Source organism: Giraffa tippelskirchi, chromosome 11 (assembly GCF_054371585.1).
Source record: "Giraffa tippelskirchi isolate mGirTip1 chromosome 11, T2T-mGirTip1v1.2.pri, whole genome shotgun sequence".
In the NCBI taxonomy this organism is placed as follows: Eukaryota; Metazoa; Chordata; class Mammalia; order Artiodactyla; family Giraffidae; genus Giraffa; species Giraffa tippelskirchi.
In genome coordinates this window covers 104902982-104975070 of record NC_137285.1, presented here as the reverse complement: position 1 = coordinate 104975070, position 72089 = coordinate 104902982, and positions in this window count along the sequence as shown.

Genomic DNA, 72089 nt, shown 5'->3' with positions numbered 1-72089 from the left:
TGCCTCCAATCCTCCTTTGGCAGCAGACTCCGCATACATTATAATTTTAAAGAACCTAGGAGGCAGAACTCAAGGCCCTCTGAGGCCCCTCCGGACGGGGAGAACAGGCCCAGATCTTCAGTCTGCACTGTTTCCAGCAGCCAGCAGCCCTGAGCGCCCACTCACTGGAGCCTCGGCTGGTCCTGCTTTACTGGGAGTGACTGAGGCTTCAGAAGTGGCGGGACCTGCCCCCAGGCCACACGGCCAGCCCCAGCCTCTCTCAGGTCCCTCTCTCTACACCATCTGATGGGGCTTATCTGTCCCAGGTTGTCAACAGGCACATTGACAAGCTCAGAGCGAAGGTATACAGGCCAGGCTCTACACTGTTGGCCTGCCTCCCCGCGGGGGCCCACTGAACCCTCCCTTGGATGTCTGCCTCCCTTCCTCCGAAGCCCCTGGATGGCGCCCTAGCCCAAGGGCTCTGGGTAGCAGCACCCCACCCACCCTCCAGATCTCCCACTCCCCCCAACACACTGTGAGCAAAGCAACCTGCTGCTACCTGCTCCCTGGCTCAGTCCCCCTACAAACACCCCAGGGCCCCTCCGTAGGTACTGTTGCGTGAATGGAAGAGCTCTGCTTCTGCGCTCTCCAGCACAGCCACCAGCCACACGCTGGGATGTCAGTGTGTTCTCATTTTTCATTTTAATTTAAATAGGCACACATGGCTAGGGGCTGCCATCCTGGAGGGCGCAGGCAGAGGCACCACCCAAATGCCTGGCCTCTGCCCCTCTTCTCTGCAGGCACATTCAGCAGTGGGGACTGTGGAGGTGGATTCATGGGATGTTTGGGGTGGCGAGCTGGCCAAGAGAAGTTCCTGCACCTGGGCTCCCCATGCTAGGCCAGCCTCCTCAGCTGAGCTCCGAGTGGTCATCGCCCAGAGTGGGCAAGGTGGGAGGTGGAGGGTGGGGTGATGCCCACCCCCACCCCCACCCCCACAAATCCCTGCAGGGGGTATGCAGCCTGAGGACCCTCCCAGGCCCTAATTAGTCTTTCCTTCCCTTCCTGAGGACGGCTTTTGTTCCCGGGACCCCTCACCATCTCACATGTTCTTCCTCCCTTCTAGGCTTGGAGGAAGGTGGGAGGACCCCTGGAAGGGACTTGGGAGTCAAATGGCCCAAGTCTTGTGTCTAACCTCATGGGAGGACAGGAGTCATGGAAGCCAGGCAGGCCAGGGAGGAGAGAGTCGGGGAGCCTTACCCGGGTCCAGTCGGGCTCCTCCACTCATTGGCCTCAGTTGTCTTCAGAGGGCAGTGTGGAAGCTGCTGGGTTGGCCCCTGCAACCCAGTAAGATCCAGGGAAGTGGGCACGTGGGGAGGAGCTCCACCTGCTGGGAAGTTCTGGAAATGTGCCCCTGCTTTCAGGCCCTGCAGCCAGGGAGCCCTCTGCCCCAAGGTGAGCCCCTCCCAGGGAAGACAATGGAGGTCTTCTGGTGTGCCTGGGAGCGGGATGGAGTGACTGGGGACCCTGAGACATCCAGCCCAGGGCTCAGGGTCATGGGGAGACAAGTGAAGGTCAGTTCAGCATCCCAGTCACCCCACTGCTACTCACACTTACCCAGAGAGACTCTCCGACTTCTCCTTCCTCTCCACCATTCCTCTAGACTCTTCTCAGCAGCAAGGGGAGGTCAGCCACGGCCAGATCTGAGTTCAAACCCTGCTCTGCCATGTACTGAAAAGTTTGTTCGTATTTTTCCATAAGATATTATGGAAAACCCCAAATGAACTTTCTGGCCAACCCAATATTTGCCAGCTGCCATGGGTGAGTGGGTTAACTCCACTCACTCCAGGGCTGTTGTGGGGAGAGTTACGACCCCCTACCCTTCTGGGTGGGCTGGGAGGTGCCCGGTGGGCGGCAGGCCCCATTACCACCTGTTCTCTTCCCGGCCCTCCCTCTTCCCCTCCTCTCTTTCCCTGGAGCTCCAGGATGAGACCTGCCAGGCCCCTGGCCCTCCAGAGCTACCCTTACTTCTGGGAGGGCCACTACCTGGAGCTGGCTGCCGACCTGTCACCACCAGGCCACTTCCCCCAGCCTCTTTGCACTGACCTCCCCAGAGTCTGTTACCTCTAATGACCATCCATGTAGAGGACACTGCTGCCCCCCACCCCGTACTCACCCCAACCCCCAGATGCTGCTCTAGGCCAGCCCAGAAGAGGAGCCTCGTCCTGCATCCCAGGCCCTTCTACCCAGACCTACAGAGCCCTCAGGTTCTACTTCCCTCTAGCACACAGTTGGGTGAGCACTATGGAGTCTGGGTGAGTGGGTGTGCCTCCCTCCACCACACATTCCGCACCTTCTGTCTGATGCTTCCAGACAGAGCCTGAACCCTAACTCCGCCTTCAGCATCCCTGAAGCCAGGCCCAAGACAGCCACCCTTCCTCGGCTGCTGGGGAGCTGACTATTAGGGTCACAGGAAGAGGACAGCACCCACTAAATTACTCCCAAACTCAAATACCAAGTTCCTTCTTCCCACTCCTCACCAGTTCAAGCATTGTAGACAAGTCACCTAAAAATGAAATTAAAAGACGCTTGCTCCTTGGAAGAAAAGCTATGACAAACCTAGACAGCATATTAAAAAACAGAGACATTACTTTGCTGACAAAGGTCTGTATAGTTAAAGCTATGTAGTCATATATGGATGTGAGAGTTGGACCGTGAAGAAGGTTGAGCACCAAAGAATTGATGTTTTTGAACTGTGGTGTTGGAGAAGACTCTTGAGAGTCCCTTGGACAGCAAGGAGATCAAGCCAGTCAATCCTAAAGGAAATCAGTCCTGAATATTCATTGGAAAGACTGATGCTGAAGCTGAAACTCCAATACTTTGGCCACCTGATATGAAGAGCCGACTCATTAGAAAAACCCTGATGCTGGGAAAGATTGAAGGCAGGAGGAGAAGGGGACAACAGAGGATGAGATTGTTGGATGAAATCATTGACTCAATGGACATGAGTTTGAGCAAGCTCCAGGTGATGATGAAGGACAGGGAAGCCTGGCGTGCTGCTATCCATGGGGTCGCAAAGAGTCAGACATGATAGCAACTGAACAATAACACCTAAAAATGCCAAGCCAGAGAACAGGAGTGGATCACCCCCAGGGCAGCTCAGGAAAGCCCCCCTCTCCTGGAGAGGATAAATCTCTTCCAGAATTCCCAGTTGCACCCAGATCAGACCACAGGTTCTGTTGGCCACACAGAGTTCCGGATGTCTGTCTGGCCATCCCCTAGCCCACCTTCAGGGAAAGAGATCCAGGAAATCTGCTGCTGCTGCTGCTGCTGCTGCTGCTAAGTCGCTTTAGTCGTGGCCGACTCTGTGCAACACCATAGATGGCAGCCCACCAGGCTCCTTCGTCCCTGGGATTCTCCAGGCAAGAATATTGGAGTGGGTTGCCATTTCCTTCTCCAGTGCATGAAAGTGAAAAGTGAAAGTGAAGTTGCTCATTCGTGTCTGACTCTTCGCGACCCCATGGGCTGTATCCTACCAGGCTCCTCCGTCCATGGGGTTTCCCAGGCAAGAGTACTGGAGTGGGGTGCCATTGCCTTCTGGGGGCTCCCAAATTATGAGATCCTGCTCCTTCAGGAGCTAGATAGTTTCTGTTCCAACCTGGCTCTCCTCCAACTGGGAAAGAGCCAACCCAGGACGCCACAGAGAGGTTCCCGCCTTCCAGCAACCTTAAGTCCTCAAGCCTGGAGCGGGAAGGCACCTCCAGAGTGTGGAGTGCAGCTGACTGAGAGGGCCCTGAGGACATCTGGGCTGAGCCCTATAAAGCTGCCACTTACCCTCCCTACTGACATCCACCCACAGGCTAGCAGGCCCTGGAGAGCCTGGCAGTCCCAGTCCCCGGATCACTGGGCCAGGATGTCAGTGTATCAGTATATCATAGTCACTACATCCTGATTTCACCAAGGTAATTTTTTCCAAATGTGGACAAGACAGAGAAATATGGGCTGCCTGGTATAGCAGGGTGGGCTGAGAATGTCTGTACATCGGTGCCCTGAGGTTCAAGTATAGTTTCACATACTTTATATACTTTGATTTCATTTCAGTTCGCATCATTTCTTTGAATGAAGAAAATGTGCTTATTGAAACTTTATGAGTAAAAGAGAGAGTTGAAAGGAATTAGACATAATCTGTATTGTTAAATTGGTAATCAGAAAGGTTTGTAAAAGATAAAAGGTTAGATCAATTAAATCAAAGCCAAAAAATAAAATTCAACAGAAATGAAAAAAAAATTTAACAGAGACAAATGTAAAGTCCTTCATTTAGGTTCAAAATTTAGTCATGTACCTTTAGGTTGAGGGATCCTGGTTTATTTGCAGTTCGTGTGAACTAGTTCTCATGTTGAACATGAGTTAGCAGCTTTTGAGGTTTGCTTAATTTGGTAGACACAACCCAATGCCATTTAATAGAGCTGTTCAATGACTACGTCAATTCCTCCACTGTTTGTTTGTTTACTTGATTGCTTGATTTACTTGACTTCTTTTATTTTTAAATGTTTTTGCTCTGTTAGCCTCAGTCTTTCCACCCTACCTTCAAGTTAGCTCTCCTCATGGTCACAAGATAGCTGCCACAGTTCCGGGCATTACATCTAGACTCAAGTTTCTAATAGAAGAGACAAGGTCATCTTGTGTCTTTTTTAAAGGGAAGAAACCTTTCCTGGAAGCCCTTAGCAAGTTTTTCCTCCACTTCATTAGCTACAATTATGTCACATTTTCATGCCCTTGTCAAAATCACTCACTGGGAAGGAAAACGGGCTCACCACAACTCCTTAAACCAGTTATGATTCTCCCTTTGACACAAGCAGGAGGGTGGATACTTGATCAAAATCAAGTTCTGAGTTCAGAAGGAAGAAAGGAGGTGACAGAGAGAAGAGATATGATTATGTAACCAAAAGTTCCTGCTCTGATGTCAATGAGCTTTCTATCATTGCTGCTGCTGCTGAGTCGCTTCAGTCATATCCGACTCTGTGCAACCCCATAGAGGGCAGCCCACGAGGCTCCCCCGTCCCTGGGATTCTCCAGGCAAGAACACTGGAGTGGGTCGCCATTTCCTTCTCCAATGCATGAAAGTGAAAAGTGAAAGTGAAGTCGCTCAGTCGTGTTCGACTCTTAGCTACCCCATGGACTGCAGCCCACCAGGCTCCTCTGTCCATGGGATTTTCCAGGCAAGAGTACTGGAGTGGGGTGCAATTGCCTTCTCCCTTTCTATCATTAGAGATGTTCAAAACTGAATAAAACCTGCCAGAGATATTAGAGGAGTTTCTGGTAGTGGGTCAGAGTTGGATGTGATGACCTCGAGGTCCTTTCCTGTCTAGAAGATGTCAATCCTCTAATTCAATAATTCCACGTGGCTCACAAGTATACACATTTCCCCAACCAAGGACCACGTCTCTGGTTGAGATCTGTGAAGTAGACTGAAGGAAATCTCCACTTCCCAGGGGTGTCCCTGACTTCATACTGCTCACCCTTCTCAAGTCCCTCTTCTTTGTCTCCTCTCCATCACCACATCTGGGCACCCCAGGCTATCTCAAGGCTGAAGTGAAGAAACAGGTGAAAACAGAGCAGGTGCCAGTCTCAACCTTCTGCCCAGGTGTGGGCTTTCGGGTTGCAGCCAGGGAGGGAATTAACACCCACAGTAGCAACAGACACCTGTGGAGCCACTATTGTGTGTAAGACAAAAGGAATGAAAGGAAAACTGTCCATCCAATTTCTGATTCACAGAGCTTACAGTATAATTGGAGGCAGGAGATAGAATACACGATGGGACCAAAAAATAGTCATTCTGTGTTCATAATCCACATGTGAAAACCAGCCAGGTTTCTTATATCTAAGGTGAAAAATAGTAATCTAAGATTAGCACTCAGCAACAGAGGACAGAGACAAGACAGTAAATGTTCAGGGAACTCAGGGTAAGAAGAGCAGTGTTATTAAAAATAATAGTAGCTGATAATAGCAACAACAATGGACATTTCCAAATACAGTGAGACTGTCCCTTGCTTGGAGACTGTCACCAGCAGCTGCGCATGCCCACCAGGGAGACTGAGGGCCAAGGGAAGATACAGGAGACATGCCACACCTGCTTCTGTAGATGTGTGCCCACCTCACTTCTGCTGAAATTTTTGTATGACAATATATATGTATGACAGATTTTTCTTGACAAATATGAAATAGGGCATTATCGTGTGTTTGAAAAATAGTAACTCCCAAATTTCTAAGAGTATCCTAGGTATTGGGCTCAGTGCTGGAAGCTTTCAGTAAATCGTCTAATTTAATTCTCAATGATCCAAATGCTCTCTTAAAGCCCTTTTAGGGCTTTGAGATTCACCCTTTCCTTTACGCTTCAGATAAATATGGTTCCCCTCCCCCGGCTCTCCGAGATTCCTGAGAGTCGACAGGACTTAGCATTTTCATGATTCTCTCTCTTCCTGTGTGCTCTTCTCTCTCAATCCTGTTCTGACTCAGTTCTGGTGTTCATGCCTTTTTTGTCTTCTTGTCGATCTACAGAAGTGGGGTACTTAACCAGAAACTGGGGTGGGGGTGGGAAGAACCTAGGAAGGAAGGTGGGGTGGCTCTGCCTTTTCCTTAATTTCCCTCTAAACATTACTTACACAAGGCAAAACTTATCAAGAGAAGTTTATTAAAAGTTGAGAGTAGCTGGGGAAAAGCTGGGCTTTTCAAAGCCCAGCAAACAGCTGGAAGTTAGAAAACCAGACCTTCGATTCCTGTAAGCTCACCCTCCACCAGGCAGATCCCCCAAGTCCTCCCTTCTTCAGCCTCTGCCCTCCATCCCACGGCCGGACGCTCCCCACACCTGCCCCGCTTGGGCCCCCTCTTCCCCAATTTCACTCTGACTGGAGAGGGCTGGCTGGAGAGCTTTGTCACACTCCACAGTATGTCCTTCTCCAAAACAAAGATCCCTGTGTCTCTGCCAGCAATTGGCACCTATCTCTAGAATGCAAACCAGCTAAAGACACTTGATATACAGCAATCTGAAATAAACTGACCACCATTAACACAGGGGGAAACAGCTCAGTTCAGTTCAGTTGCTTAGTCGTGTCCAGCTCTTTGCGACCCCATGGACTGCTGCACCCCAGGCCTCCCTGTCCATCACCAACTCCCGGAGTTTACTCAAACTCATACCAATTGAGTCGGTGATGCCATCCAAACTGAGCTTAGAGCTTAGTTAAAAAGGTGTCCAAAGTCACGGAGTTGGCGAGCTGTGAGGTCTGGTTTGAACCAGGTGTGTCGGTTCCAGACCACCCCTTCTAACTATGACTGTAATCTTCAAAGAGGCGAGGCTTGAGGGAACCTTGAGGGAAAGAGACTGACAGCGGGCAAACACCTGAGGCAGAGCTGAGACCTGCTGAGCTGAGGGGAGCAAGCAGAGGCGGGCCCTGGAGGCATGGAGCCCAGGAAGAGGCTGGAACAGAGGGCAGCCTCCACACCAGGGTGGGGGCCACGGGAAAGGAAGTAGACTGAGAAGCTAATTAGGAGGGGAAAAGCTAATAGCTGCTGCTGCTGCTAAGTCACTTCAGTCGTGTCCGACTCTGTGCGACTCCATAGACTGCAGCCCATCAGGCTCCGCCGTCCCCGGGATTCTCCAGGCAAGAACACTGGTGGGTCAAATCAAACAGAAGGAGGGGGTTTGGAGGGTGAAGGAGAGAGAGGCGCCAAGAGTCATGTCCAGATTTCCGGATGCTCACGGAGGTGGTGACCGCGGTGGGAAGGCCGGCAGCGGCCGACGTTCACAACGCGCTCAGTCAAGTGTGCGCACCGGGAGACGGAAGCGCAGGTGGAGACTGAAGCGCCCGTGAGGCTTCCACCCGGAGACGTTGGCGAACTGCTCCATGTATGGGTCTGTGTCTCCTGAGACAAGCCCGCACTGGAGAGGCGGTCATGGGCCTCTAGATGGTAATTAAAGCCACGGGAAGATGAGCTCACCCTGGGAGAACGTGAGAGAGGAGGCGAGGACCTTGGACAGGAGCATCCCAGGGAAGGGAGGGGCCCAGAGAGAACAAGGAGGAGGAAACCGAGAGAGGGGAGGCTGGGCCGCCAGAGGGACGGGGGAGCGCTCTGTGTCAGGGTATCCAAGGTAGAGAGAGGCGACGGTAGGTTGGGGAGGTGGTTCCAGGAGGCAGAGGTCCATGTTGTCCAGTGCTGCTCCAAAAGCGTCATTCATTGGATGGATTTGTAAACAGAGTACAGAGTTTTGGGAGGGTGGTCTTCGGAGACCACTGGTGATTCTCCTCAGAGAAATAGCATCTGATAAGTGAAGGAGAGATGAGAACCTAAAGCAGCAAGATATGGAGGGGAAGGGATAGATGTTATCAGAAGAGGCAGGTAGGGGCGAGGGAGAGAGGGTTTTGTTTGGTTTTGCATTAAGAGGGTGGTGAGCAAGGGCAAATGATGAAGGGAAAGAGCCAGCCACTTGGTGGAGGGGGCCGTATAGGGCAGAATCGAAAATGCGGATGGGGACAGACCAGAGACTTCTGAGGCTCAGGGACAGAGGGTCCCACTAGCCTCTCCTGAAAACAGGCCCCGTCAAAAGCATCTGAATCCACAGAAATCCGTTAGAGATCTGGGCACGAATCCACAGTCCCAGGAGTGTGATGGAAGGAGCAGAGATGTCCCTGATGGGACATCCTGGCCCCTTGTGAGGCCAGGCAGGAGGAAGGAACTCAGTGCTCAGGCAATGGAGCTGTGGCTTGGGTCCTTCAGGTCCCTCTGTGACTTCCCCCAGCCCTGAACACAGGAGCCTCAACCAAGCTCTCTCAGTCCACCCACCTCCCCCAGCCAGGGGCTGTTTACATGGCCCTTAGACCACCCTCTTGAGCTGTCCCTGCTGGTCTGCATGGACTTGGGCTTCTGTATCCCTCTGCCCTCTGGGGCTTACATGTGTGCCTACAGCTTCTGCCTGGGTACAAAGTATGCTAGCTCCTGGTCCCTCAATTCAGAGCAGTGGTGTCCAGAGCCTTGGTGCCCAAAGGATTCAAGTCCTTCCTTGAGTCTGCCTCCCTATGGCACCTGGGAGGTGCCTGACACCCCAGCTTCTCCAGCCTCCTCCCATGTCCCCAGACTTGGTTAGTTCTCTGCTGCTGCTAAGTCACGTCAGTCGCGTCCGACTCTGTGCGACCCCATAGACGGCAGCCTACCAGGCTTCGTCAGCCCTGGGATTCTCCAGGCAAGAACACTGGGGTGGGTTGCCATTTCCTTCTCCAATGCATGAAAGTGAACAGTGAAAGTGAAGTCACTCAGTCGTCAGGCAACCCTATTTCTACACAGTTACATTGGTGGAGAAATGTAACTTTATTGAGCACATGCTGTTCATTTATTCATGCGCTTAATGCTTATGGAGCACCGACATGTACTCTATGCTTCACTGATTACTGGAGATCCAACCGAAAACAAGACAGATTCATCCTTTGCCCTTGTGCAGCTTGCAGCCCTCTTCCCTAATGTTGTGCCTGACACTTGGCTTCCTTTATCCTATTTATTCTTATAGCAACCCTGCGAAATAGACATTACTACCCCCATTTTACAAAAAAGGAAACCCCTTTCCCTGGTGATCCAGTGTTTAAGACTCAGAACTTCCAATCCGTGGTTGGGGAACTAACATCCCACATGCCGTGCAGTGTAGCCAAAAAAAAAAAAAGAAAGAAACTGAGGTCCAATGTGATTAAAAATTAGACAGCAAGTAGGTCACAGAACCCTGATCTACCATCTTCAGAGGTTCTGTCTTCTCCAAGTAGAGCTGATCCCAAGTTCTCTGCGTTTGGAGTCTCCCAATTCCCTTCTTTAAATTGACATCTTCTCCTCCTTCATTTCCTCCCTCCTTCTCTCCCTTCTTGTGCTCCTTGGAGGAAAAGGTGAATTATTTGAGTCCCAGATCTAACTGGCAAACCTGGAGCGAGTTGTTGATTTCTCCGCTCAGGGCCCACATCTCCTCCTCCCTGAAATGAGCATGATCTTGTGGGCCCTGCCCTCTCCAGAAGGCGCTGGGAGGATTAAATGGGGTCAGAGATGTGAAAGTGCTTTCGAAGGCACTCACAGACAAGGGGTTATTCTTATCAAAACCTTCCCTAAGCGGAAGCCTGGGATCAGCAAATTACTCGTTAAGGTGCATTGCAGTCACTGTATTTCCTGTCCCAGGCTGTTTACACTTCAAGTCCTTTGCTAGCTGTGTAATGAAAGGGTTTTCCTCTTCTGAAGGAATTTCAGGTGTCATCTAACACGGAGCAAAAGGAAGTGGGACCTTCCTCATACCTCTGAGATCCCAGACAAGGAGGAATAGAAAGACAAACACATATCAAGTATTTATTACATGCCAGGCACTGGGCTAAGCACTTTGTCCACAGCACCTTCTCTATTTCTCCCATCTCCTTAAGCCTAAAATACTACTAGTTTTACTTTACAGATAAGAACATTAATTAATATGAAATTACAAACTTTGAAGTGGTGCATTTAGGACTTGGACCTAGGCCTGATTCTCAAACGTATGCTTCCTCCACTGAGAAAAACCCAATCCTGCCTGAAATCCCTGCTGGAGCCACCTCCTCCGATGCAGCTTCAGCAGTGTCACTCTATGATAACCTCTGATTTGCCTCCCTGCCTGCCTTGTTCCAGACCACCAACCCTGGGAGGACACAGACTTTGTTAAACTCATTTTCATATTCCCAACCGTCAGCACAGTTTGCCTGGGCCACAGAAGCTGAGCGGTTGATGGTTAAAGAATAATTTCTGTCCTAAAGATAAAATTATGACTCTCACATACAAATATAAAATCTGTATCAAAAATCGACTTAACTCATTAATTAATGAGGACACCAGTGAGATGTTACAACCAGTTCAAAGGAAAAGTCAAAGAACTTTAGATATTTATGTCTTTGACTACTTGGACTGTCATAACAAAATACCACAGGTTGGGTGGCTTAAACAACAGACATTCATTTTTCATTGTTTGGAGGCTGGAAGTCCAAGATCAAGATGCCAGCAGGGTCCTTTCTGGTGAGAGCTGATTTCTGTCTTGTAGGAGGCTGCCTTCTCACTGTGCCCTCACATGACCTTTCATTGGTCTGTGCCTATGCAGGGGAGGGGCAGAGAGAGTGAGGCCTCTGGTACCTCTTCTTATAAAGACAATAATCCTATAGATCAGGGTGCCCCAACCTCTGGGTCACACACCAGTACTGGTCTGTGGTCTGTTAGGAACTGGGCCATACAGCAGGAGGTGAGTGGCAGGCAAAGCGAGTGCAACTTCCTCTGTATTTATAGCCGCTCTCCATCACTCACATTACCGCCTGAGTTCCACCTCCTATCAGATCAATAGCAGCATTAGGTTCTCATAGGAGCACAAACCCTAACCCTAAAGTCAAGATGAAATATCCTGAGAATGCCACAAAATAGAGATAAAGTGCACGATCAATGTAACGCACTTGAATCATCCTGAAACCATCCCTCCCCTCCCGCGGCCCGTGAAAAAATTGTCTTCCATGAAACTGGTCCCAGGTGCCAAAAAGGTTGGGAACCACTGCTATAGATTAGAGCCCCACCCTATGACCTCATTTAGCCTTAATTACTTCCCTAAGAGTCTACATCACCAAATACAGCCACACTGGAGGTTAGGGCTTCAAAATATGAATTGCAAAGAGGGAAGGTAGACACAAACATTCAGTTGTTAACTACATGCAAATAAGGAATGCTGAGATGAATTTACAAACAGATGTAAAATGGGTCTGTCCACAAGCAATAATAAATTGACTGACCACAATTAAATTATGTCTTTAAAGACAACAAGCATTTGCATTATTATCAGTTTTATGCCACTTCCAGACTGTAAAATAGCTCAAAGACAATGAAAAGTTGAAAAAAAATCAAGCATGTGCTAGTCAGGACACTCAATTATCTTTTTCATCTATTTCAGTCTTTCACAGTGTTTCCCTATAGAATGAATCAATAAGTCAGTAAAAGCAGTGATCTGGACTGCTGCAGGAAGTGTCCACTCCCCTGCCATCCCCCAATTCTGTATCTCTCAGATTGCATTTTTGCACACGTTTTTTATCACCCTATTTCCACCAGACAAGGAGTGGTCTCACAGCCTGGCCCCTAGGCCTTTCAACTGCCAATCAACTCCCACTCACAGTGATACTAACATCCTGGACTCACATCTACAGCTGCCTGGGGAATAGTTCCTTTGTCGAGACTGGAGGAAGTAGGCTGCATCACAATGTAAAAGGCAGAGGGCCTTTCATGTCAAATAGCCAACATCAAGGGCACAGGTGGGCTGGGGAGAGGAGGGTCTGGCCATGACTGAATCCCCTAGCCACTCACATTGACTTTGGTCCATGGAAAATCTCCATAGACCAGAAAAGAGGTGCCACATTCCTATAGGAAAGGGACATCCCCAGGTCACTCAGGCTCCAAGGGTAACTTTACCAACTGGGCACTTTGAAAAGTTTCAGGTCTTGCCAGAAACTGCACCTGACAGAGGACTAAGAATGTAAGAGAAAGACCAGTGATGTGGAGGAGTCTTTCATGGAAAATCAACGGAAAGCAAGCCCTGGGATGTCTAAATGCCAAATGGAGCCCCACTTCTAGCTCATTGAGAAATTCAGCCTTGACTTCAGATTCTCTGGAAATCCAGACTTTGCTCTGGGCAAATGATTTCTGATGCCTTTCTCTTCCTTCCTTTTACAAAGGTCAAGTTCTATCTGCAAAAATTGAGTTTGTGGTGCAAGTACATGGTGTTTAATACTAGAATAGTTTATGCAAACTGGACAAGGTCCACATCGGCACCTGACAGCCTCACATCTCTGGCCTGGATTAGCAACAGCCTGCAACCAGCTTGCTGGTGTCTTAGTTGGCTCCAGCTGTTGTAATGGTTTACCTTAGACCGGGTGGCTTATAAACAACAGAAATTTAATTGTCACACTTCTAGAAGCCAGAAGTCTGAGATCAGGGTACTAGCATGGTCGAATTCTGGTGAGATCCTCCTCCAGGTTACAGGCTTCTTGTTGTATCTTCACATGTGGAAATGAGAATGCTCCTGGGGTCTCCTTTATAAAGGCACTAATCCCATTCATGAGGGCTTCACCCTCATGACCTAATCACCTCTCAAAGACCTAATCACCTCTCAAAGACCTAGCCTTCTAACACCATCACGTTGGATGTTAGAATTTCAAGTATGAATTCGTGGAGGGACACAAAGTTTCAGTCTATTGCAGTGACCTCCAGTCTCACCTCTCCAGCTCATCCTACACCAATCCCAGAGTCACCTTTCTGGACACATTTGGCCGTATCATTTTCCTGCCTAAAACTTTTTGATGGCTTCCAGTCATCTGTAGGATAAAGTCACCAATATACAAAGCACTCCACAACCAGTCCTGCTCACTTCCCCAGCCTCTTCTCTCATCATCACTTCCTGACCCCCTCCATATGCTCCAGCATCATCAACTCCTAGTAGTTTTCTGCTCACCCCAGGCCATTCCTCCATGCCCTTACTCATGATGTTTCCTCTGCCTAGAATGTCCATCTCACATTCTTTCCCTTACCAACTCCTTTCCCCCTGGAGGCTTGGTTCACTTGTTCTCCTTTCTTCCCCTTCTATTCTCCTTCCCCTTGGCATGAGCTCTCTGCTCTAACACGCCCATCATTCCTGCTAGTACGTCTGCTTCCCTTTCTACTAGACTGTGAATTCCTTGCAAGGAGGGATTGTTTCTTGTACTGAGTTAGTCTCCCCCCAAAATTCATGCCCACTCAGAAACTGTGAACGTGACCTTATTTGGAAATAGGGTCTTTGAAAGATGCAATTAGTTAAGATGAGGTCATACAGAAGTAGGATAGCCTCTAAATGCAGTGTGACTGGTGTCCTTTTAAGAAGAGGGAAACTTGAAAACAGACACCCAAGAGAAAGCTATGTGAAGACAGAGACAGACTGGAGTGATGGCTCTACAAACCCAGGAGCAGCATGCATTGTTGGGAGCCACGAGAAGCTAAGAGAGAAACATGGAACATGTTTTTCTCTTGAACCTCAGAGGAAGCATGACCCTGCAGTCACCTTGATTTTGGGTTTGTAACCTCCAGAACTGTGAAAGAGCATATTACTGTTTTTTTCTTTTAATATTTTATTTTTTAATTTATTTAGTTGCACTGGATCTTAGTTGTGGCATGTAGGATCTAGTTCCCTGACCAGAGATCAAACCTGGGTCCCCTGCATTGGGAGCATAGAGCCACTTGAAGTTTCAAGAGTCCATTTCTATTTATTATTATTATTATTATTATTATTATTTTGACTGTGCTGGATCTCTGTTGCAACAAGCAGTCTTCTCTAGTTTCGAACTCAGTAGTTGTGGCGCACAGGTTTAGCTGCCTCACAGCATGTGAGGGCTTAGTTCCTCAACCAGGGATTGAACCCGTGTCCCTTTCATTGCAAGGTGGATTCTTAACCACTGGACCACCAGGGAAGTCCCACATTGCTATTGTTTTAAGCCACCTAGGTGGTGGTACTTTGTTACTGCAGCCCTAGAGAAATAACAGATTTCTTATTAGGGTCCCTAGCCTAATGTTTGGTTCACCAGCATGTGGTCAGTAAATGTCAAAAGAAAGAAAGAATGAATTAATGATCCTACAATACTACTGTCTGCCTCACTCTCTGGTCTCAAGGAGCTGCCAAGGAAGGGAAGAGGGATTTAGGGCTAGAGGTTTCACTTTGACCAAGGAAGCAGGCTTAGTCAACACATCTTTATTGAGTACTTAGTGTTAGTTCCTCAGATGTCTCCAACTCTTTGGAGCCCATGGACTGAAGCCCGCCAGGCTGTTGTGTCCATGAAATTCTCTAGGCAAGAATACTGGAGTGGGTTTCCATGGCCTCCTCCAGAGGATCTTCCTGACCCAGGGATTGAACATGGGTCTCCTGCGTTACAGAAGAATTCTTTACCATCTGAACCACCAGGGAATGCCCACTTACCAGGTGCAAAGGGCTCTACAAGGTGTAGTGAATCAGGCAGAGCTCCCATGCTGACAGAAATGAACTAAACTCACGGACAGTTCAGCCATTACCGTGGGTGGATCTGGCTTGATGTCTAGGTGATGCTCCCATCAGTGAGGGTGACTGGAGCAGAGAAGCTAAAGGAGGTAGAGATGTGGAGTTTGCAGAAGAGAGGTTTTTAAGGACACAGACTCCAAATATGAGATTGATATCATGGATAAGAGAGATGTATTTCTTGCGGCTGCAAGAACGGATATTTGAAATTCACAGAGAAACAGATTAAGGGTCAGTCTAAGAATTTTCTAATAGGAGGAGAAAGGAACTAAGAATGTTGAATGTCTGCTCTGTGCCAAAAAATAAAATGTGGTTTATTTATACAATGAAATATTACTTAGTCATAAAAAGGAACGAAGTTCTGACACGTGTTATCAATACAACACAGATGAACCTCAAAAACACTGCACTAAGTGAAAGAAGGCACACAAAAAGCCACATCTTACATTTAAGTAAAGTAGGCAGAATGGGCAAATCTACAGAAATGAGAAGTTGATGAGTGACTGCCTAGGAGTAGGGGTGTTGGGGGGATATAGAGTGGCTGCCAATGGGTACCAGGTTTCTTTCTTTTGAGGGTGATAAAAAATGTTCTAAAATTGATTGTGGTGATGGTTCCACAATTCTGCGAAATTACTAAAAACCACTGAATTGTATACTTTAAAATAGTGAAATTTATGGTATGTGAATTATGTTTCAATTTGGGGAAAAAAGTAAGCCATTAAATGGTTTTAAGCTGGGAAGTGACATTTTTCATCTGCATTTTAGAAAGAATGTGCTCTGGCCACAGGGTAGAAAACAAACTGGAAGCAAAGAAATCCTGACAGTTATAAGGCTGTTACAGAGTCTTGATGAGAGATAATGGTGACCCAGACAAAGGAAGTATAGTGCAGATGGAGAGGAAAGGTCAGATCCAAGAAGCATTTAGGATGAATGTAGCAGATTTAAACATACAGTCAAAACTGAGATGTGCAGAAATACGAGTTTCTTTAAAATTGAATTCAATTTCGTTCTTGTGGTGGTTTTTAAAATGTCCTCAAAATATTTTGACAGTCATTCCTTCAGAAGGTGGAGTCTAGTTCCCCTCTCCTTGAATGTGACCAAATTTAGTGACTCACTTCTAACTAATAGAATGTGGCAGAAGCGAGGCTACATTAGTTCCAAAGCTACGTAATAAAAGGCTCTCTCTCTCTCTTTCTTTCTTACAGCCTGCTCTGGGCAAAGGCAGCATCATGCCATGAGGACACTAAAGCAGTCCTGTGAAGAGCCCCACATGGACAGGAATGAGCCCTCCCACCACCAGCCAGCCACCCAAGGGTATCATCTTAGAAGCAGATCCTCGTTTGCCCAGGGAAGTCCTCAGATAAAATCCCAGCCCTGAGCCTTTGGGTTTCCCAGCTGTGGCCCACTCAGTCTCCACTGAGTCCCTGACCCACTGAAATTGTGAGAGAGAATAAAAGTGATTGCTGTGCTAAGTCACTAAGTTTTCAGATCATTTGTTACACAGCAATAAATAACAAATACAGTGCTGAAGCCCTATGCCTATTGAGAGCAGAGAACAATTAAACTTGCCAAGTAAAGGTAATAGAGTCACTTCTCTTTGAAAACTTAAGTCTCTTTGGGGTCAACACTCAGCTTCAAACTGATTTGAACTCAGAGTTCAAACTCCCTATCGGGGATCCTGGTTTTCTCTACTCTTGCCCTCTCCCTAGGATGTCTCATTCATGGGAGTTTTGTGTAACATCATGGCCCTGAGCAAGGGCTCCCCTGCCCTCCCTTGAGGGCTGGCTTGTCCTCTGTGGCCCTTGGGCATTGGTTTCTGCCTCTGCAGCATCTGCCACTGAAGTGGCTATGGGCCAGGTGACCTGTTTTCTTTTTCCCAGATGTTTAGTTGCTGTTTAGTCACTAAGTCATGTCCAACTATTTTGCGACCCCATGGACTATAGCCGGCCATGCTCCTCTGTCCAATGGATTTTCCAGACAAGAATACTGGAGTAGGTTGCCATTTCCTTCTCCAGGGTATCTTCCCAACCCAGGGATTGAACCTGCATCTCCTGCTTGGCAGGTGGATTCTTCACTGCTGAGCCACCAAGAAAGCTCATTCCCCAGATGAGGCCACTCTATATAGTTAGTTGCACGCATTGTGCTTGTACAGAGGGTTCTACCAGGGGGCTGAATGGGAACTTAAATTCAGCTGTGCCCTGCTCACCAAGCTGAGACAGTCCAGAGGAGAGGGTGCTTTGGGTAATTCATCCTCCCAGAAGGGATGCTTATTTGCAAATCCCACAAAGGCATAGATCCAGATATCAGCCTTCCCCCACCCCTATCCCTCTAACAGAGACCCCACCTCCCAGGACAGGAAAGAGTAAGGAGACTAAGGCACTCACACCTCGAGCACAAATTTAAGGCAATGCCCCCAAAACTCAGCAATCAAGATCGATAATATTTTAACATAGTATTTTTAAAATCAAATGAATGCTGAAAATTAAAACAAAATATCAAAAGTTTAACAGAGACAAGATCCAATCCATCTCTTGCACGACCCTGTCTCACTCGCCTCACTGTAATCCCAGCCCTTGTTCCAATAACACTTTATTTATAAAACCAGGCAGCCAGCGTGTACCCAAATGTTCATCGCTATTGTTTACAATAGCCAGGACATGGAAGCAACCTAGATGTCCATCAGCAGACGAATGGATAAGGAAGCTGTGGTACATATACACAATGGAATATTACTCAGCCATTAAAAAAATACATTTGAATCAGTTCTATTGAGATGGATGAAACTGGAGCCCAGTATACAGAGTGAAGTAAGCCAGAAAGAAAAACACCAATACAGTATACTAATGCATATATATGGAATTTGAAAGATGGTAACGATAACCCTATATGCGAGACAGAATAAGAGACACAGATGCATAGAACAGTCTTATGGACTCTGAGGGAGAAGGTGAGGGTGGGACGTTCTGGGAGAATAGCATTGAAACATGTATATTATCATATGTGAAACAGAACACCATTCCATGTTCGATGCATGAGACAAATGCTCAGGACGGGGCAATGGGATGACCCAGAGGGATGGGATGGGGAGGGAGGTGGGAGGGGGGTCCAGGAAGGGGAACACATGTAAACCCATGGCTGATTCATGTCAATGTATGGCAAAAACTACTACAATATTGTAAAATAATTCGCCCCCAACTAAAATAAATAAATTTATTAAAAAAAAAAAAAAAAACAGGCAGCCAAACCCAGGGCCATGACTTGCCAATTTGATTTTTTTTTTTTTAAGTACTGCAGTAAAGTATTTTTTTTTTTTAAGATATTTTTTGATGTGGACCATTTTTAAAGTCTTTATTGAATCTGTTGCAAGATTGCTTCTGTTTTATGTTTTAGTTTTTTGGCCCGGAGGCATGTGGGGTTTAACTCCCTGCCAGGGATCGACCCTCACCCCCTGCATTGGAAGGCAAAGTCTTAACCACTGGACCGCCAGGGAAGTCCCTGCAGTAAAGTATTATTCATCTTGATTATCCAGTTGCTCACCTCCTGCTAGCCCTGGCTTGTCCCACCAGCCCTCATCTCTCAGATTGGGGGCCACTCTGTATTTCCTGGATTCCAGCCACAGACCAGGAACCAAAAGGGTAGCAAAGGAAGGCTGCCACCAGAGACAGTATCTCAGGCCCTCTCCCTTTTGCTCTGCAGTGTTCAACCCCTGCTGGTGCAGGGCATTCTGGGAGTTCCAGAGAGAAACAGGGCACAAATTGCCTTGGGCTGGGCAGACTCTCTGGGTGTCTCCATCATGCCCTGGGGTTCTGGTCTCTAAGTGAAAACTGAGAGTTGGGAGGACAGAGAACACCCATCAGAACTCCAGCTCTCTGTCTCTTTGGGCTCCCCAACTTCCCAGGGAAGAGTGCCTCCTTGTCTGGTACAGCAATTACCCTCAAGCCCCTGATCTGTGGTTACTATTTTTTCATTCATTCATTCATTCATTTAGCCACTTACTTCACAGTCAATCCTCAGTCTCTACTATATGCCAAGATTTGCCAGATTCTAGAGATACAGAGAAAAATTCTAGTACTGATGGGTCAAACGATAAGAGACAATAACATTTATAATAATTAAAGTCTCACATATAAAGTGCAAAAATCAAAGTGTGTTCAGGCTGAGTTGTGGCAGGGAAGAGAAAGTAATTGCCTCTCTCCAGAAGCCTCAGGACAAGAGAGGTTTGATCGCCAAAGCCGACAAAGAACTTGAATGAGTAGCAGCAGTGGAAATAGACGTAACAGGATCGATATAAACAGAGAGAGGCACGTTAGAGGGCTTGCGTACGTGCTCAGTTGCTTCAGTTGTATCCGACTGTCTGCCACCCTGTGTATTGTAGCCCATGAGTCTCCTCTGTCCATGGGATTCTCCAGGCAAGAACACTGGAGTGGGCTGCCATGCCCTCCTCCAGAGGATCTTTCCAACCCAGGGATCGAACCCATGTCTCCTGAGGCTCCTACATTGCAAGAGTGTTCTTTACTGCTGAGCCACCGGGGAAGCCTTCTTAAACCATTAGAGGGAGTAGTATTACGCAATTGATCAGAGCTTCTCTGTCACCTAGGGGTAATCGTAATACCCTGTTATGATGTTGTTAAGAGCATTAAATGAAATAGATACATCAAACCCTCAGCACAACACCAAGCTCACAGTAAGTGACTGTGTAAGCACAATGTTAACCCTATTACCCATTCAATCTTCAGTCTAACATTAGAAGCATTGCACGAGAATAAACATTTAGTTGCACAGATAGATTTTCAAACATGGAGAAGGTTAATTCAATCAACAGTTAAGCATCTGCAACATCCCTAGAGACTCTACGGTTCACTTCTAAAAATTCAATGATCAGTCCTGAGTTTAAGTGAAGCCTTTTTGGAATTTAAAGCTAAACTGTTTCTCTCTTAAGTGCTAGATCTTGCCAATCAAAATTGCTTTGCTCATAGACTATTGTTATATGTGTCTGAAAAATCCATTCAGCAATTCAATTGCTGTCTTTGTTCTAGGCTGGAGCCACCCTCCCCAGAGGCGATGATGCCACTGACTCAGTGGGTACAGGCTACCCTGTGTCGGGGAACCAAACTTGCCATTTCAAAGTGTCTGTCTGGCCTGTGGATTATTTTGAGCGGAAACAATCCAGGCCCCAAAGACTCAAACAGAAATCTTGACCTTCTCCCTAACTGCCTGGAAGATTTAGATTGAGTGTCCATTATAAGAATAGAATTAACACCAGAAAAATCTGGGCTGGACCAGAGACCACTCTGTGTCCTACTATCTATGCAGGGCCCAGAGAACATTTGTTTACCAAACATTTGCTTTTCCATCTCCTTGTGAATTCCCTTCTTCCTTTTTGAAGTCCCAAACCACTACCCCCAACAACCTTTTTGTCTTTAGCTGAAGACTGTATTTAAGGCGAAGGTTTCAGCCATTTTGGTGAGCCACTCAGTTTTTCTGGGTTTCTTCCATGAATACATGTTAGAAAAGTTTGCTTGATTTTCTCCTGTTAATCTGCCTCACATCAATTTAATTCTTAGACCAGCCAGAAACCTAGAAGGGTAGAGGAAAAAATCTTTCCCTGCCCCGGCAATAGGACACACTGGTCTAATATTTCAAAACCATCATTCAGTCCCTTAGGAAACTGGTAAGATTTAAGGATGAGACTTAGTTGGATAAGGGATGAGAGAGGCTTAGACCCAAGGGGCTTAATTTATAGAAAAGTTTGTCTTTGGGAGGATTTTTTTTTGTTCCTCCCAGGAGAGAATAAGACATCCTGCTAAACGATTCCACTTGGTGAGAGGTGAAAGTGCTAGTTGCTCAGTTGTGTCTGATTCTTTGCGACTCCATGGACTGTAACCCGCCAGGCCCCTCTGTCCATGGAGTTCTCTAGGCAAGAATACTGGCGTGGGTTGCCATTCCCTTCTCCAGGGGATCTTCCTGACCCAGGGATCAAACATAAGTCTCCTGTATCTCCTGCATTGCAGGCAGTTGGTGAGAGGTAGGAGAGCATATATTTACTGAGGCATCTGTGCCAGACTCTGTGTTCGAAGGGGACCCCCCCTCCCAAGGACTGGGATGGTTCTGTTTCTGTGACTTCCACCTGAGGTAGCTCATGGGGACCTTGGGGTGGGTGAGAGGGGACGGGGAATAGAGTTGTCCCAGCTCTTGAAATGTTAGACTGAGGTTACTGTGTGATTGGGAATTTCGAAAAGTGAGCCTATATTTCCCCCAGGATTCCTAGCATTCAAAACCTGCTGTGTGGACACTGATTCTGCTATTTGTGTTTTCTATTCCTATTTCATATTTTTCAAATACAATGATATTTGAAAATACCAGCCTGTCTTTGGCAATGTTCAGAGACCCAAAGAAAGGATTTCACTTCAGCCTGAGCTGAAGTTAAAATGGAAAAGTTGTCCCTTCTCTCTTGGGCATGAAGAGGAGGGGACTGGTCCCCAAGGGAACATGAGGACCTAGGGAGGAAGCTCAGCTACTGGGGAGGCCTCCGAGATGGAGAGAGGCTGGGCTCCAGGTTCCCCTGGTGTCCTGTCCCCCCAGCTGAGCAGTTCAGCTATTGTTCCCTTCCTTCCCTGGGGGGATCCCTGAGCACCCCCTCCTTGCACTTGAGCTAGTCTCTTCAGTTGAGCCAGTCTGAGAGGCTTTGTTTCTGTTACTTGCCAGTCACAGTCCCTGACTCGAAGAACATCTTAGCTCAAAGGCATGATTCTAAGAGTGAGGATTCTTCTGTGCTGAGAGAAAAAAACAAAACAAAACAAAAAAACCCTCAGAAGTTCCTGATCCTGCCTTCCGCACAGCAGGCCACTTAGTCCTTTGTTCATTCCCCAAATATCTATTAAGTGCTTACTGTGCACCCGGCACCAGGGATAAGAACAAATAAATAACGACACAGCCCCTGCCCTGAGGAGCTCCTTTCTGACGGGGAGGCACATGGGTAAGAGGGTTGGGCGAGCGTCACAGGGGGAGGCAGCGAGAGCCCTGGTTCTGGAATTCCCTCCTCGGAGGCACCAGCTCAGCCTGTTAAAATTAACTCCACCAATTAAAGGCGTCCTTAGAAGACAATGCTGCCTGTCTTCCTCTTTATTTTTAATTGCAGGGCCTGGCCTAAAGTTGTCAAACCATTTATAATTAGAGCAGAGCCTGTGAGCAGGAGGTCTGGATTGGAGGAGAGAAGAAGGGGTGGAGAAGACAGAGGCTCCCTGCCCAGCGCCCCCCAACATTCCCCCCCACCCCTCGCCCCCCCTACTCCCACCCCCATCCTCTGGGCCTGGCCCCAGGGGCCCCTCTGCCTCCCTGGCTATGACAGGCTGCTGCCCTACTAATGGACAGAGTGGCTGGTGTGGGGGCACTCTCCATTCGCTGCCCCTTCCCCTCTCAGTGCACACCCTGATTATAGTCATTAGGGAGTCACTCTGAGCGATGGGGAGACTGGTGGGTGGTACACCAGTGGCCCAGAAGATGGGAGGCAGTGGCGGCATAAGGCAGGACCAGCTTGGGCTGGAGCAGAGACACCTGGAGCAAGAGTGGTGGGTGAGGCTTCTCTCCTGCCCTCTCCCTGCAGGGAGGCACCTATCTCACCCAGAAAACAGCCCACATTGGCACAGCACAAACTGTGAGAGGCAGCCAGCCCAGTGCACTGGGCTCCAGACGAAGGGGGTGCCCCTCAATCAGCCTCTGGGCACCACCAGCTCAGCTTCACTGCACCCTGCACCCAGGATGAGAAGCAGGGTGATTCATGGCACTCTTGCCATAGGCCAGAGCCAGGGAAAGGGCTGGGAGGAAAAGGCTAAAGTAAACCTGCTTCCCAGGTGGTGCCAGTGGTAAAGAATCTGCCTACAATGCAGGAGACGTGGGTTCAATCCTTGGGTCGGGAAGATCCCCTGGAGGAGGGCATGGCAACCTGCTCCAGTATTTCTGCTTGGAGAATCCCATGGTCAGAGGAGCCTGGGCACAAAAAGTTGAACACGACTGAAGCAACTGAGCATGCCTGCACTCAGGAACATAGATCCCTTCCTCTCAGGCAAGCCACCCATTACTTCCACGTGACTTTGGCGCCTTCTCTGCTCTGCAGGTCACCTGGTGAACGGTTAAGGTTAATGGGTGGGAACTCCCCTTTCTGCTCCCAACTAGTTTCGGGAGTCTTTGGCAAAGGCTTACTAGATAGTAAAGAAAGCAAGAGTGTCTTGGATGTTGGTTATGTACCAACCACTGTGCTAAGTACTTCACAGGCATTTTCTTGACTCTTGTAAGCTGGGTACTGTTATTGCCCCCACTTCTCTGATATGGAAATACACTTCAGAGACACAGGTAGCAAACAGCATGCAGGAGTGACGACAGAACCACTCAGTCACAGGAGGGCAGCCTCATGGGTACCCCCCACGAACCTTAAAATAGCATCATTTTCTCCTTGCCTCAAAGAGTCAGTTTTGATTAAGTAGCCTAATATATACCACACTTAAAACAGTGTCTGGCGTATCATAGGCACTACATAAACACTAGCTATTTCTATTAGTACTCCTAATATGATGATAATGGTAATGCCACTTTGTCCAAAGGTTGGACAGTGCTGGGTTAAGTGACTTGCCCAAAGTAATACAACTAAAATGTATCTACTTTTAATATGCTATATAATTCACTTCTATATAATCCCATTGCTTATTTATTATGTGCAGTGTTTATTGGCTCCCCAACTAGAATGTGAGCTCCACAAAGGCAGAGATCTCTATTTTGTTCACTGCTTAGAACTGGGTCCAAAACACAGAGTGCCCAATAAATCTTGTCAAATGAGTGAATGAATTCCAAGGTTTGTGTTCCTGATGACCATGCTGTAAGGCAGCCTTCTGATCCTAGACCTGCAGTCTCCTTTTAAACTCAGTCTAAACAATTGCTGATCCAGAAGGTAAAAAATAAATAGCAAAAATACAGAAAACAAAGAAGTCGAAAAAACACCCAGTTCCCCTAGTCCCATTAATAATAATTCCTTTACTTAAATATGAGATTTGTGCGTTTCCAAAAAACTTCTACATGCATCACCTGGTTTTATTATCCATAGATGTCTTTACTATCTCCAGTCTACAGAGGAAACTGGGATCCGCAGAAAGGACCTGACCTGTTGGCCTGTCCCTTCCCGTCCCTCCTCTGCAGGGCCCTCCCTATCCCCCTACCCCACCACCCACCCCAGGTTCCCATTCCCTGCCCCCGCATGCTGCTGAGCGGGTGAGCATCCCAGCTTCCTTTCTGCTCTGCTAATTATCCTTTTAACTCGCGCTGGCGTATTTTTGCTGCGCGATCTGCGGGTTTATTTTTATCCACCTCTCCATAATGGTATCAGGCCTGTTACTCAGGGAAGCTCCCGGCTCTGAGCTGCTCCCCAATTTACAATTGCAATTATGATTTCCGACAGAAACACATGCAGCTGGCGTCAATTTTAAGCAATATTTTGATCATAATAATTAAAAAAGTAACTTATGGCATGCACACATTAGTTAAATTAATGTTATTCCAAGGCTCTGCTGAAAGGCGTGCATGAGAGAAGGAAGTGAAAAAGAAAATGGTACTCCTGATCTCTTAGGCACCGGGAAAGTCCATCTCCAGCACCCGCTCGCTCACCTAGCTCACAAATTAACTTTCACGTGGAGTTAAGTAACTGTGTCCTTCAAGTTGAATACTGTCTGTCCCCATCCTCTCCCACCCATCGACACATGTGAAAATGATGGTTATTAAGGTATTTGGATATAAACAAGCACATTTTCTTGTCACTGCTCCCTGGGCAAGACGACTAGCAGCTAAAAGGATGCTCACATCTCTCTCCAACTTGATGTCAAGCTCAGATGAGAGCAGGACCCGAGGGCTGGGGGCTGGGAAGGGGAAAGGCTAGGACTTCTGACAGCCCTCCTCCCCAGAGCACAACACACAGAGCACATAGTAGCACCTCGTGCTTATTCATACCCAGGGAACCACACACACACACACATGCTCACACACATCTACCTGGCCCAGACATGTGACTCATAATGCCCCCCTCACACTCTCACACTTCCAGCCACATCCACATCTTCACATAATTTTCTCAAATTTACATACATCTGCTCTTACACATGACTCATGATGGTCACAAAATGCTTCCATCCAGAAAAAAGTTCACATACATGCACGCACATACACAGGCACCCACACACACAAACGTACCTGCTCCCAAGCATACAACTCATTACCGTAGACCTCCTTACACCTCCACCCACAACATGCCAGCAGACAAGAACACACACGTCCGAACACATACCTTGATTTTTGGGCATCATGTACACAGTTATCTGTTCACAGACACAGGACTCATAATCACAAACAAGGCCTGCACTCACACCATGAAATTCCAATATGCATGAACACACATGGATACACACATTCCTCATTCCCTCACACACATCCCTCTCGCTGCATGGGCAGGGCACCCACCCACCCCACCAACCTGAAGGCCAGGCTTGTTGTTCAGTCGCTCAGTCATGTCTGACTCTTTGCAACACCATGGACTGCAGCAAGCCGGGCTTCCCTGTGCTTCACCATCTCCCGAAGCCCAGGCTGCAAGGCAGCTTTTCAACTTTTGAGTGGTTCCCAGGTTGGCTGCTCCCCACAGAGAAAAAGAGAAGGTGCAAAAGCTCTGCACACCAATGCTAGGACCTGTATCCTTTCTGAAACCCACCCAGGGTCCCCAGCTTAGGTCCCGTGAACTGAGGGTCCCAGGCCATTCTGTTCTTACCCTTATTAGGATGAATACATAAATGACTGTGGATGAAGGAGTGGAAGGAGGAAGTCCCATTCATCATCTTTCAGGAACAGTTTGATTTTTTTTAAATGATGATTGTCACTACTTTTGGTAAATGATTTTTAAAAATCTATCCTTTAACACTAAAAAGGTGTTTTGGGACTTTCCTAGTGGTTCAGTGGCTAAGACTCTGTGCTCCCAATGCAGGGAGCCAGAGGTTCTATCCCTGGCCAGGGAACTAGATCCCACATGCAGCAACTGAGACCCAGTACAGTCAAATAAAATAAATAAATATTTTAAAAAACGTTTTAATTTTTTAAAAGTACTGCTCCTGCCCCCTACTCCCTAAACCTGAAGGCACGGGATCTTCAACATGGCTGAGTTGTGTCTGAATCAGATGCTTGAATTCAAATCCTGGGTCCACCACTCACTGACAAAATGACCTTGAAAGTGTTAGTCACTCAGTCGTGTCCGACTCTTTGCTACCCCATGGACCGTAGCCCGCCAGGCTTCTCTGTCCATGGAATACTCTAGGCAAGAATACTGAAGTGGGTATCTATTTCCTTCTCCAGGGCATCTTCCCAACCCAGAGATCAAATCCAAGTCTCCTCCATTGCACGCAGATTCTTTACAGTCTGAGCCACCAGGGAAGCCTGAAATGACCTTGGAAAGGGCTTAATGTCAGTGTCCTCAATGGACGTCCCCTGCTTCACAGAGCTGCCCCAGGATGAGAGGAGAAACGGAGCACAGTGCCTGACACACAGCGTGAGCCCAGTACATCTTATTTGCAGTTGTTTTTGACACTAACACCATCCTGGAACCCAAGCCCTCTCTCATCTGAATTTGTGTTTCCTTCTCTTGTCACCTTGCCCGACTTCTCTTCCTCTGACTCTCTTGCCCCTTCCCCAGGGATGCTCTATCTCCTGGACCCTCTCTTCCTATCTCCCCACACAACTTCTTCAGAGGCAACATTCACTTCCATCATCTACCAGGGTGGTTTGGGGAAAACTACAGAATTTGGAGGCAAAAGATGAGAGTTTTGCTCATGGGGTAAGTTATTTAACTTCTTGAGAGCCTCCATTTCCCCATGGATAAAAAATCATGAGGCCTGCCTTCCCCATCTCACAGGGCTGAACGGGGCTGAGTCTGAGAAAGTTCTTTGAGACTGGCAAGCTCTACGAACACACATCAGATGTCACAGTGGGCTTTGTCCCATCATTTGAACCACAGTTCCTCCCCCCGCCAACCCTCACTAAGTCCTTGCCACTCGCGGGCCTGTCCCTCTGCCGCCGCACACTTCTGAAACCCATCCTAGATACCCCCGCTGCTCCCCTTCTGCACGTGTTTCTCCCCATGACTCCATCCTCCCACGCCCTGCCTTCATCCCCTGGGCTCCTCCCTCCACCCCCTTTCCTCCAGTCACCACCATGTTTTTCTTCAGCCTTCACTTTCTTTCTTCCTTCCCCTCTTTCCATCTGCACTGCCACCCTTCGGGTTTCTGCAAAGTCACTGGCTGGCTTTCTGCCTCCAGCTTCTCCTACGGCCTCGCCCTGCTCACGGCCACTGGGAGGTGGGTGAACCTCTCTTCAGGCACCAGAAGTAGCACCCAGTGGCTCCAGCCCCCCAGGTGATATTCCTCTGCTTGGCTTTTAATCACCCCCACAATCCACTTCATGTTCCTCCTTTGAGCCAAGTACAGGTGGGCATTTCACCCAATTAGAGCAAAGAATGTACTAAACACACCTATGTCAGAACTCTCCCCTGCGAAGCCTTTGCTCTGGCCACCCCCTCCTCCCTTCCTCCTTCCCACCCCCGCCACTGCCCCAACTCCTCTCCACACTCAATACTCAGTTAAAGGAACCCTCCCCCCAGAACTTTCTCTGGCAGCTCCCATCTTTAGAAATCCCTGACCTGGGGTTCTGCCTTTAAAACATTTTATAAAAGCTTACAGACATACAAAAACGTACACTAATGTAACAAAATGCATGCACCCAATTTTTTTAGTTTTTTTTTTTTTTTTAGTTTTACATGTTTTATTTTATCAATGTCATATATTGAAGAGCTATAGTTAGAAGAGCTATAGAATTCTACCAAGTTTGGTATTATTTTTTAATATTTATTTATTTATTTGGCTGTTCTGGATCTTAGTTGCAGCATGTGGGATATTTAGTTGAAGCATGCTAACTCCTAGTTGTAGCATGTAGGATCTAGTTCCCTGATCGAGGATGGAACCCAGGTCCCCTGCAGTGGGACCGCAGAGGCTTAGCCACTGGACCATCAGGGAAGCCCCCCAGGTTTGGTATTAAAAACAAAACACAACAATCTCCTGCTTTCTATCCTACCAGGAGGAGGCAATCACTCTCCTGAGACAGCTACTTTCAATGCTTTTAGCTAATTTTTTCAATATATATTTACCTGTACATCTTTTTAAAATGTGCTTATATTGCTACTTCTTTGTTTTTCCATTTGGGGCATTATCTGTTGACTTTCCACTGTGCAGAATGAGGATTTGGCCCTCTTTCCCGTCCTGTCACATCACACACACACACACACACACACACACACACACACACACACACGTGCACCCGCTTCTTACCCACCCCCACCCTGACAATTTATTTGTATTGTAGTTTTTGTTAGATCAGTAGCTACATGATTATGACTATAAAGATGCCATTCTGATGTCTAATCCCTTGCAGGAAGCTTCTCTATTCCCAGGGTTCTGAAATTTCACCATGTTGTGTCTTGGTGTGGGCTAATTTTCCATTACTGGACACCTGGGGGGCCTCTTCAGTGTGGAAACTTGTATCGGTCAGGCCCAGAACATCTCTTGAGTTAGTTTATGACTTCCTCCCTCCTGCTTTCTCATTCTGGAAACCCTTTGCTTCACATAGAGGACCCCCTGGACAGCTCCCACATTTTCTTATCTTTCCTGTTTTCTCTCTCTCTTTGTTCTACTTTCTGGGAGGTCTCCTAGATTTTTATCCTCTACTGCTGCTGTTGAATTTTTCATTTCTGCTATCATATTTTTAATTTCCAAGAACACTTTTTTCATTCTTTTTTATAGCATCCATTTCTTATTTCAAGCAATTATCTTCACTTATCTCTCTAAGGATATTAAGGATAATTTTTCTGAAGTTTTCTTCTTCTTGCATAGTACTTATTTCTGCTAAATTACTTCTTTCTGTTTATTTTAGTCTCTGTCTTACATGTTAGTGACTTTCCTCATATAAGTGGCAATCCTTGGGGGTCAGCTGCTATGTAGGAGTAGGGGACCAAATCATACTCTTGATTGGAAGATTTTTGTAGGTGATGGGACTTCTTGTCAGTGAGATTCCTTTGGGTGATTAGCTGTTGAGCTAGGGAAACTCGGACGTCTGTTTCCTTAAATCTTTCCTCTTGAGCTGGTCAGATTCCCCAGAGGAAACCCTTCCAGTCTCCTGCCCTGACCATAGAGACCTGGCTCTCAGCACTTTGGAAAGCGGGTCGTAGAGGTCTTAGCATCTTGTATACATGAGTCCATTTCATTTCCCCTCCTTTTTCAGCATGGCATCCATCTTGGCATCCCCAGTCGAGATCCTCTATTTACCATGCCTGTATGTTCAGTGGCTAAGTTGTGTCTTACTGTTTTGTGACCCCCCTGGACTGTAGCCCACCAGGCTCCTCTGTTCTTGGTATTTCCCAGGCAAGAATCCACTGGGGTGGATGCCATTTCCTTCTCCAGGGGATCTTCCTGACCCAGGAATCGAACCCGCATCTCTGGCTTGGTAGGCTGATTCTTTACCTTCTGAGCCACCAGGGAAGCTCTCTATTTACCATATCTGGGAACAAACTTCAGTTTTCTGCTGGTGTGGGAAAGGGGACAGGTATTTACCTGCACAGATTTGAGGAGGGCCTCAGGGATCCAAATTCTCAATTTTCAATACCTCCTGTCACCAGTACCTGAGACTCTGGATGGATTTGGGGTGAAAATGGATTTTTAGCTTTCCCCTCTTTGGGTTTGGGCTTTAGCTTTCCTGGGTGGGTAAAGTCCACTTGTTCATTACTTTCCAGTCTCCAAACTTCAGCTGAAATTTCTTCCTCTCCATTCTCCCCACCTTTATGGTTTCTGGCTTTTCAAAAATTCCTTTATAGCCTCTTCAGTAGGTTTTTCAAGAAGAGAAAAATTAACTATGTGTGTTCAGTTCACCATCTTTACCTGGAAGTCTCCATCTGCATTTCACCTTTGAACTAATAGGGTTTTAATAAAATCTCTTTACTGTCATTTTTATGGGTTTGAGGAGAGTATAAACCAATGGATGGTTTCAACTGGCCATCTTTAACTGGAACTGGTTTGTTCTTTATTGGCCTTCTTTCTAAATATAAATGGCTGTTTCCCCACAAAATGTGAACCTCTTAAGAGAGTCCCCCCTTTTTTTTGCCCCATTTAAAAAAAAACAACAGCAAACAGCACACTTGACATGGTGTCTGCATGCCAAGTTGCTTCAGTCATGTCCGACTCTTTGCGACCCTATGGTCTGTAGCCCGCCAGGCTCCTCAGTCCATAGAATTCTCTGGGCAAGAATACTGGAGTGGGTTTCCATGCCCTCCTTCAAGGGATCTTCCTGACCCAGGGATTGAACCCTAGTCTCTTATGTCTCCTACATTAGCAGGCAGGTTCTTTACCACTAGCGCCACCTGGGAAGCCCAGCTGGATATGGAAAGAGCATCTAAAGATTTATAACTGGACTTGTGCCTTTGCGCTGTTTAATCTGACTTCTCTAGCCTTGACAAATGGGTACTCAAAAAATAAATATTTACCATTTACCGTGCCAGGTAATATCCAGGCCCCAGGTATCCAGCAGAGCTCATACTTGACTGGGTCTGCTCACATGAACTTGCACTCAGCTCTGTTAAAATGTCTCCAGTGCAGTGAGCTCACTACCTCCCAAGGCAGTCCTCCTGCTGCCAGGAAACTCCACCTAAAACCTGCTTCCCTCTTACTCCAGTTCAGTGGTCCAAACTCCTCCTGGCAGAGCCCCTTCTGTAGGACAGATCTCCAGTTAACTGAAGTCACCAATTCGTAGCACCCTCCCCGAGTCTCTCCTCATCGCAGCGTGGTCTAGACCTTCCCAAGAGTAGGATCAGACAAAAATATATGTAGTTGGTCTTTGTCCTAGCCTCTTGAGCTTCAAAAACTCTTCAAATTTCCCAAATGATATCTTTTGCCATAAGGTGACTCTTTCAACCACACCTGAGTTTATGCTAATGAGGTGACTCAAGGCAGGTCCCTGGGTAGTTTCAGAATGAGGGCTGTGCTGTTTGTCTGGAAAACCAACCAGGTGAATAGAGGATTGGCACTTTCAGCCCCCACCCTTGGCCTCTAGGGAGGAGCAGGGAGCTGGAGATTGAGCTCAGGCATGCGGTGGATGATTTAATCAATCAAACCTACGTAATGAAACCTCCATAAAAACTCTGAACAATGAGCCCTCCTGGATTGGTGAACAATCATTGCAGATATACTGGGAAAGAGATTCACCCTGACTCCACAGGATGGAAGCCCTTATGCTTCAGTCCATTCCATTACACCTTGCTCAATAGTCCTGTTATTCTGGCTAATCATTTGTAGTGTTTCTAATAAAACAATAATCCTAAGTATAGTGGGGACTACCCCACTGGTCCAGTGGTTAAGGCTGTGTTCTTCCACCATGCTGGGAGCACAGGTTCCAACCCTGCTCAGGGAACTAGGATCCCACATGCTGTTTGGAGCTGAAAAATAAATAAATAAATAAGTAAATCAAAATTGCCTTAAAATAATAAATAAATATAGTGCTTTCCATGAGCTTTGTGAGTCATTCCAGGAAATTGTTGGCTCTGGGGTGGGGGCAGGCACCTGAAGTGGAGCTGGCACTACAAGGGGAGGCAATCTTGTGGGACTTAGCCCCTTAACCAGTGGGGTCTGTGCTAACTCTGTGTAGCTAGTGTCTGAATTGAACTGAAGTATAGGGCATCAGGCTTCCAGGTGGCTCAGTGGGTAAAGAATCCGCCTACAGTGCAGGAGACACAGGAGATGTGGGTTTGATTCCCAGGGTCGGGAAGATCCTCTAGAGGAGGGCATGGCAACCCACTCCAGTATTCTTGCTTGGAGAATCCCATGGACAGAGGAGCCTGGTGGGTTACAGTCCATGGGGTTGCAAAGAGTCAGACATGACTGAAGTGACATGGCACACACCCACACATAGGGCATCCAGCTGGTGTTGGAGAACTGGAATTGGAGGATGGAAGGTGACCTTGCAGTGATGCCTGGCGCCCCCATGTCCCTCCCTCTCAGCTTCACATGCTCCCGGCCCAGCTAAAGATGACCCCATTTCCCCAAGGAGGACCACTCTTTGATGGGAGGGCATGGTGGGGTCAACAGCTTCCTTCCTTCTATACCTGTGGGTATGGTGGTTGCTGCTGCTGCTAAGTCGCTTCAGTCGTATCCGACTCTGTGCGACCCCATAGACGGCAGCCCACCAGGCTCTGCCGTCCCTGGGATTCTCCAGGCAAGAATACTGGAGTGGGTTGCCATTTCCTTCTCCAGTGCATGAAAGGGAAAAGTGAAAGTGAAGTCGTTCAGTCGTGTCCGACTCTTAGCGACCCCATGGACTGCAGCCTACCAGGCTTCTCCGTCCATGGGATTTTCCAGGCAAGAGTACTGGAGTGGGGTGCCATTGCCTTCTCCAGGGTATGGTGGTACAGGTTGCCTATTATTTCCCATGTTTGAAGGATCCCCTGGTTATCTCAATTGGACTGTAAGCCCCTTCAGAGTTTTCTTAGGTCCTATACAGTTTCCAGTTCAGGATGAGCCAACCAGGGAATGCTCAGTGGTGTCAGTTGAAAGGCGTAGGCTTGGTTTGTATTCAGGAAAACTTCCCCTCTTCCAGCCTCCCCCTCTGCTGCAGGCTCCCACAAAAGTTTCCACGAGTGCTCAAAGGGTCCTCACCTAGCTTAGGTACTAGAGCCCCTTCTCCAAGTCTAAGCCTCCTGAAGGATGAGGAGGGACCCAGGTGGGTAAGCATCACGCCCCCAGCTATGGTTTGTGGTCATTGTTGTTTTGCTTTTTACCGTGGACCATGCACCTGTCTGGGGGGATAGTGGCTTGTTGAGCCATATATACTATGAGGTAAAGTGACCTGGCCAGACTCTTGCTTCCTGCATAGGGAAAACAATATTAACTCACAACAGCACACCACTCTGCAGCCTAGCAAGTCTTGCATGCCAAAGCTCACTTAATCTTTAAATCAAGAGTTTGTCTCACATTATCATTTACAGATGAGAAAATGGAGGCTAAATGAAGTTTGCTGGTTTTTTAAAATATTTATTTGACTTCCTCAGGTCTTAGTTGTGGCACCCAAGATCTTTGTTGCATCACGCGGGATCTTTTGTTGTGGCACACGGACTCTCTAGTTCCAGCTCGCAGGCTCCACAGTGTGTGCACTTAGTAGTTGGGGTCATGAGCTTAGTTGCCCGTCAGCATGTGGGATCTTGATTTCCTGACCAGGGATCAAACCTGCCTCCCCTGTATTAGAAGGCGAATTCTTAACCATTGGGCCACTACAGAAGTCCCTAAATGAAGTTTTGGTTGCAATTACCAAAGTATTCTTGCCTGGAAAATCCCATGGACAGAGGAGCCTGGCAGGCTACGGTCCCTGGGGTTGCAAAGAGGTGGACATGACTGAGCTACTAACACACACACCAAATGCAGAGGATTCAGGTTTGCTGGTTGCATACCTCTTGAGCTTCTGTCCTATCCTGCTGTGATTCATCTGAGGACAGAGGGGGTTGCAGGGAGTGGGTAGCAAGGAGGGGCAGCATCCTTCAGTCCCTCTAGTCACACTTCTGTCCCTTGAGCTGCAGTTCCTCCCTCACCCACTCCAACCCACAACCCCATTTATGTGCCTCTGCCATTCACAGTCCAACTGAGAGGCTCAAAATCATGTGCACCTATTAACCAGCAGCCCCCCACAGGGATGGACTTGGGAATAGGCAGGAGGGAGCTGCTGGCAATGGGCTGTGGCCACACCTTCCCTCCTTCCCTCCTTCCCTCCAGCCCTTCCTAGGCTTTGCTTCTGTCATTTGTTCTCCTAAATCACCCCAACCAAGAGAGACCATTTTCAGGCTCTTTCAGAAGAGGACTAAGGAGGGAATCCTCAGGAATCTCTGGGCTTAGCTTGAGTTTAGCTTCACCAACCTGGAGCAAAGGGTAGGAGAGGGAAAGGCCACTTGGCTTCCTTGCCCTACTATGAGCTTGTCCCATTGCCAGAACCTTGGCAGTGTCACTTCATCTGATGGCAAAGCAAATGCTTCCTGACTGCTACTTACAGAGGCTCTGCAACCCCCGAGTGCCATCAATGGTGGTCTTATTTGATGGGGGAATAAAGCCCAGTGTTAGATATTTTTTAGGTCTTAGACTACTTAGATAGAAAACCTTCAGAAAAGATGGCCTGGGAATTTACACATGATGTCACCCAATAACTTATCTTCTAATGCCAGGTATAAATGACATATAGAGATACAGTGAGGAAGCAGAAAACATGAGGATGTTAAGCCCCTGGGGGGGGTGGGGAAAGCATGTGGCACAGAAAGGGGAGCTAGGAGTATTAAGAAAAAGTTCTCCTGGCATTGCTTGTTGAAGGTTGCCTCCGCATCTGGTCCCGGCTTCTTTGTTGTGATGTGTCAGGATGGGCTTTGCCACCTTAACTACCCTGTGATCTTGGTATCTTCCCCACCTACATCAAGTTTTAAGCCAAAGGGGCATTTTTAAGTGGCTCTTCTCTCTCCAGTTTCCTCCAGGCTCCTGCATCTCTCAGTTTTCTCATGCCAGGGGACCAGGATGGGGCGGAGATCCATCACCACTGCCCTGGAAGAAGCTGGGAAGGGGGCTTGTGGAGGAGCAGTCAGCATAAGCTGGGCTCGGGGCTACAGAGTAGATATTTTCTGATTTGAGAAGAAATCAGAATGTGACCAGACAGAAAAGGCATCCATCTCTTGACTTGCACAGGTAAATTATCCACACTGTGGCTTATCGGAAGCAAATTACCCGTACTCATGTTGAGAACATCCTCTGTTCTGTTTGTCCCCAGGCTTTCAAGAACTCAGAGGGAGACATGCAACCTCAGAAAGACAGCTTGTGGAACAGGAGAGGCAGCCAGGGCTGGGGAATGATGTGCAGGAAGACTCCAAGGCTGACAGGAAGGAAGTGAGACGCTTCCAGATGTACCTCCATCGATCAGCCACTTAGTTCCAGACCTCTGGGGGCTTGAAAAGTCCTGAGGAGTCTGATCTACATGCCTCTTCATTTCAAAGAACCTGTATTAGTCACCTCAACACTCTTCTGGGAGTGTGAAGGGAGGACAGGGGCCAAAAAAGTGTGATTTCCTAGGTCCTTGTTAGGGAAATTAATATAGAGGTAGTCCTGTTCAGGCTTCAGAAGTAAGGAAGCATGCCTCTGACTGACTTCTGACCTTGCCTGGACCCTGTCTGGACTACATGCCTGCCTGCGAGCACACCAACTGATCAAACCAGTGTCCCCTGCACTGCAAGGTAGATGCTTAACCACTAGAAAACTCCACAAAGTGGCACTTTAAATAAGAAAGGGAGTGGGTCTTGGAATTTCTTAAGCCCCTGGGGACCTGGCTGCTTCCCTGGGGTTTAAGGAATCTTATAATTCACAAGGTGGAACAAACAGCATTGTAAAAATTAAAGAAAAACCAGAGCTGCATTTTTTCGCACAAACTGATGACGCAACCAGTTTACAGCCTGGGATTACCAGTGGTGACAGGGACAGACTAAAGGGACAAAGTAGGTGATTAAGTAGTTAATCCCACTAGGGGAATGTAAGTAAAAAAAATACAGGAGACCCTTGTAAGTTAATGATTACTCAAGAAAGCAGGTTTGCTTAACCACAAAACCAAGCAGGCTTGTTTAGCAACAAAACAATGTGACAGAAGCAAAAAAGACCTGCCCCAAAACAATAAAAATATGGTGGCACGAGATCCACGTTCTGCCCAGTGAGCGTAGTAAGTTCATGGTCCCTAGGACATGCTCTCTGTACACATAGAAAACAGTAATTTGTGGACCTCGCTTGACCATGTACGAGTAAGGAAACTCCCCTGCTAACGCTGAGGAGGAGCTGATGATGGAAGTATGACGTCTACTCTAAGAAAGACAAGGGAGATCGTCTCCCCTCCCTGCTTTTCCTTTGATTTTAAAAATGTAACCCAGTAAGTCCTTGGGACATGACACTCCCTCACCTGCCTGCAAGTTTCATAAGCATCCTATTCTGATAAATCACCTCTTATCTATCACTTTGTCTCTCACTGAATTCTTTCGGCACTGAGACCTACAGGACTATGGTACCAGAGCCCCCACAAAACAACACCAAATGGTTTCAGCAGGAGCCTCCAAAGCTGCAATTTGAAGTCTCACCCCAGGGTGGAAGCACTGCCCAAGACCCTTTCCCAGCTGGGACTCCAAATGGCTGTTACTTGGGACTTCCCAGCACTGTTCAAGTCTGGATGTAGATTTCTGCCCAATTTGGTGATTGTACTACTGTTACTTATGGCTGTTGTTTCTATTTCTTTTCTTTTAATACCTGAATGTTGAAATTAAGTTAAATACTCTTCTATTAAATATTGATATTGTTTGTTTGTGTATAATGAGTGATTTCTTTTGATAATGAATCATTTGAACCTGAAACAAAAGTGTTAGTTTCTCAGTCGTGTCCAACTCTTTGGGACCCCATGGACTGTAGCCCACCAGGCTCCTCTTCCCATGGAATTTTCCAAGCAAGAATACTAGAGTAGGTAGCCATTCCCTGCTCCAGGGGATCTTCCCAACCCAGGGAGAACCTGGTTCTCCCTGGTTCTCCCACATTGCAGGCAGATTGTTTACCATCTGAGTCACCAGGGAAGCCCCCCAAAATGGAAAAAAAAAAAAAAGAAAGTAAAACTTTCTGCAAAACAGCCCTTCCAAACTTCAGTCAGGGACCAAATGCCACCCCAGTTGCTACTATGGCATCTCCAGAACCACAGAATGACCAAATGGGGTGGAAGAGCACCGACCCCCACCCCCACCCCAGTCCCTGTGTTGCGTTGATGAAGAGGCCAAGGCCAAGGGACTAACCCGGGTCACACAATTGTTGGCAGAAATGCCAATGTCTGGCTCTCCTCCCACCCCTCACGTTCCTTCCATAACTGCTGTCTCAGCAGCTGCGCTCTTGGGTGCTGGGCCCTGAACTCGAACCTTGGTCTGGCTCAGGGGTGCCCGTGGACAACCTCCCACCCCCACAATCCCTGCACTGAGAGGTCTTCCCGGTGAGTTCAAGATAGGCATAGAGGGCTGCCACAGCCTCAACCCTCCTCCACTCCCCGGGGCGCCCCATCCTGGGCTGGGCGGGGCTCTGGCCCCTGCTGAGCCCTGACAGCTCTAGGGCGCTGCCAGAGAAGGTGATTGCCATGTTTGCAGCTCCTTTCCTTGTTTGGAAAGATGTGGAGGCAGGTGAGGCTGGAGAGAAAGCAGGACTGACAGGTTGTGATCAGTCTCTGCTCCAGAGCAGAGTCTCGAGAAGGATGGCTGGCTGTGGGGCCCGCGCACTGCCTCCGCGCCCCGCATCCTAACGCCACCCTCCAGGACACCGTGCAGGCCTCCTCTTCCCGACCCCGCTGGCTCCCCACAGCCCCCAATCCCCTGCCGAGGTCCGCTGTCCTCCCTCTGCCTCCGACAGACTCCTCAGCAAACCCGCACCCGCGGCCAGTAGCCCTCCCCCGCAGGCCGTCCTTTCTGAAGCCTGACTCAAATCTCCGGCTCTGGCACAACGCCTTGTCTTCGTAAGAAGGAACGTTATGCAGTCGTGCTGGTTCCCTTCTCCGCACTCAGAGGGACCCATCTAGACATCAGTCACGTTGGGATTTTTCTCTGAGCCAGACAAGGCAATTTGCGAGGAGCAAGGCTTTCTCTCCCCGACAGGATGCTAAGTGGGAGCCAAGGAGGTGGGGGTGGGGGTGTTCTAGATAGATACCCAAATTAAACATCCAATCTGCCATGTCCTGTGTCATTCAAAGCGACTCATCTTATCCCGGGCTCCCCGCTGGGACGGCTCCCAGAAGCCCGCGGACGTGGAGACGCGGTCGTTAGCGGCGCTGTTTATCCGCCTCCACCTCCAAGGAGAACAAATGGACGCCCCGCGGTCCCCCCGCCCCACTGTCATTCAAAGAGCCTGGCTCCGCAGCCAGCCGAAGTGCCTCCCAGGCTGCTGGCGGGAGAAGGACGCGACGGTCAGCGGGGGAGGAGACAATGGCCAGGGGCAGGGGCTTGGGGGTTTCTAGAGACCCCAGCGGTCGGAACCGACTCAGAAAGACCCCTCCCAACTCCCATTGTTTGCCTCAGTGACAGACTCGCCAAGGAACTGGGGCCCGCAGCTGAGGGGAGCCGGTGGGTCTTGAGTGTGCACATTCCAGAACCTGGAAGGGACTCTGTGTTTCTCCTGGGCTTGCTGGGACGCTTCCTCCAACCACCGTCCCCCTCCCCACCCCCGCCCGGCCGCCCCGCCACCAAATTGTGCCCCACACCTGCCATGTCTGCATTCAGGTCAAGGATGAGGGGCTTGGGGGTGCATGCCCAAACCTTTGCAAATGGCTTTTTGTTGAATCAGGTATTTGCAATGTTGAAAGAAAAGTGAAAGTGTTAGTTGCTCAGTCGTGTGGGACTCTTTGTGACCCCCTAGCCTGTCCAGGGAATTCTCTGTCCATGGAATCCTCCAGGCAAGAATACTGGAGTAAGTTGCCATTCTCTTCTCCAGGGGAACATTTCGACCCAGGGATCGAACCCAGGTGTCCTGCCTTGCAGGCTGATTCTTTACTGAGTCACCAGGGAAGTTTGCTTCTTCCCCAACTCAGGTCCTAGGGCTCACTGGAGAATATCCCCATCGGATCAGCAGGAGGCACTCTGCCCAGGCATGGCCAGATGAAAACATTTCATAGCTGAAAACCACAGCTGACCTCAGAAAATCAGAAGGAGAGGAGGTAGAGAAGGAGACTCCTGGAGTCCTGACTGTCATTTCCCAAGGGGTCACTGGGATTGGTTGATGGCTACTTCAACCTTAATCATCCACAGCTCACCTCCCAAGTCCCACTATCCCCCAAGTCTAAGGATTAGCCAACTAGGCTCTCCAGAGTTCATCTTGGTCATCTCCCTGCACCTAGACCTACCCTCCCCAAGACAAGCCATCACCAGCTGGAACAACAGAGAAGGAATGGAGAAGCAAGAGAGAAGTGGGAAGCAGTGCAGAGCTGGGTTTCCTTTGAAATCTTGCTTTGTGCCAAAGTAAAAAAGGAGCTGATATAGCACTGGATTCTGGGCTCCCTTACCCGAATGGTAGCAAATTCTTCACATCTCTTGGCTCTTTGTTTTTCCTCCTGGTTTCTCTTCTCAGCTCTGACACTGATTTTCTCTGTGAATCTGAACCGTTACATGTCCTCTCCCTTCCTCAATTTCCTGTTTCTAAACTGGAAGTTTAGATGCTGATACCTTAAGGTCCTTCCAGATTCCTTTCTTCTGATCTCCTTCTGGACCCTTGCCTTCTGGTCTAGGAAAGCAAGGATTATGGGGGAACAGAGTCCTGGAAATCAGTGACACCAGGGCATCCCTGGGAACATACGCCTTGCCATTTTGTGCTTAGTAGTTCACTAAGTTGTCATACTGAGCCACCCGACTTTGATTCTGAAAAATTGGTCCTAAAAGTTCAGAGCATTCACAATATTCTCCTGGGTGATAGAGCAAGGAGTTGGGTATCATCTTGCCCCAGGACATATCTTGATTCCAAGAGAGGCGGTGACTTGCTTAAGGCTGGAAGGGGCGTAGCAGGCCCAGAGACCAAGGGCTCAGTGTGTGGGCCAGAGCTTTCCCCAGCAATGTTACAGAACTTCCTGTGGGAATGAGCGCCTGTATCCCAAACCTGAGCCTTCCCAGCTGCTCCTTCAATGGGTCCAACAGTTCCTCCCAGTGGCAGCAGTGACCAGTCACTGAGCAGGCCCAGCTGAGTCAATGTTTGCCGGCTGGTAGTGAGAGGAATGACAAATAGGTCCACATGGATGGAGAGGTCTGACACAAAGCTTTGCTAATTCTTCATAAGCTCTGCCTACCGCCTTTTATATATCAACCTGAAATGTAATTATCTTTATGGCTGGTGGAGTAAATCACCAGTGTGTGTCAAAGAGATTTGCTCCTGTGTTTTATTACGTAATATATTAGCTCTACAGTTTTAAGATGTCATTACTTGGCTAATCACATGAAACGTTTTCATGAGCAAATAGTGGTGCTGGCAGGAGCTTAAGACAGAGGAAACCTACGGTTAAGTCCTTCTGGGAAACAGGAGAGAGGCCTCAGGGGTCATCTTGTTCAACCCTCTGCCCCTAGGCTTAGAGAGGTCTAACCAGGCAGGGGTTTTCCACAATATGAGGAACTTCAAAATGTAGGAGACAGGGAGCAACAAATGCTGGTAGGAGCTATGACCCAACAATTTCACTTCTAGCTGTGTACCTAACAAAAACAAGTGCTTTTGGCATAAGTCTGTCAAAAGACATGAATAAAAATATTCAAAGTGACTTGCTCCCTAATAGCCAAAAACTGGAAACAACTTAAATATTGTAGGAGAGGGAAAACTTTTCCTCTACCCTTAAGTTATGTACCTGGACCCTGCAAATTAAACTAACAAACTACAGATTAAGAGAAGAAAAGGCATAAAATTACATTGGTGTTAATAGTTATATGTGCATGGGGCGTCACAGAAAAGAAATGAAAACCCAAAGAGGTAGTTAAATCTAGGGGTTTGTGTACTATTTTAAGAAACAGTAATAAATTGGGAGATGTGACTAGAAAAAAGAAAAGGGGGATTTGAACTTGTAGTGTGGTAAATTGTGGGAAGGTGACTAAGAAATGTATTAATTTTACATTTGCACCTGAAAATGGTATGTATTCATACTCTCTTCTCTCACTATGATTTTGGTAGACAAATGTAAAGTGGTGTAATAGAAATAACATAGATTCCACAATGAAACCTACTTGGCTTTGAATCCTAACTCTACCAATTTTTCAATCTGTCATCTTGGACAGATCACTTAAACTCACTAAACCTCAATTTCTAATCTACAAAATGGAAATAGTGCTATTGTGGTCAATAATGAAAAACAAGCAAGCAACCTGCTTCAAACTAAACATGTTTTTTCTTACATCATTCATGTGACCATTCAGTGGACATTGACTGAAACTCCTGCACTGTCCCAAGCACCAGGCTACAAGCTGGCACACAGCAGTGCCATGATCTACAGTGAACTAGCTGTCCTTTTGCTCGCTTAGTATCCAGTAGTCCAACATTCTGATTTCCCTTCTGGGAACCACCCCTCACTCACTTGCTATTGAAGTGGTTCAGCTATGGCTAACTCCCACTCCATCCCCCAGCTCAGGTTATTCCATCATTCTGTCCACAGAGACGGCTTCTGGAATGGACTCATGGTCCAGATAGGCTCCATGAGAATCAGTCCTGGGACTTTCCTGGAACTATTGAGGAAAGAGATGCTTCTTTTCCACTGAGGATGATTAGCTGGTCAAATGGAGCCCTAGACCTGTTGAAGGATGTCTTTGCCACTTCACTGGGAGAGAGTACCTAAGAATAAAGATGACAGAGAGCTGAGAGAGGAAAAGAGAAAAATTCCTAATAGTCTCATTTAAACACTCAGATCCAGCCATACCAGGACTGAGTTGAGTTTCTGACACTTTGAAATAAAATAATCCTCACTAATATACTGTTCTAAGAATGACTAACATTCAGTGAGTTTTCACTATACACCAGGCAATGTGCCAGATGATTTATAGGCACCATCTTATTTAATCCTTGCAATAATCTTATGAGGTAGGTTGACTAAGTGCTCCCTCCAAAAAATTTATGTCAACCTGGAACCTCACAATGTGACCTTATATGGAAGTAGGGTTTTACAGATGTGTTTTTTGCAAAAGTAGTTATGATGTGGTCATACTGGATTTAGGTGAGTCCTAAATCCTATATCTGATGTCTTTATAAGAAGAGGAGAAAACATGGGGGGAGAGGAGAGAAAGAGAAGAATATCATGTAAGGATGGAGGCAGAGATTAGAACGATGCAGTGACCAGCTAAAGAACACAGAGGTGTGCTGGGAGCCATCAGAAGTAGAAGAGGCACGAAAAGAATTCTTCCCTAGAGCCTTTAGAGGGAGAACAGCCCTGCGAACCCCTTGATTTCAGATTTCTAGCTTCCAGAGCTGTCAGAGAACACATTTCTGTTGTCTTCAGGCACACAGTTTGCGGTAATTTGTTGTAGCAGCCCTGGGAAACTAATACTGCAGATAGCGATCATCATTATTGTTGAAGATGAGAAAACTCAGACTAAAGAAGTTAAGTAACTTGCCTGAGGTCCTACAGCTTATTTAACCAGAGCCAGGGCTTAACTCCAAGCAGACTCCAGAGTTGTCTCTTTTAATCATTAGATGCTACAGATTAGGCAACATATAAATGCTAGTTAATTTCCTCCTAGGACCGTGTTTTATTGTTCTTTGCATCCTCCATGCCTCGCTTGGTGTCTGGCATTTAGTAGATGTTTAACAACCATTTGTGAGTTAAAATCATTGAGAGCCCTACTGAGAAGGGCATTGAGAGCACAAAGCGCGTTAAGACCCAGCCCTCGACCTCCAAGGGTTACAATCTAGATAGGCCATAGAAGGAACATGTGCTCAGGGCTGAGTGAGCGCTTAAAAGTAAACCCTGGAGGAGCTCTGAGAAGGGAGAACACTAAGAGCTGAGCCAGAAAAAGGCTTCATGAAAGAGACTGACCTTGACTGGGGCCCTGAAGAACTTTGGAAAGAAGAGGTGAAAGATTGATAAACAAAGGGAGGTCATGAGAAAAGGCTCAGAGGGAGGACTTGGTGTGATGAATCTGGAGCAGGGAGTAAAACCAGGGAGAGGTGGGTGATGTGCTGGGAGGAGTTCAGGTGGGGCCAAACCACAGGAGTTGTTGAGGGTCAGGCAGGCACTTGGACTTGAACTAGTAGCAGGTTCCTGTAGGCTTTGGTAGAGGCAGTTCTTGCACATGTTACTGCTAGAAACAGAGACTTGACTACAAATCTGTGCTACGTGCAGTCAGGCAGTTTCACCTGCCTTGTGCTGGCCAATGGACTGTAGGTCTAAGCGTCACTTCCAGCAGAAACAGAAAAGAGAAGGTTTGAATTCTGCCAGTCTGTTCACTCTTTATGGCAAGTGCAGCATACGTTGAGATGGTGCCATCACCAGATCTAAGCTGCTTGGATCGGTGAGGACAGCTGTCCTAGAGAGCTATGAGGATTTTTGTGAACAAGAAACAAATGTGTATATACTAAGTCACTTCGATAAGGGTCTTTTGTTACCGAGGCATAAATCTTGCCTTCCCTGACTAACACAAAGTGCTAACACATTAACAATGGTTAATGGTGACTGCAGTAGCTGGTGCCCCAGGTTCTGCTTCTTTAACTTTGGAACAACAATCAGGGTAATAGCACCTGAAGGCATTCAAATTGAGAGAAAAATAATAGATTTTCAACTAACCATGCCATGGGAGAATTTTTAAAATAATAATCCAAAAGCAGGGAAGATCTTCTGATACAGACTTAGAAGTCACAAAATAAAGAATTGATCATTTTCGCCTCATCAAAATTAAAAATATGCTTTGTGGAAAAAAATCACCTGGATCTGTCAAGATAGGCTAGTTATGCTGCTGCAAGAAAAAAAGTCAAAATCTTAGTGGCACAAAACAGCAAAGGTTTATTTCTTGCCCACACTGCATGTCCTCTTGCAGATTGGCTGGGGTCTCTACTCCGTGTTGTCATTCTTGTCACCTTTGCTTTGGGCTCCCCAGCTGAAGGCATAGCCATCATCTGCTGATGCCGACTGCCATGGCAGGAGGAAAGAGAAAACACAAAGCACTGGCAATTCGAGCTTCAGCCCAGAAGTAACAAATACGCTTCTGTTCACATTTAATTGGCCAAAGCATGTCACACAACTCCCCTGGTCAAGAAGGTAGGAGATATAATACCTTCTCAGGGAGAGAAACTGGATATTCATGTTCAGAAATACACAAAAGCAACAGGCTTAACCACCAGAAGCAGCTTTAGGCTTTCCTATTATAGACAAAGAGCGAATTTCTCTGATAAATAAAAAGCACCCACAAATCATCAAGAAAATGACAACATCCAGTAGGAAAACAGGCAAAAGATGCAGAAACTTTACAGAAAGAAGGAATTAAAGATGCTTTAACTCACATTATAAGAAAACTGCAAATGAAAATTACATTGAGATACCATTTTTCAGCCATCAAATTGGTGAGAGTGGGCAAACAGTCAGGCTCAGACACTGCTGATCGGCTACAAATTGGGAAAACCTCTATGGAGGGCAATTTGGCATGTGTTCTTCCACTTTTAGAAATGGAGGGACTTCCTTGGTGGTCCAGTGACTAAGACTCTACGCTCCCAACACAGGGAACCCAGGTTTGATCCCTGGTCAGGAACTAGATCCCACACGTTCCAACTAAGTGTTCCCATGCCACAATTAAAGATCTCACCTGGTGCAGTTGAATAAATAGATATTTTTAAAAAGAAGAAGAAAAAAAGAGAAATGCCTCCTGTGGATGTGCTCACACATAAAGGAAATTATATTTGTTCAAACTTCTTCATTGCATTGTCTGTAATAGCAAATGATTGGGGAAGAATTTACTGCCTTTTGATACAGAACTGATTAAATAATTTAAATTGCATAAATAATTTCCCATTATCCAAGGGAATACTATACATATATAACAAGAATGAAAAGGGTTTTTGGTCTGGTAACAATATGGAACAGTCTCTAAGATTTAATGTTAAATGAATAAAGGAAGCTGCTGAACAGTGTGTATTGTATGCTACTGTTTGTGTAAAAAAGGGAAAAATACATATTCATAGTTGTTTATATATGCTAGAAATATCCTCCTAAAATACACTTAAAGTGGGAAATATTCATTGCCTCTGAGGAGAGAACTGAAATTCTCCTTCTGTACCTTTTAAGTTGTGAAATAATATGGGAATATATCTTTAATATAATAATAAAATTAAAAATAAAAGAGAGAGCTGACCTAGCTGTTTTAATCCTAGGTATATACCCTCAAAAAATATAAACCGATATCCACACAAAAACCTGTACACAAATATTCATAATATTATTCATAATAGCCAAAAGATGGAAACTACCCAAATGTCTATCAGATGATGAATGGATAAATAAAATATAGTAGTATATCCATACAATGAATTAATATTCAGCCAGAAAAAGAAGTTAATTACTGATACATGCTACAACATGGATGAAACTTGAAAACATTATGCTAAGTAAAAGAAGCTAGACACAAAAAACGCATATTGTATGATTCCACTTAAATACAAATATTTAGAATTAGGCAAATCTATAGAAACAGAAAGTATATTGTTGTTTGCCTGGGTTGGGGTCAGGTTTGAGGGAGAAATAGGTAGTTGACTGCTAATGGGCACCAGCTTTCTTTTTAGAATGATGAAAATATTCTAAAATTGATCATGGTAATGTTGCACATCTCTGTAAATATACCTAAAGACATTGAATTGCACACCTTAAATGGGTGAGTTGTGTGTTGTATGAGTTATATTTCACGAAAGTCAGTTTTTCATTTTTTGAAGAAGAAAGGAGAGGTAAAAAATGGCCCAGAAGACAATGTCTGAGGACATATCTCACTATACTCCCACCCACCCACCACCTGCCCCAGGATCCACATGTCCCGGTCCACTGAAATATTTCATTCATACACCTCCCAAGAAATCCAACAGGGCAGCTGTCAGCCCGTGTTCCCCCAAATGCACAAGCTTTCGCGCAGGTAACTTCTTCGGGAAAAGATCCTGGGAAAAACGACGTAGGGCTGGGGCCCAGGAAGAGTGGAATAGGGAGGGGAAAGGCCGGCCCAAGCCGTCTTAATTGAGCTGGTTACCGCTGGGGAAAATTGAGGCTCAATCCTGCTGGAGACCCTGCAAACCAAGCAAAATGCACCAGCACAGGGAAAGTGGAGTGGTGGGGGGTAGTGGGGGGAATGGTTCTGATAGCAGAGAAACATTAAACAGAGAGCAGTACAGGCCAGGGGCCGACTGACCACACCTGCCGTGACAACCAAGAACCGGTAGTAACAGAATAGTGGGCTGAGAGCTGAAGATGAGAGTGGGCAGCCTGCCAGCCCCTCTGGAGCCTCCTTATTTTTGACTCACAGAGCTATCCCCTACTACCTGATTCTCCAGCCTCGACTCAGAGTACCGCCACATCATTTTCACAAGCCAGACCCATCCTCAGATAACAGATACCTGCCGCCTTTGTAGATTTTTAGAAGCGGGTGTTCTAGGCCATTGAATGCACCAGATGTGTTTGTTTGTTGGTTCTTTTTAAATAGGAGGCATTCTGAGCTGAGTCTGGCGCACGGGGAATCATCAGGCTGTGGGTTGCTGTTTAGGTCAACGATGAGGAGTGATTGGAAAGCAAGACATCTGGCTGATGTAAACTGAGTGACGGCAGCACCCAGAGGGGGTTTGAGAGATGCCCTGAGTCCTCATGGTGTTGCTGCCTCAGAAGTAGGGGTTGTTCTCGGCACAACACTCATTCAAACGAAGAGGATGTTGTGGGCAGGGTGGCCCCAGCCCAGGGTATTATTGTTGTTAAGTCGCTAAGTTGTATTCGACTCTTTTGCAACCCCATGGACTGTAGCCCACCAGGCTCCTTTATCCATGGAATTTCCCAGGCAAGAATACTAGAGTGGGTTGCCATTTCCTTTTCCAGGGAATCTTCCCAACCTAGGGATCGAAACCCCATCTCCTGCATTGGCAAGCAGATTCTTTACCACTGGGCCACTGGGGAAGCTCCCCTGCCCAGGGTGAGGGGAAGTAAAATGCCTGGGTCTCTCCCCAGAGAGCTGATACTCAAGCCTCCCTGCAGCCAGCCCCTTCTTGTTATATGCCGTGTTTCGTGGTTCTTTCTAGTGTCTCAGAGGAAGCCTGGAAGCTGGCCCCATCTACCTTGCTGGGGTGACCGGAGTGGGGGTGAGAGCTGGAAAAGGGGCCGGGTCTATTCTTTACGCTGCAGCCACAGGTGCCCACAGCAGTGTGCCCTGCAGCTGACAATATCGGGGTGGGTGCTCCCCACCAACACCATGCTTGTGGAAAGAAAGAGCACCGTGAACTAAGAAACAAGATCTTGATTAACCAAGACCAAAGACCCAAGACCCAAGACAGAAGGGGCCTGAGCAGGCCACCAACCCAGTGAGGAGCCCCTTCAGGAAAAAAGCAGTTCCTCAGAGTGGTACTCAGATAAGCAAAACCCTGTGGACCCCCCAGGCCTGAGCCCAAAGAACTAATGCTGCCATCCTCAGCTCACTCTGTTCACCCACCAACCACTTCTCAACGGCAAGCTGGCCCGAGGAGGACTGGGTCCCCCTTACCTCCAAAACCTAGAACCTCCTTCTCCCCACCTAGCTGATGTTCAGCCATCTTTGAGGGGCAGGGCCTGCTTTTCTCTAAGTCCTCCAACAAGAAGTCAGGTTCATTCTTCTTCTGGACTAATGGAGAAGGTGATGTAAATATGGGGCAGAGGCTGGAGTGATGCAGCCACAAGCCAAGGAACACCTGGGGCCCCTGGAAGCTGGAAGAGGCAGGAAGGCTCCTCCCCTGGAACCTTACGAAGGAGCATGGCTCTGCCAACTCTGATTTCAGACCTCTGGCCTCTATGACTGTGAGAGAATTTGTTTCCATTGTTTTAAGCCAGGCAGTGTGTGGTCTTTGTTACAGCCATCCTAGGAAACTGTCACAGCCCCTTAAAAAAGAACCCCCCAAATAAAAAGTGTTCCTGCCTGTGAGAACCACAAGATGGTGAGACAGGCATGCAGAAGAGTCAAAGCCTTGCTTTCCAAACCAGGATTCAAAAACCCCTCAAAGTCCTGTGAGCACATGGAGAACTTGGTCAAACACAGCCAGCTCCCTGGAATGTGAACGCACTCAAAGAACCCGAGGAGAAAATCAAGTGATTTAACTGATAAGTAATTTAAAACAAAGAGACGTGCTTTGTGGAGCAGAATGCCTGATGTGCCTGATTTTTTTTCAGATGAGAAAGGAGCTTCGAGCAAAACTGGTGGTTATTTGTGGGCTGTGCCCTAGTGTCCCCTGTGATCACTACTGCCTTGGGGTGTCCCGACTCGTCTTGAGGGGAGAGGGGTTTCTTGGAAGGAAAATCCACAGGGACGAGAGGTGATATTCCTCAGACACCACACGAGGAGGCTCAGCTCATCGTGGAACGAAAAGGCTCTCAGGAGTGCCCTGAAGTGAGGATGGGCAGTGGACAGGGTGAAACAAGCGAGCGCTCATCTGACTTCCTGTCCCAATACCAAGATCCCCAGCTGACCACTTAACCTTCTGTATCTGGTCATCTGGTCTGTGTCAAAGGGGCCTCAGACCCTAAGGGTGGTCTGAGGAAGCCTGAGGTGCCATCAGACCTCAGCAGGGAGACTCCTTTCCGGGAGGTTGGGGGGTGGGGGCGGGTAGCGGGGGCAGTGAAGGGGGGAGGGAGGAGACTGGGCTACAAAGGGAAGTGTTTTTCCCCAGGGTGGGCAGAGGGCAGGCACAAGACCTTCTAGGTTAGGAGAAGCAAGAGAAGGCCCTTCTCCAACATAGGTGTCCCACGTCTCTGCTGGGGTGCTATTCCTGAGACTCTGCTGGCTCTGAGCCCCATTCTCAGCTCCGATCCCCCAGGACTCCCCCAGGACTCCCCGAGGACTGATCCCCCAGGAACGGAACCAAGGTCGGGAGGCAGTGCTGGCCACCAGACGGCGCCCCCTCCCTCTTCTCCTCCCGCCAGGCCTGGGCTCGGAGGGAGGCTGCTGGGAAGTTGGCACTGGGCTCTGGAGCTAATAAATGTTGACATTTGGAGAGTGGGAACCGTGGGGGTGTTTTATTGGTGTTAATGTGATGCAAGCAGGATTCGCGACTCCCCAGGTGCTCTCTGGAATAGAGCGAGTGAAGGCAGAATGGGGGGGCCCCCGCCTCCTGCCACTCAACTTAGGGTTTGATTGAAAGCGCCTTCCCGGTGATAAAGACAGAATTGAAGACGCGGCCTGCTGCCTCTATGTCTGCCATGGCGGGAAAGGAGGGCGAAGGGAGGAGGCTTCAGTCCTCTCTGACCTGCCTCTTTGCCTGTCTTCCTGGGAACACCCCAAACTTTTCTCTGCAGACCTGCCCCTCCCTGACACCTGAGCTCTGGAAGCTTCTTCTGCCCCCAGGTCCCTCTCCACCTCTCCCTCCTCTATCCTGTGAGCACAGACCCTCCCTGCTTCCCTGTCTCTCTGGCATAGGATCCTGTGATGGTTTAGTGCTGAGAACTGACCCTGGGGCAGGTGGGGACTAACCCCCGAGGCACCATGTGGGTCTGTCTCTCCTGATCCAAGGTTCCGTCCTTGGTCCCAGCAGCCAAATGGCTCTCAGATCAAAACCAGGATGAAGAAAAAGGGTCTCAAGAGGCCTGCCTGGTTTGCGTTTCTCTGGCCCAACCACAGAGAGAGAATTGGGTACCATGTGGAGCCAAGGAGGAGCTGGGGGACAGCAAGGGGTCCGTGAGGCCGACCAGCCCTTGGTGGTCAAGGATAGCAGCTCCAGGACCATAAGCAGGCCCTGTTTTCCTGCTGCTTGTAGGTGCGGCAGGCCTTTCCTTGCCGATCTCCTTGGTGTTTATGGACTTTTCAGCCAGGCCCTTTCTCTAGCCCCTCCTGTGGGGCCCCAGGCCACAGCCCATACCCACTTCTTACCACCCTGCCTCCTCCACCTCTTGCCTACCCCACGGCACTGCCTTCATCGTAGCTGCATTCTCCCACCTGGGCCTGCAGGTCCCAGCTTCTCTGTGGGCCACACAGCCCAGGCTCCTCTGAGCAACACCCCCTTCATCTCCACTCTGGGTCCTCCAGGGAGGACCTTCCCCAGCCTTCCTGGAGGTCAGGCCTGGACCTGCTCAGTCCATGCCAGGAGGAGACCCCATAGAGGAGTGCCTGTGTGTGTGCAGGTGTGTGAATGCAAGCCAGAGGTGAAGTGCGCATAAGTGCACGATGGCTTGTGTACTTCAATACTCTTATTCGGCCTCGACTTTCTAGATACTGGAGACTAATCCCCAAAAGAAGTTTCCAGAATCCATCCATGCTCACCCCAGCCTGTGCCATGTCTACAACAGCTACCAGGAAGTGAACAGTAACCATGGCCTGGCACTGAGCTTCTGGCTTTACGTGAACTATTTTGTTTAATACTTGTAACAACCTGAATGGGAAAGGCACTATCACTATTTCCATTTTACAGATAAGAAAAACTGAGTAGTTCTGCCCAAGGGAACAGAAAGCAGTTGGCCCATGGGGCTTGCCCCAACTCTGAGTCCACAGTTCACTGTCAAACCCCTCTGCTGGGGGTCAGGCTGGCCCACACCTGGAGCAGTGAGCAGAGCATCCACAGATGGTTCTCTGGGAAGTCCTCCCCCATCACCCCCATGAAATGCCCCCAAGTATGTCATCTTCAGGTCCCTGTCCTCTGCTCTTGGAGAGAGTCCCACCTGCTGGGCACCAGTGCCCTAATGCTGCACCTGGTGTGGGCACCATGCACCACACCACAGCCAGTTGGGGAACTTTAAAATAATTTTGTAATGCTTTTATTATGGAACATTTCAGAAGCTGGTATTTAAAAAAAACCCCATGTACCATTACCCAGCTTCAAAATTTATGAACATTTTGTTCATCTTATTTCTTCTCTTCCTCCACACACATTTTGCTTTATGAAATATTTTAAAGCAAATCTCAGACATTGTCTCATTTCACCTGTAAATACTTCCATATGTATCTCTAACAGATAAGGACTTTGCTTCCTTTAACCTAATTGCAATACCATTAACATACTTAACAAAATTAGCCATGGTTCTTTAACATTATCAAGCATTCTGTCTATGTGGAAATTTCCCCGGTTGCCTCAACAATTATTTTCTACAGTTGATTTGTTCAAATCCCGATGCAAACAAGGCTTGCCTGTGGTGCTTGGTTGAGGTCTCTTTGTTGTTAACAGCTTTCGCCATCATCTTCGGGCAGGTGTTCTATCCTACAGAAGGGCCCACGTTCTAACTGGCTGAGCCCATCCTCACAGTGTGTTTAACATCTGTTTCAATCCCTGAGAACATTTCAAAACTGTAACATAGATCACATCACTCCTGCTTAAAACTCCTCTGTGGTTTCCCATCACCCTAAAAGAAAGTCCACACCACCTTCTGGACCCACAGGGACCTGCCTCTGAATGACTCCTGATTCCCTCTCAAACTTCACTTTCCTCCTCCCTGCTCCTCCTGCACAGGCTAATCTTCCTTACTTGCGGCCCCTCTCTTTTTGCATCCACTACACTTCTCAGAATCTGTAGTCAGGGACTTCCCGAGCTGTCCAGTGGTTAAGAATCCGCTTGCCAATGCAGGGGATGCAGGTTCAATCTCTGATCGGGGAACTAAGATCCCACAGGCCTCAGGGCAACTAAACTCAGACACCACAACTAGAGAGTCACCTGCCACAATGAAGACTCAGTGCAGCCACAATTTAAAACAAACAAAACTTAAAAAAAAAGAATCTGCAGTTGCTTTTGCTGTTTGTTTGTTTCCTTGTGTTTTAACAGCCTTCTTCCTCCTCCACTACCCAGAACACAGGCTTTCTGAAGGCACAACTGCGTCTCGCTGGTATCTAGAACTGGACTTGGAACAGAGTAAATGCTCAAGTATTTGATGATCGAGAGAATAAATGGAAGTGGGGAAGAAAGAAAGAAGAGGTTTGTCTTTCAGAAAGTTCACAGTCTGGTTGGAGAGGCAGGAATTCAAGAATGCAAGACCTTTTAATTAATCAATCAGTCAAAATCTATTAGCACCAGCTAATAACTCCACCCTTTTTCAGGCATGGAGGGAATATCTTGGGTGTTAACAGAGCTTGGTTAAAGGATAACTGGTGCACTTTCTAAGTCAGAGTGGAAATACACACGGCTTCATGGGGGAGGGAGTCCTGAGCTGAGCCTCCATGAGAAAAAACCCTCAGCTTTCCTTGGTGTCACCTGGGAGGTAGTGCCAGTGTTATGATTCTCCTCTTTTGAGGGGTAAGGAATTTGAGACTCAACTATTTGCCCAGGCCGTGTGGGTAGCTGGGCTTCCCTGGTGACTCAGACGGTAAAGAATCTGCCTTCAATGCAGGAGACCCAGGTTTGATCCCTGGGTCGAGAAGATCCCATGGAGAAGGGAATGCCAACCCACTCCAGTATTCTTGTCTAGAGAATTCCATAGACAGAGGCCATGGGATGCCAAAGAGTAAGACATGACTGAGCGACTAACACTTTCACTTACAGGTATAGTAGGGGACAGAACGAGGACTGGAGGTAGTCCTCCCCTCCCTGCTGGGCAGGCAGGCACAGTGAGGAGGAAAATGGAAGGGAAGGAGGCTGCAGGGAGGGCAAAGGCCAGGAGGACAGAATAAGCAGAGGCCAGGGAGGGTGACTTGAAGGCCAGAACTGTAGACTCCAAGCGGGAGAGACTCTCCATCAGTTCTGCCCCATTGGGTGGGAGGCATCTCAGTCCTGGCTCAGGGACCAGAGCCTAAGCAAGCAGGAGCGAGTGCTCCCCGTGCCTGGCTCTGGGCTGCAGCCTCCAGAAGCCTCACTCCCCGAACCTCAGACTCCCTGCTTTACGGTGTAGCTATTTTTAATTTAGACAAAAGACTTCACTTGGCCTTTTATGGTCCCAGGCAGTAGAGTTTTTTGTCTTTTTACCAGACGTGCTGTTTTTACTCTTTTGATCTCTACTGTTTTATTAAGTAATCCTTTAGTGTTTTTTTCCTGGTCTTATTTATTTTACTTTTTTTTTTCCTCTTTTGCTTTTACATACAAATAGAGAGGTGGCAGCAGCATCAAGGTGAGGCCAAGAGGAGGCTAATGAGACCTGGGAGCCCAGACCATGAGCCTTGCCCCCAAAGAAACCCCCAGGAAAGACTGATGTTCCCACTTTAAAATGGCCCAGTTGAGCAGCATGGAGATTCACAGGGCAAATTATCCTTGCACAAGATGAGATAACCACCCCTCATGGCAACAGGGTATTTTAACTTATTTCTGGGAGGATAAGTGACATCTCTTCTTAAAAATAATTTTATTTATCTTTTTTAATTTATGTTTTTATTTTTGGCTGTGCTGGGCTTTTGTTGCTTCATGAGGGCTTTCCCCATTTGTGGTGGGTGGACTGCTCCCTGCGGTGGTTTCTCTTGTTGCAGAGCACAGGCTCTAGACCATGCAGGCTTCAGTAGTTGTGGCCCACAGGCTTAGTCGCTCCATGTCATGTGGGGTCTTCTAAGACTAGGGATCGAACCTATGTCCCCTGCACTGGCAAGTAGATTCTTAACCATTGGACCACGAGGGAAATCCATAAGTGACACTTTGATGAATCTATTCTGACATGAAGACACACTTGATGTGGCCTTTAAAGCAGCCATCAAACTCAGCTTGCTCCTACTGCCAAGTCTCATGCAAAGCAGACTGTTCACCCTTTCCTCACACCCACCCCAGGAGCGAGGTAAGAGGCAAGGATCCCTACAGCAAGCATTTCTGGGTTATAAGGAACAGATTTGCTGCATTTTGGTATAGCTGCATGTCTACCTATTCAAACCTGAGGAGCTAAAATGTCCTTCCATTCTAACTTTCTGGGTTTTGCTTATTTAGACATATGGGCACCCTTTAACAACATAGTATTATCTGTGTTTTGGAAACTACATAAAGTATTTTCAGGCCATCTCTTCTTCTGTTTGTTCCATTTCTTCCCTTTGAATTTCTGTGAGATCTTCCCAAGTTGCTAAACTCAGATGCAGGCCATTACTTCTGACTGCTCACTGGCAACCCATCTTACACAGCACCACGTATCAAGTACCCATCCCCAGTGAGGGACACCATGCAGGCTCAAATCCGACCATCGTGACTGGCACTTCCTCTCGCACGTCTCCCCGGGGGTGAGACTGAAGTTGTACACACAACGCTGAGTGCAGTGAGAGTGCAGACCCTCAGGACTAGGTCAGCAAGATTTCTCCTCAGCACGCACGACTCACTCTTCCCACTAACAGGGACTAGGGGCTTCTCTTTCCTACTCCCTCACTAGTATTTGATATGATTCAAATTTTCTCATTTTTGCCAGCAGAAGAGGGTAGGTAAAAGGGTACCTTAGTTTCAATTAAAGAGATTAAGCTACTTTTCATATAGTTGCTAGCTCTTCAAAGGGCCACTTCTATGAGTGGCCTATTTATAGCCTCTTTCCTTTTTTTTCTATTATATCCTTGTGTTTCTCTTACGGGTTTGTAGCATAAGCTGCATACTAAACCTTTGTCACTTTTCAACTTCTAAAAATATCTATTCCCACTCTGTTACCGCTCTGTTAACTTTGTTTATACAGAAATCTCTAATATTGATGGGATCAAATCCATTTTTTTTTTGTACCTTGGGTTTTTTTTAATCTTTTCCAAAAAATGCTGACTTTGAAGTTCATATTTATTTTTAACAAATTTTCATCTATTTGTGGTTATACTTTTACTTTTTACATTTGGGTATTTCCTCATTTGGATTTTTTAAATATAGTGTTCAGTAGGTATCTAACTTTGTTTCCAAAAACTGTGCCACTTTTCACCAATCCTCTTTGCTAAATAATTCATCATTCTCACTAATTTGTGATGCTACCTCTATCACATGCTGGGTTGCCTTGTAGTTTTGTTTATTTAGATTAGCTTTTGCTTATTTAATTTGTTTATATAAGTCTAGGTTTGTTCCTTGTCCCTTACTCTATTCCTTTGGTTTATTTGTCTGTTCCTATGCCAATAACACACTGTTTGTATTATTTTGCTTTTATTGTAATCAGTTTGATTGTCAGCAGAACAAATGTTGCTCTTTGTTGCTTCTTTTTTAATTGGATTAATTATTTGTGGGCCTCAATTCTTCTATAGAATTTTACAATCAATTTGTTTAATTCTCCAAAATTCCTGCTGGAATTTAATTGAATGTAGAAATTGATTTGGGGCTAATAGACATCTTCCCAAGATTAAGTCATTCCAAACACAGATATAGTATTTCTTTTTATTTAGGACTTTCGTTTAATGGTTTTAAAAAGTTTAATGTTTTTTCCCCTAGTGGTCTTGTGCCTTTGTTGTTAATCCCTAGGGCCTTTGTGCTTTTCGTTGCTATTATCAGAGGCTAATCTACTGTCATCTCCAGGATCCTGGGAAGGGCTAGAAATGTGACCATATGATTATAAAATTGCAGACACAGAGTATTTCAGTCACAATTGGTAAAGTCTGTTGTCTTTTTCCCTTCCAACCTCCCCTCTACTACATCTCCCTTACTGTTGAGCAGTATTGGAGTGATCACAGGTATTTGAAGGGGAGGGTCCAGCTAAAGGGAATTTGAGCTGAAGCTACATCTATTTGGGGATTTGTTCACATGGTCACAATCACTTCCATGTACGGTTAAGTCATTGCTAGGGGTCCTAGTATCAGAATGGCTTTCAAGAATTCATGAAATTCCTTCTCCCACTGTCTTGACTAATCAGACATCTGTATATAAAGGTGATGAGATGTATGTAAGCCAAGTGGATAATTAATTTTTAAAATAACATGTTGCTTTTGTGACATCCATTGGGCTGTTCAATTTTTTTAGTTATAGTTAGTTGTGATTTCTTATTCTAAATAAACATTTATTTTATATCTAATTTTCAATCTGTAATTTTGTTTTATTTTTCTTAAAGAGGGCTCCTCAAATTGCATAAACTTCTGCCCTCAAAATCTGGATTTGTCCTCTAGATATTATCAGTGGTATTGATGCTTACTATATTCAAACGTCTGTGTTGATCTAGAATCCAACAACTTTGCTAAACTCTTCTATTAGTTCTAAAAATTTGTCTACCGACTCCTTTGAGTTTTCTCATTAAATTATCATATCATCTGCTAATAGTAACTTGTATCTTTCTTTCCAGTACTTAAAATTTTTTAATTTCTTTTTCTTATCTTATTACATTGGGCAAGACCTTCAGTATTCTGTTGAAGAGTTTGATGGCAATAGTGGACACTACTAGAAACATATCAAAAGCTTCTTCTTTCAGTATGATGTTTGCCAAAGGCTTTGGTTATCTAGTCTTTATCAAGTTAGAAAAGCTCCTATTTTCCTAAGAGTTTTATAAAAACTAGTTATTAATGAAATAAAATTTGATTGGAACACAGCCATGTCCATTCATTTACATACTGTCTATGGTTGCTCTTACACTACAGTCACAGAGTTAAATAATTGAGACAGACACTGTCTAGCTCAGAAAGCCTAAAATATGTAAAATATGTATTATCTCACCCTTTGTAAGAAAGTTTGCCAACATCTGCTTTAAAATGATAAATTATATTGAGAGACTTTCTAACGAACTATTTTTTTACATTACTGGGATAAATTTTTCCCATTCAAAGTGCTTTAATTCTTCATAGTATAACTTACATTCAGTAAAGCATGGTAATCTTAGATGTATCACTTAATAAATTTTTACATACATATACATCCATTTAAATACCATTAAGACCAAAATATTGAATATTTCCACACTGTTGACTCTTGAATTCCCTGAACTGGTCTATATTGCCAGCCTCTCACCCCTAAGGTAATGATTCTTCTGAATTCTTTGTCTATGGATTCATTTTGCCTGTCTTGAAATTCTCAGAAATGTAATCATATAGTAGATAGTCTTACATGTCTGGCTTTTCACTCAACAATGTGGGTTGCTGTGTATATCAGTAGGTAGATTTTTAAAATATTATTTGTGTATCAGTCACATAGTTGTGCTGACTCTTTACAATCCCATGGACTGTAGCCTGCCAGGCTCCTCTGTCCGTGGAATTCTCTAGGCAAGAGTACTGGAGTGGGTTGCCATTTCCTCCTCCAGGGGATCTTCCTGACCCAGGGATCAAACTCAGGTTTCCTGCATTGCAGACAGATTCTTTACCTCCTGAGCTACCAGGGAAGCTCACAAAATATTATTTAATATTCCATTATTTGAATAAGATGCATTGATTTTTAACACAGTATTAGATTTCACTATTTTATTGAAATTTCTTTTATATACACATATATATTCTTTTTTTTTTTCCTCTTTTTTTTTTAAATAAATTTATTTATTTTAGTTGGGGGCTAATTACTTTACAATATTGTATATTCTTAAAGAAAAGTGACCTGAAGTTTTCTTTTCTTTTTTTCTTAAATTTTTAATTTTGGCAGTGCTATATGGCTTGCAAAGATCTCAGTTCCCCGACCAGCGGTTGAACCTGGGCCATGTCAGTGAGAGTGCAAAGTCCTAACCACTAGACCACTAGACCACTAGACCGCTAGGGAACTCCCTAAAGTTTCCTCTTCTTATGTTGTTCTTTTTTTTTTTTTTGGTGTCAAGTCTATACTAAGTTACATCAAGTTCATGAAATGATCTGGACAGTTTTCCCTCTTTTTTATTATTGCAACTATTTGTGTTGGCTACTAATTACTTATTGCTTGAAATTTTAGTACAATTTGCCTCAGTTCAGTTCAGTTCAGTTGCTCAGTCGTGTCCGACTCTTTGCGACCCTGTGAATCGCAGCACACCAGGCCTCCCTGTCCATCACCAACTCCCAGAGTTCACCCAAACCCATGTCCATCGAGTCGGTGATGCCATCCAACCATCTCATCCTCTGTTGTCCCCTTCTCCTCCTGCCCCCAATCCTTCCCAGCATTAGGGTCTTTTCCAGTGAGTCAACTCTTTGCATGAGGTGGCCAAAGTATTGGAGTTTCAGCTTCAACATCAGACCTTCCAATGAACACCCAGGACTGATCTCCTTTAGGATGGACTGGTTGGATCTCCTTGCAGTCCAAGGGACTCTCAAGAGTCTTCTCCAACACCACAGTTCAAAAGCATCAATTCTTCAGCACTCAGCTTTCTTCACCGTCCAACTCTCACATCCATACACGACCAGTGAAAAAACCATATCCTTGACTAGATGGACCTTTGTTGGCAAAGTAATGTCTCTGCTTTTAAATATGCTATCTAGGTTGGTCATAACCTTCCTTCCAAGGAGTAAGTGTCTTTTAATTTCATGGCTGCAATCATCATCAGCAGTGATTTTGGAGCCCCCAAAAATAAAGTCTGACACTGTTTCCACTGTTTCCCCATCTATTTCCCATGAAGTGATGGGACCAGATGCCATGATCTTAGTTTTCTGAACGTTGAGCTTTAAGCCAACTTTTTCACTCTCCTCTTTCACTTTCATCAAGCCTAGAAATACTTATAAAATACCCTGGGACTTTTGGGATAGCAAGGAGATTTTTCTAATTACCATTTTAATTTGTCATTTTGCTGTTAGTCTTCAAGTATTATGTTTATCTTTGTCAATTTCAACATGATATATTTTCCAAAAATATGTATATTTCATCAAGGATTTCAAATGTCTATTATTGTATGTATGTATATAGCTGTTCTAATTGTTCAAATTTTAAAATCTTGGTTCTATCTCCTGCTTAATTCTGTAGTGTGGTTATTTGAAAAACTTTTATTTCTTGATGTTTACTTGATTAGTCTCTTTAAAAATGTTTACTTGAGGGAGAACAAGATGGCGGAGGAGTAGGTGGACATGGAGTACATCTCTCTCCATGGATACATCAGGAATACACCTTCAGACACAGAGTGCATGCAGAACACCAGCTGAGAGGGGACAGGAGTACCTGACCAGAGGAAAAGAATATGTAGGACCACTCAAAACTCGGTAGGATGAAGGAACTAGGGGAAAAACAGGAGAGTTAGTAGGACTGGACCTGCCCTCCGCACGTGAGGGAACTGAAGCAGGAGTCCAATCTCCACACTGGGTCAATTGTCTGAGTCAGAAGAGAAACATTTAAGGCTGAGAGGGAAACAGCTGATCTGTGGCAGCCTAAATGGAATGAAAATCAGACAGTCCTTGCTGAAGCCATACATACCCTGTACAGGGATGCGGGTTCCCTGGAAGGCACAGCAGCTGAGAGCTGGAGTTTGGGGGTTGTGGAGCGATCCCAGGGCGAGGGCTGCTGTTGACTGCGGAGAGACGGATGCAGAGGAGGTGAGGAAGGAAATTGTGGTGGAAAATGCCTGTGGAAGAAAGCCTGGCAGCCATGGAAGCAAGGCAATACTGCTGAGTCACATGTAGGGGGTGGAGCCATCACCATAGCCTCTCTCCCATCAAACGCCTGACACACTCAACTACAGAGCAGGACCCCACCCAGGGTGCCCCTTTAAGTGCCTGATGCACCGATCTACAGACTAGGACCCCAGCCAGGGGGGCCGCTGTATGTGCCTGACGCACCAAACAACAGAGAAGGACCCCAGGCAAGGGAGTCCCTAAGTGCCTGAAAGGGCGGAGCTACTGAGAGACTGGCCAAAGAGGCCTTCAATTACCAGCTACAAGAGGCTCGAAAAAAGATTCTGATAGGGCCACAACTCCTGCGGTGGAGGCAGTCTGTGTCCCTGCACACTTGGCACCAGCAGGGTCCCCACAAGCCAAGCAACTGCGCCACCTTCACGCTTAACTCTCACTGGGGCAGGCTGTCACAGGCCAAAAAAAGCCTTGCATCCATGCGCACAGGGTCACTTTGGTGGTGTCCAACTCTTTGCGACCGTGTAGACTGTGGCCTGCCAGCCTTCTCTGTCAGGGAGGGGGGTTCTCCAGGCAAGAATACTGGAGCATAATGGCCAATACTGGTTGCCATACCCTTCTAAAGCACTATATGTCCTACTGCCCTAACCGCCAACTCCCCTGAGTACCTGCTGCTGCTAGAACCCCTGCGAACCAAGCAACTGCACCACCTCCACATGTGGCCCTCACAGGGGCAAACCCAAGTCCTCCAGAGCAGCCTCAGGAGCAAACCCCAGTGGACGACCCACATGCAGAGGTGGAAATAAAACCACAATTGAAACCCAGGGGCAGTGTGGCTAAAGAAAAAAACCCAAAACCTTCCCACAAGCTCTACAAGCTGCAGATTAAATCCACAGGATCAACTAGGCAGACTCTGTGTCTATGGAATATATAAAAGGTCATTGAGAGCTCCCATGAAAGAAAACGGACTAATTCTGATAGCTGTAGACATTGGAGGCAAGAGCACATAGGGGTAGGACCAGATTAGAATCTGAGCTGCCCCCACAGCAGATCCAGAGATCAGCACAGTGTTGGAGGGTATCCTAGGGAGGTGAAGTGGACTGTGACTGCCAACGAGGGAAAGGACTCTGACGGCAGTGACTCAAGAAAAACATTTATTATTCTTATGTTTTGACTTGTTCTGTAGATTCTTTCGGATTTTTTTCTTTCTTTTTTCTTTTTTCCCCCTCTGTTGTAGTTGTTGATTTTATTGGCACTGTGAAATCGAATTAAGATTTTGAGCTTTTTTTTTTCTTTTTTTTCTCAGTCACTTTTTTTTATTGTTACTATAAACCTCTGCCTCTATGTTGGGCTTTTGCAGTTCTGTGGCATTTTCCTTTTTTTTCTTTTCTCTTTTTTTAATTTCAATTATTAATTTTTAAAATCTATTATTTTTTCTACTTTTATTCCTTTGTTTGCTTTTCCTACTGTTCTTTTCGCCTTGCAGTTAATCTTTAATGTATATAAATCTTCTTTATCTACCTCTATTTAACTTTGCATATCTATTCTTTCTTTTTTTCTTTCCTTTCCTCTCAACATATTTGTTAATTTTCATTGCTTTATTCCTCAATTGGCACCTTCGGTTAGTTTTGTTTTTCAGTTTGTGCTTTAGTTATTTTTGTTCTGGTAGATATAATTTTTGGTTTCCTTTGTTGGCCGGGTCAATCTACTGTACTTTATTTTTGTTGGACTGTTTTGATTTTGATTTCCCTTTCCTACTGTTCTTTTTCCCTTGCAGTTAATCTTTAATGTATATAAATCTTCTTCATCTACCTCTACTTAACTTTGCATATGTATTCTTTCTTTCTTTTCTTTCTCTTCCTTTCATCTCAACATATTTGTTAGTTTTGTTTTCATTGCTTTATTCCCCACTTGGCACTTTGCTTTAGTTTTGTTTTCCAGTTTGTGCTTTAGTTAGTTTTGTTCTTAACTGGTAAATATAATTTTTTATTTACTTTGTTCACTGAGTCAGTCTACTGCACTTTATTTTTGTTGGACTGTTTTCACTTTGCTCATGGATGTATATGTATATGTATATATACCATGATTTTAATTATTATTTGCCTGATTTTGTAACTGCCATTTGTTTGGGGTTCATCTTTGGTTTCCCATTTCTGAATATTTGTTTTAATCTCAATGCAATAACAAACCACTTGTGGAATCTTCATTCCTGACCAGAGATCAAGCCCTGAGCCTTTGGAGTGGGAGTGCTGACTCCAAGACCCTAGACTACCAGAGAATTAACCCTAGGGAGTATCAAATAGTGAGAACTCACACAAAGGAAACAACTTGAATACAAGACCTGGCATCACCCAACCACCAGTAGCACCCTGTGCAGGATGCCTCAACTAAACAACAAACAAAACAAAAATACAAACCCAATCATCAGCAGACAGGATTACCACCTCACTCAGCTTTGCCCATCAGAGGAAAAACAAACAAAAACTCAGCACAAATCATCACCCTATACAAAGTTTACACAAACCACTAGACCAACCTTAGGAGAACCCACCTTAGAAACCAAAAAGAAGAAAGAATTAAACCTTGAAACATGGGAAAAGGAGACCTCAAACACAGTAAATTTAAAAAAAAAAGAAAGAAAAGGAAGAGAAATACTACACAAATAAAGGAACAAACTAGACACAGAGAAGTCCAAATAAATGAAGAGGAAATAGGCAAACTACCTGAAAAAGAATTCAGAATAATGATAGTAAAGATGATCAAAAACCTTGAAAATAAAATGGAGAAAATGCAAGAATCAATTAACAATGACCTAGAAGAATTAAAGAATAAACATGCAGAGACAAACACAATTACTGAAATTAAAAATACTCTAGAAGGAATCAATAGCAGAATATCTGAAGCAGAAGAACAAATCAGTGAGCTGGAAAATGGTGGCGATAACTTCTGAAGAGCAGAATAAAGTAAAAAGAATGAAGAGAACTGAGGATAGTCTCAGAGACCTCTGGGACAAAATCAAACACACCAACATTCGAATTATAGGGGCCCCAGAAGAAGAAGAGAAAAAAAAAAGAGTATGAGAAAATTTTTGAAGAGATTATAGTTGAAAATTTCCCCGACATGGAAAATGAAATAGTCAATCAAGTCCAAGAGGCACAAAGAGTCCCATAGAGGATAAACCCAAAGAGAAACACGCCAAGACACATACTAATCAAACTAACAAAGACTAAACCCAAAGAAAGAATATTAAAAGCAACAAGGGAGAAGCAACAAGTAACATACAAGGGAAACCCCATATGCTTAACAGCTGATCTTTCAGCAGAAACTCTGCAGGCCAGAAGGGAATGGCAGGATATATTTACAGTACTGAAAGGGAAAAATCTACAACCAAGATTCTGGTACCCAGCAAGGATCTCACTCAAAATTGATGGAGAAATAAAAAGATTTTCAGACAAGCAAAAGTTAAGAGAATTCAGTACCACCAAACCAGCTTTACAGCAAATGTTAAAGGGACTTATATAGTCAGGAAACACAAGAGAAGAATAAAGATCTACAAAATCCACCCCAAACAATTAAGAAAATGGCAATAGGAACATACATATCAATAATTACTTTAAATGTAAATGAATTAAATGCTCCAACCAAAAGACACAGACTGGCTGAATAGATACAAAAACAAGACCCATCTGTATGCTGTCTACAAGAAACCCACTTCAGACCTAAAGACACATATAGACTGAAAGTGAGAGGATGGAAAAATATATTCCATGCAAATTGCAAGCAAAAGAAAGCTGAAGTAGCATCCCTCATATCAGACAAAATAGACCTTAAAATAAAGAATATTACAAGAGATAAGGAAGGACACTAAATAATGATCAAGGGATCAATCCAAGAGGAAGCCATAACAATTATAAATATCTATGCACCCAACATAGGAGCACCTCAATACATAAGACAAACACTAACAGACATAAAAGGAGAAATTGACAGTAACACAAAAATAGTAGGAGACTTTAACACCCCACTCACACCAATGAACAGATCATCAAAACAGAAAATTAATAAGGAAACACAAGCCTTAAATGATACATTAGATGAGATGCAGCTCTTTGATATCTTCAGAACACTTCATCCAAATGCAGAAGAATACACCTTCTTCTCAAGTTCACATGGAACATTCCCCAGGATAGACCACATTTTGGGTCACAAATCAAACCTCAGTAAATTTAAGAAAATTGAAATCGTATCAAGCTTCTTCTCCAACCACAACACTATGAGACTAGATATCAATTACAAGAAAAAAACTGTAAGAAACACAAACACAATAAGATTAAACAACACGTTTCTAAATAATCAACAGGTTACTGAATGAATCAAAAGGAAGTCAAAAAATTTCTAGAAACAAATGACAATGAAAACATGACAACTCAAAACCTATAGGTTGCAGCAAAAGCAATTCTGAAAGGGAAGTTTATAGCGATACAATCCTACCTCAAGAAACAAGAAAAACATCGAATAGACAACCTAACTTTATATCTAAAACAACTAGAAAAAGAAGAACAAAAAAATCCAAAAATTAGTAGAAGGAAAGAAATCATAAAGATCCAAGAAGAAATAAATGAAAAATAAATGAAAGAAACAATAGTAAATATTAATAAAATTAAAGGCCAATTCTTTGAGAAGACAAACAAAATTGACAAGCCTTTAGCCAGACTCATCAAGAAAAAAAGAGACAAGAATCACATCAACAAAATTAGAAATGAAAAAGGAGAGATTACAACAGACAGTGCAGAAATACAAAGGATTATAAGAGACTATTATGAACAACTATATGGCAATAAAATGGATAACCTGGAAGAAATGGACAGAATCTTAGAAAAGTTCAATCTTCCAAGACTGAACCAGGAAGAAGTAGAAATTATGAACAACCCAGTTACAAGCACTGAAACTGAAGCTGTGATCAAAAATCTCCCAAAAAACAAAATCCCGGGGTCAGAAAGCTTCACAGGAGAATTGTATCAAACATTTAGAGAAGAACTAACGCCTATCCTTCTAAAGCTCTTTCAAAAAAATTGCAGAGGAAGGAACACTTCCAAACTCCTTCAATGAGGCCACCATCATCCTGATACCAAAATCAGACAAAGATAACACACAAAAAAGCGGACTACAGGCCAATATCACTGATGAACATAGATGCAAAAATCCTCAACAAAATTTTAGCATACAGAATTTAGCAACACATCAAAAAGCTCATACACCATGATCAAGTTGGGTTTATTCCAGGAATGCAAGGATTCTTCAATATATGCAAATCAATCAATATGATACACCATATTAACAAATTGAAAGATAAAAACCATATGGTAATCTCAATAGAGGCAGAAAAAGCCTTTGACAAAATTCAGCACCCATTTATGATTAAAACTCTTCAAAAAATGGGAATAGAAGGAACCTATCTCAACATAGTAAAGGCCACATTTGGTAAGCCTACAGCAAACATTCTCAATGGTGAAAAACTGAAAGCATTCCCCCTAAGATCAGGAACAAGATAAGGGTGTCCACTTTCACCACTATTATTCCACATAGTTCTGGAAGTTCTAGCTACAGCAATCAGAGAAGAAAAAGAAATAAAAGGAATCCAGATCAGAAAAGAAGAAGTAAAGCTCTCACTGTTTGCAGATGACATGATACTATACATAGAAAACCCTAAAGATAGTATCAAAAAATTACTAGAGCTAATCAGTGAAGCTGGCAAAGTTGTAGGATACAAAATCAATATACAGAAACCACTTGCATTTCTACATACTAACAATGAAAAATCAGAAAGAAATTAAGGAATCAATCCCATTCACCACTACAACAAAAATAATTAAATATCTAGGAATAAACTTACCTAGGGAGACAAAAGAACTGTACATAGAAAATTACAAGATGCTGATGAACAAAATCAAAGATGACATAAACAGATGGAGAGATATTCCATGTTCCTGAGTAGAAAGAATAAATATTGTGAAAATGACTATACTACCAAATGCAATCTACAGATTCAACGTGATCCCTGTCAAACTACCAATGACATTTTTCACAGAACTAGAACAAAAAATTTCACAATTCACATGGAAACACAGAAGACCCCGAATAACAAAAGCAGTCTTGAGAAAGAAGAATGTAGCTGGAGGAATCAACCTTCCTGACTTCAGATTATACTACAAAGCTACAGTCATCAGGACAGTATGGAACTGGCACAGAAACAGAAATATAGGCCAATGGAACAAGATAGAAAGCCCAGAAATAAACCCATGCTCCTATGGGTACCTTATTTTTGACAAAGGAGGCAAGAATATACAATGGGGCAAAGCCAGTCTCTTCAATAAACGGTGCTGGGAAAACTGCACAGCTACATGTTAAAAATGAAATTAGAACACTTTCTAACATCATACACAAAGATAAACTCAAAATGGATTAAAGGGCTAAATGTAAGACCAAAAACTGTAAAACCCTTAGAGGAAAACATAGACAGAACACTCGATGACATAAATCAAAGCAAGACCCTCTATGACCCACCTCCTAGAGTAATGGAAATAAAAACAGAAGTAAACAAGTGGGACCTGATTAAACTGAAAAGCTTTTGCACAGCAATGGAAACTATAAGCAAGGTGAAAAGACAACCCTCAGAATGGGAGAAAATAATAGCAAATGAAACAACTGACAAGGGATTAATTTCCAAAATATACAAGCAGCTCATACAACTCAAGGCCAGAAAAACAAACAACCCAATCAAAAAGTGGGAAAAAGACTTAAAACTGACATTTCTCCAAAGTATTCATACAGACGGCTAACAAACACATGAAAAGATGCTCAACATCACTCATTATTAGAGAAATGCAAATCAAAACTGCAATGAGATATCACCTCACACTGGTCAGAATGGCCATCATCAAAAAGTCTACAAACAATAAATGGTGGAAAGAGTGTGGAGAAAACGGAACACTCTTGCACTGTTGGTGAGAATGTAAATTGATACAGCCAATATGGAAGACGGCATGGAGATTCTTTAAAAAAACTAGGAATAAAACCACCATATGACCCAGCAGTCCCACCCCTAGGCATATACCCTGAGGAAACCAAGGTTGAAAAAGGCACATGTATCCCATTGTTCATTGCAGCAATATTTACAATAGCTAGAACATGGAAGCAACCTAAATGTCCATCAAGAGACGAAAGGATAAAGAAGTTGTGGTACATATACACAATGGAATATTACTCAGCCATAAAAAGCAACAAATTTGAGTCAGTTCTGATGAGATGGATGAACTACAACATTCGAATGTTGGTGTGTTGTATAATGGATGAACCTATTATACAGAGTGAAGGGAGTCAGAAAGAGAAAGATAAATATCGTATTCTAATGCATATATACAGAATCTAGAAAAATGGTACTGATGAATTTATTTACAGGGCAGCAATAGAGAAACAAAGATAGAGAATAGACTTATGGACATGGGGAGAGGGGAGGAGAAGATGAGATGTATGGAAAGAGTAACATGGAAAAAAAAAAGAGTAACATGGAAACTTACATTACCATATGTAAAATAGACAGCCAACGGGAATTTGCTGTATGGCTCAGGAAACTCTAACGGGGGCTCTGTATCCACCTAGAGGGGTGGGATGGGGAGGGAAATGGGAGGGAGGTTCAAAAGGGAGGGGATATATATATCTATGGCTGATTCATGTTGAGGTTTGACAGAAAACAACAAAATTCTGTAAAGCAATTATCCTTCAATAAAGAAATAGATTAAAAATAGTGTTTATGAGTCTTTTCAAAGAAATTTTGAGGGCTTTTTTAAAGTCATATACATTGCATTTACTACTCTTGGTATTTTTCTTAATTTCATTGATTTCCCCTCTAATCTTTATTATTTCCTTCTTGTTTATTCGAATTTTCTCTACTGTTTTTTTTTTTTTTCCTCCAGATCTGAATACATAGTTCATTTGTTTTCAATCTTGTTTTCTGATGGATGTGTTTAAAGTCATAAATTTTCCTCTTGGCACTACTTTATTTACAGTACATAGATTTTGACATGTAGAGCTTTCCTTGATATTCAATTCTAAGTAATTCATAACTTTTCCTTTATATTTTCTCTTTAGTCTAAGGGTTATTTGGTAGTATGTTTTTATTTTTCAGACATGTAAGATACCTTGGTTACGCTTTTGGTCTCGTCCCACCTCTTGTCTCTCCTGACTGCCATCATGTTGACATTATCTGGATTTTAGTTCCAGATTTAATATATATTCATCATTTATTCAAGCAACAACAAAACAATAAATTCTTTTTCAACCTTATTTTTCTTATATAAGGAAGATTCACTTTCTTTTTTTATTGCTGAAGTATATTCTGTGTACATCTTTACGCCTAAGGATATCTTTATTTTGCCTTCACAGTTACATAAATATTTAGCTGTATATAAAATTCAACAATGTCTAGATATAATTTGATTGTCATCCCATTGTCACTCTGATTCTCCTTATTTGTAGATGACCTGCTTCTTCTCTTTGAAAGTTTTCTGTTTCGGATGCTTTTAGATTTCTCCTTAATGCATCTGTGTATGAGATTTTTTTCTTCTCCATCTTGTTTAGCACTCTCTTAACCCTTTCTATCTGAAGGCTAATTTATTCCTTTAATTCTGCAAAAAGTTAAATCACTGTTTCTTTCAATATTTTCTTCCCTCTGTTTGCTCCTTTATATTCTCCAGAGGCTCATGACAGACACCTATTAGTGCTTGCATTCCTAGCCTGTTTCTCGAATTTCTCATAGTCTTTCCCCCTATCTGAATTGGGGGAAAAAAAAAAACTCAGTTTTTCCTCCAGTGTTTATCCTTTACTCTCACACTATTACATCACTCACAACACTTCTGACATCAGATGTATGGGTTTTCCCCACACCTAGCAATTCCGCAACACCAGCTAGAAGTCTTAAGTGTAACTCAATTCTTACACAACATACATGGAGATAATGTCCCATCCCACAGGTTAAGGGCTCAGTCCCACAAGATTGGCCCCCCCTTTCAATCAGAAGTCATAGGTCCCTACCACAACTTCTGTCCAGTTTGTCTACAAATCAGAGGTTCCCACACCCCTTCCTCAAGTTCAATTAATTTGCTCGACTGGCTCATAGAACTCAGGGAAATACTTACTCATATTTATTAGTTTATTTAAGGATATGATAAAGGGTGCAGATGAACAGCCAGATGGAGAGATACATCTGCAAGATCTGGGATGGTCCCAAATGCAAGAGTTTCTGTCCCAGTAGAGTTGGAGCATTATCCTCCTGGTATGTGGATATGTTCACCAATCTGGAAGCGCTTCAAGCCCCATACTATGGGAATTTTTATGGACATATCCCCACATAAGCATGATCAATTAACTCCATTTCTAGCTCCTCTCCCCTCTTTTGAGAAGTGGGGATGGGACTGAAACTTCCAAGATTCTAATCATGTATTGGTCATTGTGGTGACCACTCCCATCCAAGAGTCATCCAGGAGCCCACCCAGTCACCTCATTAGAACAAAGGACACTCCTATCACCCAGGAAATTACAAGAGATTTGGCAGCCTGGAATCATGAACTGGATCAAAGATCAAATATTAGGGGAAAGGGTGTTCCTGGCACCCTCACCACTTAGGAATTACGAGGGTTTTAGGAGTGCTGCTCAGGAACCAGGGGCCGGGACCAATATATGTATTTTCTATTATCTCACACTGTCCCTAGAAAAGGTCTTTGACCTCTATTTATCCTCTTATGCTCCACAGAATTGTGTTTAGTTGAAAAGAATGTTCCCCAAAGCCAAGTCTCCATCCCAGCTGGTCCCTCCGATGCTGAGGCTGAGAAAGTCAGAAAGATGGTGAAAGTCCATTTCCAGGATCTCATTTCTTTCTTATTCACTCATTCAGGAGTATTTATTCCTGTCTTCTCTGTGCCAGGCCCTCTCCTGGGTCCTGGAGGCACTTGGTCCCTGATGACTCCTCCAACATACTCATCGCTGTCCTCTTTGCTTAAAATTCTGCTCCAACCACTCTGGACTTCTCCCATCACCTTGAAGAGGCCAGGTGTGCTCCTCTCACAGGGCTTCCTCTTCCCCTCTGCACCTAAAATGTCCTTCTCCTCCTCCACCTTCTCTGTCCTTGCTGATGTTTACTCTGATGAACTTTTCTCATCATTCAAGTCTCAATTCAAACATAATGTCCTCGAAGAGACCATCCCTGCCCACTCTGTAAAGTAGTCAGCCCTCTGGTCACCCTGCTTTATACTGTTTGATTTTACTCCCTCTCTTTTCCTCCCTTTCTTCTGTCTCATCAGCGAGGCAGCTCTTAAAGATCAGCAGGGAAGGGATTGTTTATTCCCATTGTGTAGATGAGGAGACTGAGGTTAACGGAAGAACAGTTATATACCGAAGGCCACACTGTGACCTTGGATTGGTGGTCTAGCCAGGACTGTCCTCTGATACCTCGTGTTAATGTGTGCATGCTCACCTGGGTGTGTGTCCACAGATATGTGTTCACACATGGACATGCATGAAGAGTTTAAATGTCCGTGCACGTCTTCCTGATGAGATCAGTGTGAGGGCCATGTGCCGGGGGTTGTCTCCTTAGGCTGGGCCCCAGGGCTCCAGACTCTGTTCGCAGAAAGTACCATCCCCCCAATCCTCTCCCCTCCCCACTACCTCTCCCCTTCCAGACTGCTTACTGCCCATCCCCACCTCCTGCCCTGCCTCCCCCTCCCACAGAGGTCCTCCTCTTCGGCTGATGTCCCCAGAGGGCTTTGTTCCTGCTGCCAATAGAGCTGTGTGGGCACTGTGTGGCTGCCAGTCCACTCCCACTGTGCTGTGCTGGGCCCCTGCCCACTGCCTCACCCTCTCCTCCTCCTCTCGTTGCAAATAGTAGGATGTTCAACTTGGATCTGACCTGCCTGTCTACAAGAAAACCACCTCTCTTTTCCTCAATTTGATTGGGTGCCTGCCCAGGGCTCTCATGTCCTGCAAGGCCAGGAGGGCCTTTCTGTCATCAGGGGAGCAAGGCTCACCCCCTCTATATGCAGGTCGTGTTGGGGGGAAGCCTGACTTGCTGCTCACCTCCCTCTGCTTAACAGAGCAGTGAACAGGGGAGCCAGGGCCTCCTTTGTGACTCAATTTTCCAGCTCAGCTTATCTGCGTCTTCATATGGTGTTCTCTTGTCAGAGGAGCCGGGGGCTGTGTGTGTGACAACCAGGTTAAATAAGTGCTGCAACCTCCCCGTCCCCCTAGTTCCCTGTCTTCTTGCTGAGGACAGCTGAGTGTCTCCTCGGCTTCCAGAGAAGATGCTAGTTTATTGTCACCTGTCTTTATTTGATTTGTGTCTTACTCAAAATGCCTGGGGCCATCACTCCACGGAGAGGAAGAGAAAGCAAGGACAAGCCTCCCTTTTGCCTTTTGCTGCTTGAGCAGCTGGTCCCGGGAAGGCGGCTGGGGTGGGAGAGGCAGGACTGTAGGAAGCAGAGTGGAGAGACGGCGCCATGTGAGGTCAGGGAGGCCAGCAGAGGAGAATCAGAGAGGCCAAGCTTGTGGAGGACAGTGAGCCTACAGTGGAGGCTCCCCGAACTCAGATCCAGGAACCTTTCCAAGCATCTCGTGTCCATCCTCCACTTGCCGCCGTGACCCATGGAAGCTTCTCCAAGCTCCCAGGGTAGGAGCTGATGAGACACTTGGCGTTTTCCCTCGGGCAGGAGGAAACTCAAGTCTTGGAGGCCCCAGTGGTGAGCACACGGAGCCACTGGATCTGAGGCCATGGATCTAGTGGCCCAGAGACTCTGCGGCCTCCAAGAACAGATAGACTGAAGACCCAAGAGCCAGGCGACATAAGTGCTCGGAGCCCCAGAAGGCAGTGGGTCCGTCCAGGCCACTCTGCTCCAGGGCTGGAGGGACAGCTGAGCATTTGCTGTCTTCTCACACTGGGTCAATGGCACTTTCCTTTTGTCTTATTCAATTTTCTCAGCAGTCCTATGAGACAGCTGGTATTCTTTTCATTTTCCAGATAAGACAGTTGAGCTTCAGGAAGCCAGATGACTTTCTGAAGGTAACAGTCAGCAAGTGGTGGCACCAGGAGCCAAAACTAGATCTTATGGCAATGGCACTAGTCCTCCCCTCATGACACAAGCCAGTCCTGACAGTGGCTGAAATGGTGGCCCCTGTTGATGTGTGAGATGCTCACCTTACAGGGCATGTCAAGAACACAAGCCAGGAAGGAGGAGGTCTGTCCGTCCAGCCTTCTCAAATGGGCATCTCCTGGGGTGGCTGTCTGCAATCAGCAGGCAGTCGTGAGCCGAGCAGGCTTGATGTTTGACACAGATCTCTACTGAACAACAGCTGTGACATGCATCCGCACGCTCACTCCCAACAGACTGGCACACGCAACCAGGCGCCGAGCTTATTGGCATTCCCTTTCACACCCCCGCCTGCCTCCCCTGGGAATCTATTCAAATCTACTCAACAGAGCAGCCAGGAGAAGACGATCAGCCCTTATCAACGCTGTGCTTCTCTTCGTCTCTCTCTTTGTGAAAAAAAGAAGAGGAATAGTGCAAAGCCTCATCCAGTATTCACTGGGAATCATCCTGACATGATCCCAGGAAAATAAGTTCTTTTCAAAGCCATGCTTCCAGCTCATACTCTCCCATGACTGAGCGCGGGCTGAGCCTGCCACGTGCGGGGCTCCGTGGCTGGCAGAAGCACCGGCGGTAAGGCTTAATTATGATTCACGAAGCTGCATTGCGGAGATGGTTTAAAGCCACTTAATTAGTGTAGGAATATACCACCATAATTACCCTGAAATGTGGCCTAATTAACCTATGGAAAAGCCGGGCCACTGGTAGGGAATGTCGGAGACATTAA